At 39.8% G+C, this 72,089-nt stretch overlaps 1 protein-coding gene across 1 annotated transcript; it reads left to right on the top strand.

Moving 5' to 3' along the window:
• Nucleotides 1-41,012: 41,012 nt before the first annotated feature.
• On the top strand, nt 41,013-58,788 carry eef1e1 (eukaryotic translation elongation factor 1 epsilon 1). The gene is made up of 4 exons (XM_057824570.1): nt 41,013-41,149; nt 41,705-41,902; nt 52,520-52,615; nt 56,383-58,788. The coding sequence occupies exons 1-4, from the start codon at nt 41,060-41,062 to the stop codon at nt 56,524-56,526; spliced, it is 528 nt and encodes a 175-aa protein (XP_057680553.1). The 5' UTR covers nt 41,013-41,059; the 3' UTR covers nt 56,527-58,788.
• Nucleotides 58,789-72,089: the final 13,301 nt, after the last annotated feature.

The following is a 72,089-nucleotide window of genomic DNA, read 5'->3' as shown; positions in this document are numbered from 1 at the left end:
GGTAAAAATTGGTTTCAGTTACTCTTTAAGTCTGCTAAGGCAGACGGTTCACTTACTTATTTCCCCCTTCTGTCATTGTTTGCATGTTATCCTTATTAAAATATGAAAACCTATAACTGTTTGGGTGGTTTTAGTCAAGGCACTGTTTTTACATCTGTGCGATTTTGACAAAGATCAGATCAAATTTGATGGTGATTTTATGCAGAAATGTGACAAATTCCAAAAGGTTCATATACTTTATCATACAACTGTATTTGTTAGGTCAATCTTTAGAAAGATCATGCCAAGTGATCTGCAGCTACAAGAAGTGTCTGGTTGAAGTTATTGCTGCCAAAGGGGGAAAACTATTTACAAAATATTAAATATGATAGTTTACTTATTTTTCCTCCTTCTGTCATTGTTTGCATGATATCCTCATTAAAATATGAAAACCTATAAATGTTTGGGTGGTTTTAGTTAAGGCAAGCACTGTTTTTACATCTGTGTGATTTTGACAAAGATCAGATCACATTTGATGGTGATTTTATGCAGAGTTGTGAAAAATTCCAAAAGGTTCAGATACTTTTTCATACCACTGTACATGGCCGTCAATGAAATCTCAGTAAAAATGAATGGGACAGTTTTTGGATTTTTTTTTTTTTTTTTCTTAAAAAAAAAAAAACTACGTTTACGGGCAAATGAAAAATGTTTGGGAGTCATGAATACGATTACGAAGAGAAATAGAAGAATAAGGTTGAGGAATTTAATTCCATCTAATAAAATACTGAAATCAATGACATTTTCAATTGTATTCTGATGTGCATGCATATTATCACTGCACTGCCCTTGTTTCCTTAGGCAAAGTCTGTCTCCCTGGGTAGGAGTGTCTTAAGTAGTAGTGTGTGTGTGTGTGTATATTTGTTGTACAGTAGAACGTCTCAGTCTTAACGTGTTGGCTCAGGTAAACAAACTTCCAAGTGTGTCAGAGCCTGGGGTTGAATACGACACAGATGAGCTCAAATTAAAGCGATGAAGGTTTTTGCCATTCACTTAGCTTAAGGTGTGTTTGTTCATGAAACAAGGTCATCCAATTAGCCATCTCCTGTTCACTTATCCTGTGGGGAGGTGATGGCTAGTACTACAATTCCGAAATACAAGGGGACTGTTGCTAGCAAGTTACGAGAGATTCCTACGTGGCAGTGTTTTTTCAGACGGTATTTAATTTTGACAGAATGATGTCACACTGGAGGGTAAACGTGTTCATTATTAGGGCCTGAGCACCAACTGGCACAAGAGCCCTATTGTATTGCAAAGGATTATTAGTATTTTGTCCATGGCAAATGAAGATGGCTAATTCAGAGGCCTTAATATGCCTTAATATCAGTCCGATCACGTCATTTTCAAAGTATCAGAATCGGCAAAAAAATATCAGACATGCCTTTTTTTTTTTTTTTTTTTTTTTTTTTTTTTTAAATTAAATCGTTTTCTAATTGTATTTAACGTTACAGACAAAATGTCTTACACTCATCCAGAGTCTTTAGTTTTGGCTTAAAGTAGGGCTATCAAATTTATCGCGTTAGCAGCGGTAATTAATTTTTTTTTTATTAATCACGTTAAAATATTTAACGCATGCGCTGCATGACCCACTCACGCATTGTCGCGTTCAATCTATAATGGCACCGATTTACCTATATATAGAGCTAAAAGGCAGCATAAAATGAGTAAATTTTGGCAGTCTCTGGAGCCTTTTTATAATTGGCTAAAGCCTTAAAATCCTTCTCTCAACAATTAGAAATATCGTGGGAAAACAATGTGGGGAAGAAAGGTAGTAGTTGATATTTTTCTTTACACCCTATGTTATTTCCCAACGCAGAGAAGATATATCAATTGGTGCCACTACGCACAGTCATGGTTGCGCTTCCCATCATGCATTTGGGCAGAACAGTTAAATGGCTACAGTATCATTTACTGAAAGCTCAACAAATACACTAGATGGCAATATTTAGTCACAATATACAAAGTCACATTTATCCTTTAAGAATTACAAGTCTTTCTATCCGTGGATCCTTCTCACAGAAAGAATGTTAATAATGTAAATGCCATCTTGAGGATTTATTGTCATAATAAACAAATACAGCACTTATGTACTGTATGTTGTATTAGTCCAAGTTTTATTCATTTTTTTCTTAATGCATTGCCAAAAAGTATATGATCGGGAAAAATTATCGGGAATGATCGGAATTGAATCGGGAGCAAAAAAAAAAAAAAAAAGCAATCGGATCGGGAAATATCGGGATCGGCAGATACTCAAAGTAAAATGATCGGGATCGGATCGGGAGCAAAAAACATGATCGGAACGACCCTAATTACGATCCATTGAGATCCAATTCAAGAGTTTCATAAGTTACCTTTTTGTATCGTGTATTTAATTTCACATGGATATTAGTCTAGGTGTTTCCAATATTCTCGTCTTTACAGTTAACACTAGAAGTACCAAGGGTGGATCAGTTGATACAAATCACTGTTGTAACCAGAGAAGGATCATCTGACCCTAACCAGCATATTTTTTGTGAGCACCATGGTCCTTATTAGTCATTCCCAATCACACTTGCAAAACCACAGGGTTGGATTGCTCCAATTAGCATCTTGAGTGTTTTCAGGGCAGGGGTGCCTTGGCTGATGAGGGAAGGGTAAACTGGTGTTGTTCTAGCTGGCCTGTTTTCACTTTCAAGCCCAGAAAACAGGTTGGTGTGAAAAAGCCACCATAAAATAGACCGAACTACTGACAGGATGTGACTTTTATTTTTAAGTGTTTACTTGTCCCTTCAACTCTTCCAGTTTTATCCTGTATGTAAACCAAATGGAACATACTACTCAGGTTTTCATTTTTTTTTTTTTTTCAAACTTCATGCATGGAACCAGACTGTGGTCAGACTTACAGTATGTCTCACATGTACTGTATGTGTGTAAACTGTATGGAGACAGAAAGGTGCCATTGGATGGTTGTCTGAGGCAATGCACACGTTTTAGAGGTAATTTTCTCTCCCTCTTCCGAATAGGGCTTGTCCAGTTAGACAAAACAGTTGTTGCTTGTCGGACAGCTCAGGCAGGCGATCGGGCGGACAACCTTTTTACATCTTCCAAAAGCTGCAGTTTGCCTACTGTAGAAGGGACGGTGTAATAAAAAACTAAACAAAACATTTTTCATGTGGTGACATATGACACTTCGCCCTTTTCCCGGGGTGAGGTATTGGAGGTTGTTGCCGAAGCACTTTCTCCTTCTGCACCTTCTTTGCGCCCACATGAGCGTGAGGCACTTCCTTTGCAAGACCCACCAAGAAGTCCACCCATCTCTCTGATATTCAAAATGCTAATTGCAGCTATCCAGAGTGACCCCCCCCCTTTCACACCTAGGCAGCGACTCCACAGGAGTGTGTAGGAGGGTGGCCAGCTTGATTGCTTCTTTGAGTGGTCTATTGTTTGAGAAAGCCAAGTTGTCAGTTTGGTATCGGGGTCATTTGACGCCTTTCTGGTATTTCTTTATAGCCAAAAAAAAAAAAAAACGGCACTTCCAGTGTTAAATAAGTACAATAAACACACACACATTGTGATGCATTTGTGGTCGGCTTGCCTCACAGCTATCAGCACGAGTGATTCCCCAGCTTCATATGGCCATCACCACTTTTGTCTAGCTTTCCACACTTTTGAAAAAAAAATCCAAATGATTTCGAAACCTTTGAGTGTAGGTGAGAAATGCTGTAGATTTCATCCGTTTTGTCATCCAAAAGCATCGTAAGTACAGTAGTGCCTCATGACTCCTTGCATGCATTGTGGCGCTATGAATGTAAATAACATTCAAAGTTCATGTTCTGTGCTAATTATGTCTTCGCTTACTGTTCCAGTTGTCTCATTACTTGCTAGTTATGCTATTTGTGCCTATGACACCAAACATGTTTATTTCATATTTTACGCGGTATTTTATGCTCCTGAATGAAATGGACCGCTTGGATGTGTGAAAGCAATCATTTTATTTATTCAATTTTTTTAATCCTGCGCCATGAAAATAAGTTACTTCCAGCTCCAGTCTCGGGTTGAGGACGAATGTGAATGTGACGTATCCCGGGTCAGCTTCTCACAATACAGCATTGCTTTATAGCCTGAAGATCGACTGCGGATTCGGCTGATTTTGTGGATTAATTTGTTTATTTTTCGCATCACGTCAACCAAACGGCTGCAGAAAATTGTTGCTGCACCAGGGAGAAGCGTGTAAGCCTTTATGGGTTAAAAAAAGTTTCCCGTTCACCGCGGATATTGGCCAAAACAAGCCCTACTACTGTGGGACATTGGACTTACGAGGAAGTGAGTTAACATGGTATTTTGTAATATGTCAAATACTGGGATCATCGCACACGTTTTAATACGGAGGTGGCTTGCATTTTGTGTCTGATTGTCCACCGAAAATGCCACTCGGCCGATGACTGGCGGCTTGTCGTTGACGCCTCCGCCGGGTGAGCGCTATACTCGGCTTATTACCCTCTTCGTGTGCCCGGTGTTCTGTCAAATTTTCAACCCCATCAGAAATTGCAACTTTGTAATCGTTGTATTCGCGGCCATTTTTAACACAAAGACTACAAACTTTCTTTAAATAAAGGACTATTTACTTACGTTTGATCATGGACAGACGTGTACAGTAGAAAAGTTCTCCTCAGACACATCCTGCCATGTTAGCTGCACAACAACTGCACACCGCTCTCTGTTTACATCTTCCCGTGTAGTAAAGCATTATTTCACGGCATCGTGTTGACCATGTGGCATCTACGCGCTCTTCAGACGTCAGCCGGAGCTCTCCTGCCCGCAGCAGGGGAACGACGAGCTGTCACTTGCTCGCCGCCGGGCGGGTTGCCGATCAGTGAAGGCAATTGACAACCCCGCCGCCGTGTGAAATGATCTGGGGTAGTTTTGTGTGATTTTTCGCTTCGAAAAGTGAAAATAAGACTTCGAGACGTCACTCGGTTCGGGTTAGCATGTCGGCTAGCTCTCACGCCTCCTGGTTTGTTTACATTCTCAGAAGCCGGGGCAGGGAAATGACAAAAGCCGGCATAAAATGTTATTCATGAGGTGCCACAGTGAAGGTGAAGTCGACAGTTCATGGATTCAAGGATTAAAAGACTACCCTAATTTTTGGGCTATAAGCCGCTACATTTTTCCCTCATTTTGAATCCTGCAGCTTATAGTCCAGTGCGGCTTATTTGATGATTTATTTGGGTTAATAGGTAAAACTTTTTTTGAGAGCGGGATCATAAGACTGTAATAAGAACGTCACAATTATGACATGACACTATCATGGGCTTTACTGAATGCTTATGACAGATGTCAATATGTGTCATGTGGCATGATATGTCACTAACTCCATTTATGTCTAGCTCAGATCTTTCACGTCCATTCAAAAGTGAGATAATTTGCTGGATGACACTAAACGACATCTATTATAAGCAGTGTTGTTAATAAAGGCGTTACAATATAACGGCGTTACTAACGGCGTTCTTTTTTTCAGTAGTGGGTAATCTAATTAATTACTTTTCTCATCTTGGCAACGCCGTTACCGTTACTGAGGACGGAAAGGCATGCGTTACTATGCGTTACTATATTGGTCGAAAAGTCTGAGGGAGACGGACTCACCGAGAAGACAGAGCAGAGCAGGAGTGAGGAGGAGGCAAGAAAGTTGCGACGCCAAGCAAACGCGATGCTAGGTAGCTCCAATAATACATGTTGTAGCTGATAGCTAGTACAAACTACACCCGCATGTTATGGTAGATATGGTAGACATGGTAGATATCACATGAACTGTACATAGATATAACTAGATGCAAAATGACAGACATGGCACTAAATGCGTTAGTAGACAGCCGCCATCTTAAAGCAGTAGACTTTTTAGGACGGCTCTGTTGTAGAGAATCTTCCTAGCGAACCTAAGTAACTTTTTATCTAAAATACTTCTAAATCGGCAAAATCTTGACTTGAATCTATCTTTAAATGATGAAACAGTTTTACAACTTTCATATGTCGAAAGTAGAGAGATGGGAAGTAATGCAATAATGGGAGCAATTTTAACAACTTTTAACAGTTGATTCAGGGTAAAGGGTAAATTAAGGTAAAGAATTGGGCTCGGGCCAATTGTACCAAAAACCTTCACAAAAAACTTCACATAGTGTGGCCAATGTTTTGTTTTGTTTTTTTTCCTCAAAAATTAATTACTTTTTTTTCATTAAGATTAACAACACTGATTATAAGCATTAAATAATGTCAGTAATACAGTGTCATGTAATAATTATAACAGTATTATGGCACCACTATCCCAAAAAATGTTACCAAATACAATAGCTTGCAATTAATGAAACAACTGGAACAGTAACTGAAGAAATAATTAGCACAGAACATGAATTTTGAATTCTATTCACATCTGTAGTGCCGCGATGCATGCTAGGAGGAATGTTGGATGACAACAGTGTTGACAGCAGGTGGCAGCAGAGGTTGACTGTCTCCCCCAAGGGAGCAGTGATGGCCAAATGAAGATTTTTGAAAAAATGGCATTGCAGCCAATTGGTTCAAAGCTTCATGGTGGTTCATTTGGTCTCATGACAGTCTTATAATGCCTTTGTCAAATGAAGTGTTACCAGTTAATATCTTTTGGTGGAAATATCCCATAATAAAATGAGGACAACTGCGGTTTATAGTCCAGTGCGGCTTATCTATGAACAAATGCCGTTTTAGTCTTATAGTCAGGTGCGCCTTATAGTCCAGAAATTACGGTAATTTCTCGTCATCTGCGCTTTGCCAAATTGTTGTATATGGTCGAATCGTCTCAAAATAAGATTCTAATTCACACAATAATGCTATTTAAAACTTGTTTTTATCCTGTCATACGCTCTTAAAGCGCTACACTGATCTAAAGTATATCGGCTATTGTCTTTTTCTGACCTTCAAAGCACACTAAAGAGATACATGAAAGATCAGCACAGCCAACTAGTGAAACACGATGTCTGGAATAAAACAAGCACACAACCTCCTGCGAAGCCTCAAAGAGTCACAACACATGCCAAGGAAAGGATCATCTTCTTTATGAAGGTTCCTCAAGGCACAGCAAAGACTATTCTCCTCCAATATCAATAAAACACACAGACAATATGTTACTGAGCTTCTCTGAATGTAATGCATTATGGCTCTTGATGGGGAGGATTCATATTATGTCGAGGCTCATGCCGGAGATGACTGATAATCTACAGTATATGACATGTTTGCTTCAGTCTTGCTCCGCAGCCTTTGGCACTGGCAAACTCGCTGGTCATCTGCACCAGTGGGATAAGGGAGAAAAGGGTGAGTTTGAGACACAACATATGTTATTCGCTTTTCCAATAGTGTGATGCCTCGCAGGTAAAATTTGTGCTATCGCATTATGACACAGAAAATGAAAGAGGCTCAGTTGCGCCCCAAGATGGAGTTGGGACAGCCAGAAATAATATCTACAATGTAGACATTGGGAGCTGGTGACAGTCGGACCGCGTGGAGACATCACAAACAATATATCTGAGTTTAACATCAGAAACAATCAGACTGAAGATAGACAATGAAAAAATGCTCGCAGAATATAAAAGGGGGGGAATGAAAACGAAGCACTTTTGTTCTCCGTTGCTCCTTCTGCATCTGTCGCTTTGAATTTGTACACGGATAAAGAGAAAAAATACATATCAATATATGCTGGAGAATAATGGATGATGTAAGGTTTGGAGATGGGGCCGCAAAGTGCCCGCAGCGTATCTTGCGAGCACTATCCAGTCAGTTTCTGGCAGACTGTCACTGTTTGCTATTCTTAGTAGATGTTTCTTTAAAAGGCAAAGGCAGATTAGCCCACTTAACAAACAGGACACAGATATGTGACTGTGAAAAACAAATTAGCGCATGTGTAGCATTAATACTGCATTAACGACCCCAAAAAAAAGAAACGTGTGACATGTTCTATTATAACACCAATATTAAATGGCAACTTGCTTTCAAATAATATTAGATGTCAGCTTTCTCACGTGTGAGGGCTAATGAATGGGACACAATCGCAGGGCAGTAAGCAGGCAAAGTGAGTCAAGTAGAAAGAAACTCCAAAATTGCATAAATTGGAAAAAAAAAAAAAAAAAAATCATTTTTGTGTTTCATTTATTAGAGAAAAGCAACGAACAGAAAGGGGTTATGGGGGGACAGAATAAAAAGAGAAGAGACGAACAAACAACAACAAGAAATACATTTAACGCCAACACTAAGTATGAATATGTTAGTGCTGTCGTTAGATAATTGTATTTCCAGTTGACATCATGTTGGGGGCCCAAGGAGAAAAGGGAGGGATGGGGAGTCAGAGATATGATTGGGTGGGGTGGAGTGTACACAAATCAGGCCTGTGATCTAGAACCCAGTAATTGTGTGAATCCCTTGTGAGTGTGAGCCCGTTGGCAACCCACCCTACGCTGCCCCATCGCCAATCCCGGCACCAAGGCCCACCTCCCGAGTGCGCCCAATCACATTCAGCCATGCGTGAGTCCCATGAAACATGCGATAGCCACGCAGACAAGCCAAGACCCCCAGGGCCACGGCCCTAACCCACCCAGCCAGCCTGGGGAGGGGGGGGGCAGCGCAGCCCATCCCTCCTCCTGCAGTCCAGCAAAGGGGCAATCGTCACCGCCCAGGGATCCAGGGTGGTTCCCCTGGTCACCCGTGCCCCCATCAACCAGCCTTCAGGGATGGGAAGCGGGTACGCACCACCAACCACCACGTCAGAGCACAGGGCGGATGTCCAGGCAGAGAAAACAGGGGAAGATGCCCATCTCATCTTCCCTGCACTGTCATATGCACTTTGCGCTCCGGCACCTTATGATATACAAATTAAGCATACATCAAGTATACATTTCATTAAAAAAAAATTTGATGAAGACCAACCCATTTTGAAATGACTAAAATGATTGTTTTCATCCCCAAAAATATTGATGTATACTGTAATATTACCACCGCAAGGAACAAAAAAACATTCAATAACACATTCATGCAGGCCTTGAGTAGACACCTATCCAATCTCTCACCACTCACATTTCACACACTTTGTGCATGAGGGCCACAGTTGGTCCAATGCAGGCAGGTCTAGGTCACCCCTTCGCCTGTCTAAAGAAGAGATGTGATTGGCTGTGACAGCTCCTTGATGAGTAATTGCTCTAATCACTTGACGGCTCACAACCGACCCCTCCACCCCAACCTAACGCACACAAAGGCCGCTCCACCCCCTCTTCTCTGCGAGGTTCAGCATAGCGTTAGTAGACTGATATCTATCTCGGGGAGATTATCCTTCTATCCGGTTGACACAAGCACAAATGCATTTATAGTGATCTTCAGGGGGAACAACATTTTGTAAACATTATGCTGTACAACCCCTAGCAAAAAGTATGGAATCACCCATCTCGGACGAGCACTCTCTCAGACATTTTTTAATGTAGAACAAACTCAGATAAAAAGCTTGTAAAAATAATGAATTAGTTAAAAAGTGCAACTTCTTGGCATTCAGAAACACTAAAAGAAATGAATAAAAAACATTGTGGTGGTCAGTAATTGATACTTTTATAGAGCAAGTGCAGGGAAATACAGAATCACTCCATTCTGAGGAAAAATATATGAAATCATGAGACACGAACAAAGAAATAACAATCAAAACACATCTCTAGCATTTAGTTGCACCACCTCCAGTGTTGTTAGTAACGGCGTTACAATATAACGGCGTTACTAACGGCTTTATTTTTTTCAGTAGTGGGTAATCTAATGAATTACTTTTCTCATCTTGGCAACGCCGTTACCGTTACTGAGGACGGAAAGGCATGCGTTACTATGCGTTACTAAGTTGGTCGAAAAGTCTGAGGGAGACGGACTCACCGAGACGACAGAGCAGAGCAGGAGTAGGGAGGAGGCAAGAAAGTTGTGACGCCGAGCAAACGCGATGCTAGGTAGCTCCAATAATACATGTTGTAGCCGATAGCCTACAAACTACGCCCGCATGTTATGGTAGATATGGTAGACATGGTAGATATCACATGTACTGTACATAGATATAACTAGATGCAAAATGACAGACATGGCACTAAATGAGTTAGTAGACAGCCGCCATCTTAAAGCAGTAGACTTTTTAGGACAGCTCTGTTGTAGAGAACCTTCCTAGCGAACCTAAGTAACTTTTTATCTAAAATACTTCTAAATCGGCAAAATCTTGACTTGAATCTATCTTTAAATGATGAAACAGTTTTAAAACTTTCATAGGTCGAAAGAAGAGAGAAGGGAACTAATGCAATCATGGGAGCAATTTTAACAACTTTTAACAGTTGATTCAGGGTAAAGGGTAAATTAGGGTAAAGAATTGGGCTCGGGCCAATTGTACCAAAAACCTTCACAAAAAACTTCACATCGTGTGGCCAATGTTTTTTTTTTTTTTTTTTTTTTTGAGGGGAAAAAAAAAAAAAAAAAAAGTAATTATCACCAATTACTTTGCCAAGTAACTAATTACTCATACATTCAGGTAATTGAGTTACTAACGCAATTACTTTTTGGGAGAAGTAATTTGTAACTATAATTAATTACTTTTTTTCAGTAAGATGAACAACACTGACCACCTCTGGCTTTTATGACAGCTTGCAGTCTCTGAGGCATGGATGTCATGAGTGACAAAAAGTATTCTTCATCAATTTGGTGCCAACTCTCTTTGATTACAGTAGCCAGATCATCCTTGCAGGTCGGGACCATTTTTTTCAATTTCCACCACAGGTTTTCAATAGGGTTGAGATCTGGGCTATTTGCAGGCCATGACATTGACTATATGAGTCCTTCTTCAAGGAATGCTTTAACAGTTTTAGCTCTGTGGCATGATGCATTGTCATCTTGGAAAATGATTTCATTATCCCCAAACATATTTGTAATTGAAGGAATAAGAAAGCCGTCTAAAATTTCAATATGAACTTGTGCATTTATTGAAGATATAACCACGGTGCCTTTGCCTGACATGCAGCCCCATATCATCAAGGACTGAGGGAATTTTGATGTTTTCTTCTGGCAGTCATCTTTGTAAATCTCACTGGAATGGCACCAGACCAAAGTTCCAGCATCATCACCTTGTCCAATGCTGATTCTTGACTCGACACTGAAAATTACCTTCATCCAGTCATTCACAGTCCATGATTGCCTCTCCTTAGCCCATTGAGGCCTTGTTCTTTTCTGTTTATGTGTCAATGATGGTTTCCTTTTAGCTTTCCTGTATGAAATCCCATTTCCTTTAGGCGATTTTGCACAATTCTGTCACATACCTTGACTCCAGCTTCCTCCCATTTCTTCATTTGATTTGTTGTTCTTCTGTTTTCTGGACATATGGCCTTTAGTTGTTTGTCATGACATTTGGATGTCTTCCTAGGTGTACCAGTACGCTTAACTTTAACAACCTTGCCAATCTGTTTGTACTTTTGACACAGCTGACTGTGAACAGCCCACATCTTTGACAACCATACGCGTAGCTTTACCTTCTTCAAGAAGGTTGATAATCCTCTCCTTGGTTTCCAGAGACATCTCTCTTGTTGGAGCCATGATTCATGTGAATCCACTTGATTCAGCAGCCATCCAAGGTGTGATAACTGCACTGTTTCTAACTGCTGACTAACGAGCAGATCTAATCTGAGGAAGGGGCCCAATTAAGGAAAGGAAATTGACTGGGCGTATCTGAATTTTCTACTTAACATGGAGTGATTCCATATTTTGTTCTTCAGAATGGAGTAATTCTATATTTCCCTGCACTTCCTCTATAATCGTAACATTTACTGACCACCACTATGTTTTTTATTCATTTCTTTTAGTGTTTCTGAATGCCAAGGAGTTGCGCTTTTGAAGTAATTCATTATTTTTTCAAGCTTTTTATATGAGTTTGTTCTACATAATAAAAGTCTGGGTGAGTGCTCGTCCAAGACTGGTGATTCCATACTTTTTGCTAGGGGTTGTACATAACTATACAAAAACTACAGAAATTAAACATCACCCGTCCATAGAGCATGAGTGCCCTCTAGTGGAGAAAACATTTCCTACCATTAAATTAAAACGATCATACAGTGGGGCAAATAAGTATTAATAGTAGTAATAATATTTATTCAACCACTAATTGTGCAAGTTCTCCCACTTGAAAATATTAGAGAGGCCTGTAATTGTCAACATGGGTAAACCTCACCCATGAGAGACAGAATGTGGAGGGAAAACCCCCCCAGAAAATCACATTGTTTGATTTTTAAAGAATTTATTTGCAAATCATGGTGGAAAATAAGTATTTGGTCAATACCAAACGTTCATCGCAATACTTTTTTATATACCCTTTGTTGGCAATAACGGAGGCCAAACGTTTTCTGTAACTCTTCACAAGCTTTTCACACACTGTTGCTGGCATTTTGGCCCATTCCTCCATGCAGATCTCCTCTAGAGCAGGGATGTTTTGTGGCTGCCGTTGGGCAACACGGACTTTCAACTCCCTCCGCAGATTTTCTATGGGGTTGAGATCTGGAGACTGGCTAGGCCACTCCAGGACCTTGAAATGCTTCTTACAAAGCCACTCCTTTGTTGCCCTGGCTGTGTGTTTGGGATCATTGTCATGCTGAAAGACCCAGCCACGTCTCATCTTGAATGCCCTTGCTGACGGAAGGAGATTTTCACTCAAAATCTCTCGATACATGGCCCCATTCATTCTTTCCTCTACACAGATCAGTCGTCCTGGTCCCTTTGCAGAAAAACAGCCCCAAAGCATGATGTTTCCACCCCCATGCTTCACAGTGGGTATGGTGTTCTTCGGCTGCAATTCAGTATTGTTTCCCCTCCAAACACAAGAACCTGCGTTTCTACCAAAAAGTTCTATTTTGGTTTCATCTGACCATAACACATTCTCCCAGTCCTCTTCTGGATCATCCAAATGCTCTCTAGCGAACCGCAGACGGGCCTGGACGTGTACTGGCTTCAGCAGGGGGACACGTCTGGCAGTGTAGGATTTGAGCCCCTGGCAGCGCGTTGTGTTACTGATAGTAGCCTTTGTTACTGTGGTCCCAGCTCTCTGTAGGTCATTCACTAGGTCCCCCCATGTGGTTCTGGGATTTTTGCTCACCGTTCTTGTTATCATTTTGATGCCACGGGGTGAGATCTTGCATGGAGCCCCAGATCGAGGGAGATTATCAGTGGTCTTGTATGTCTTCCATTTTCTAATAATTGCTCCCACAGTTGATTTCTTTACACTAAGCGTTTTATCTATTGCAGATTCAGTCTTCCTAGCCTGGTGCAGGTCTACAAATTTGTCTCTGGTGTCCTTCGACAGCTCTTTGGTCTTGGCCATAGTGGAGTATGGCGTGTGACTGACTGAGGTTGTGGACAGGTGTCTTTTATACCTATAACGAGTTAAAACAGGTGCCATTAATACAGGTAACAAGTGGAGCCTTAGTTAGATCTCTTTGACAGCCAGAAATCTTGCTTGTTTGTAGGTGACCAAATACTTATTTTCCACTCCAATTTGGAAATAAATTCTTTAAAAATGACACAATGTGATTTTCTGTTTTTTTCCCACATTCTGTCTCTCATGGTTGAGGTTTACCCATGTTGACAATTACAGGCCTCTCTAATCTTTTCAAGTTGGACAACTTGCACAATTGGTGGTTGACTAAATACTTATTTGCCCCACTGTATCAGTGGATAAAATCTGCACTTTTGAGTCATTTAAAGACATCATGTGATTAAACGAGCCGGCATGATTGTATAGCTTCCAACTGCAAGCTTGTGTGTGATCACATGACTGTATTGTTGCGCCTGATTTATATCATGGAGTCATTATTGTTGCGACGTCTCATTGGTGAAACTGGTAGAGCCATTGTGGCATGGTAAAACTACTCTAAGAAGTACGTTTTTCTCCAAAAGTTAGTCAAGTAAATGTATCACGTTACTACCCACCTCTGTTTATCGGCAGACCCTTCTGTATGTACCCGGCCTCTCGTTCATAGTTATCTGGGATAAGCTGCGGTTTTCCCACGACCTTTGCTATTGCTACGATTTGCTATTGAAAATGTCTGGATGAATTCAACTATCGGTAACCCTTTGACGTGCACTGTGGTAGTTAACGCGAGGGTATGCTGGCGTCTTGACAACCACCCCCAGCCCTCTCGAAAAGCACCCCCACACCTCTCCGTATCCAACCAAACGCCGTCTTCCTCGGGAAACGAGACAGCCAATTAGAGCTAGTCATCTCTGCAAACGACCCTCGACCGGTGCAGAGGAGACCGAAGGAAGGAGGGACCTAAAAAGGAGCTATAGGTACGGCCCTCCGCTGTCATCTCCACTCATAGGTAGCGCCGCATTCATGGGCCTTAATTATATGTGGGTTGTCAGCACTGGTAGAAAAGCCTGCCGCAAAAACCACGGAGCGCCCGGACCGTGAGAGAGAATAGTTAGCGAGATTGGCAAGCGTTGACGAGACAGACATGACAGGCAGGCAACCCGTTCTCCTACTGTGACCGGGCCCCCTCACCCCTCGCTGCCCATTGGTCCTGCTTTGACTAGGCCACTTGACTGGGAAGGTGAGGCGCTTGATAATGATGGAGCTGTCCGTCTCAGTCAGTTACCTCCCGTTTCAAAACGCCCCAAAATGGAAATTCATATAATACGCCCCCTATTTGGTTTCTTTGATTCCTCGTTGATTTGTGTGCACTTAGTCACGGACGCTGAACACATCGTCTGGTTGTCTACCGGCAGGTCGCATCGTAGACTTGGCGGCTAACGTTGCTTCTATTGCTGCCATTTTCAACACCAGGAAGGTGATGTTTTCTTCGCAGTTTGTTTGTTGGTTATGTATCACGCTTTACACAAAGGTAACGCAAAGGTCACATTTTAGTCTGTAATGAGATGACTCTCCAGGATTTTTCATTTTTGATCATTTTCTGACAGTCTAATGAATTTCTCTATGAATAATGCATGAGTCATAATGGCAAAATTACTCACATACAGGATGTACAGTAGTATGAAAAAGTATCTGAACCAGTTGGAATTTCTCACATTTCTGCATAAAATCACCATCAAATGTGATCTGATCTTTGTCAAAATCAAACAGATGAAAATACAGTGTCTGCTTTAACTAAAACCACCCAAACATTTATAGGTTTTCATATATTAATGAGGATAGCATGCAAACAATGACTGAAGGGGGGAAAATATGTGAGTGAACCTTCTGCCTAAGGAGACTTAAAAAGCAATTGAAACCAATTTTTAAAAAACATTTTAAGTCAGGTGTGTGCCTAATCACTGATGAGTGGTTTAAAGCTGCCCTGCCCACCATAAAACACACACCTGGTCAGATTTGTCTTGATGAGAAGCATTATCTGATGTGCATCATGGCTCAGTCAAAAGAGCTGTCTGAAGACCTGCGATCAAGGATTGTTGATTTGTATAAAGCTGGGAAAAGATACAAAACCATCTCTAAAAGTCTGGTTGTTCATCAATCGACAGTCAGATATGTTGTCTAGAAATGGAGAGAGTTTGGCAGTGTTGCTTCTATCCCAAGGAGTGGCCGTCTAACAAAGATGACGCCAAGAGTTCTGCACAGAATACACAGAGATGTAAAAAAGAACCCTAAAGTGTCTGCTAAAGACTTACAGAAATCACTGGCACAGTCCAATATTTCTGTGCAGAAATCACTGGCACAGTCCAGTATTTCTGTGCACACATCAACTATACAGTGCCTTGCAAAAGTATTCGGCCCCCTTGAATCTTGCAACCTTTCGCCACATTTCAGGCTTCAAACATAAAGATATTAAATTTAATTTTTTTGTCAAGAATCAACAAGAAGTGGGACACAATCGTGAAGTGGAACAACATTTATTGGATAATTTAAACTTTTTTAACAAATAAAAAACTGAAAAGTGGGGCGTGCAATATTATTCGGCCCCTTTACTTTCAGTGCAGCAAACTCACTTCAGAAGTTTAGTGAGGATCTCTGAATGATCCAATGTTGTCCTAAATGACCGATGATGATAAATAGAATCCACCTGTGTGTAATCAAGTCTCCGTATAAATGCACCAGCTCTGTGATAGTCTCAGGGTTCTGTTTAAAGTGCAGAGAGCATTATGAAAACCAAGGAACACACCAGGCAGGTCCGAGATACTGTTGTGGAGAAGTTTAAAGCCGGATTTGGATACAAAAAGATTTCCCAAGTTTTAAACATCTCAAGGAGCACTGTGCAAGCCATCATATTGAAATGGAAGGAGCATCAGACCACTGCAAATCTACCAAGACCCGGCCGTCCTTCCAAACTTTCTTCTCAAACAAGGAGAAAACTGATCAGAGATGCAGCCAAGAGGCCCATGATCACTCTGGATGAACTGCAGAGATCTACAGCTCAGGTGGGAGAGTCTGTCCATAGGACAACAATCAGTCGTACACTGCACAAATCTGGCCTTTATGGAAGAGTGGCAAGAAGAAAGCCATTTCTCAAAGGTATCCATAAAAAGTCTCGTTTAAAGTTCGCCACAAGCCACCTGGGAGACACACCAAACATGTGGAAGAAGGTGCTCTGGTCAGATGAAACCAAAATTGAACTTTTTGGCCACGATGCAAAACGATATGTTTGGCGTAAAAGCAACACAGCTCATCACCCTGAACACACCATCCCCACTGTCAAACATGGTGGTGGCAGCATCATGGTTTGGGCCTGCTTTTCTTCAGCAGGGACAGGGAAGATGGTTAAAATTGACGGGAAGATGGATGCAGCCAAATACAGGAACATTCTGGAAGAAAACCTGTTGGTATCTGCACAAGACCTGAGACTGGGACGGAGATTTATCTTCCAACAGGACAATGATCCAAAACATAAAGCCAAATCTACAATGGAATGGTTCAAAATTAAACGTATCCAGGTGTTAGAATGGCCAAGTCAAAGTCCAGACCTTAATCCAATCGAGAATCTGTGGAAAGAGCTGAAGACTGCTGTTCACAAACACTCTCCATCCAACCTCACTGAACTCGAGCTGTTTTGCAAGGAAGAATGGGCAAGAATGTCAGTCTCTCGATGTGCAAAACTGATAGAAACGTACCCCAAGCGACTTGCAGCTGTAATTGGAGCAAAAGGTGGCGCTACAAAGTATTAACGCAAGGGGGCCGAATAATATTGCACGCCCCACTTTTCAGTTTTTTATTTGTTAAAAAAGTTTAAATTATCCAATAAATGTTGTTCCACTTCACAATTGTGTCCCACTTGTTGTTGATTCTTGACAAAAAATTAAAATTTTATATCTTTGTTTGAAGCCTGAAATGTGGCGAAAGGTTGCAAGGTTCAAGGGGGCCGAATACTTTTGCGTCCACAGAGGAAGCCACGGCTGTCTAAAAAAAAAAAAAACCATTGTTGCTCATTTATTGTTCGCAAAAACACAACGTCATGTGTGGAGGAAAAATGGAACAGCTCACCAACATCAACACCTCATCCACACCGTGAAGCATGGTGGAGGGAGCATCATGATTTGGGGCCGTTTTGCTACCTCAGGGCCTGGACAACTTGCAATCATTAGTGGAAGAATGAATTCAAAGGTTTTGCAGGAAAACCTGAGGCCGTCTGTCAGACAGCTGAAGCTAAAAAGAAGATGTATTCTGCAACAAGACAATGATTTAAAACACAGAAGTAAATCAACTTCAGAATGGTTACAGAAGAACAAAATACACGTTCTGGAGTGGCCAAGTTAAAGTCCAGACTTGAACCCTATTGAGATGCTGTGGCATGACCTTAAGACAGCGATTCATGATAGACAGTCCAGGAATCTGACTGAACTACAACAGTTTTGTAGAGAAGCATGGGCCAAAATTAGTCCTGGTCGATGTGCCAGACTGAATTGCAGCTACAGGAAGTATCTGGTTGAAATTTTTGCTGTCAAAGGGGGCGGGGGGAGGAGGGGGCACAAAATATTAAATGCGATGGTTCACTTACATATTATTCCCCCTTCTGTCATTGTTTGCATATTATTCTTATTAAAATATGAAAACCAATCTTTGAGTGGTTTTAGTTAAGAGACACTTTTTTTCTTCTGATTCCGGGGATGTCTGGCGTGAATCGCTTCTCAATGGGGTTCAACTCTGGACTTTGACTTGGCCACTCCAGAACGTGTATTTTGTTCTTCTGAAACCATTCTGAAGTTGATTTACTTCTGTGTTTTGGATCATTGTCTTGTTGCAGCATCCACCCTCTTTTTTAGCTTCAACTGTCTGACAGACAGACTCAGGTTTTCCTGCAAAACTTTTGAAATTATTCTTCCATTAATGATTGCAATTTGTCCAGGCCTTGAGGCAGCAAAACAGCCCCAAATCATAGTTTCATAGATTTCATTTTGCCTACACTTATAGATTAGTCAAAGTTTTCTTTTATCCCAGACAATAGTATGTGATTTAATTACCTCACATGTTTCGGCAAACTCCGTCAGCCCCAAATCACGATGCTCCCTCCACCATGCTTCACGGTGGGGATGAGGTGTTGATGTTGGTGAGCTGTTCCTTTTTTCCTCCTTCTCATCAAGATATTTCTTACCAGGTGTGTGTCTTATAGTAGGCAGGGCAGCTTTATACCACTCATCAGTGATTGGGCACACACCTGACTTAAAATGTTTGGTAAAAATTGGCTTTAATTGCTCTTTAAGTCTCCTTAGGCAGAGGGTTCACTTACTTATTTTCCTTCTTCTGTCATTGTTTGCATGCTATCCTCATTAAAATATGAAAACCTATAAATGTTTGGGTGGTTTTAGTTAAAGCAGACACGGTATTTTCATCTGTGTGATTTCGACAAGATCTCATTTGATGGTGATTTTACACAGAAATGTGAGAAATTCCAAAAGGTTCAGATACTTTTTCATACCACTGTATTTACTACAACTACCCGGGGGCGGCCGACTCGGCCGGCCCAGGCCATTTGGGGGCCCTAAGCAAAATGATGCAAAGGGGCCCATATTTTTGGCCCACCATTTTGTCACAGTGTACTGTGAAACCCATACATGCAATCCAAGCCATACGTCCATATTTTGTATATTAATCAGATTTTGTTGCACTGCATACTTCAGACTTCTTGTCAGTACTTACAGTAAATAGCGCCAAACCTTTTTCTAAAAGAGGAAAGAAAGAAGTTAAAGAAGAACTTTTTTTAAGCTAGTAATCAAGTATCAAAACTCACAAAAGTCAAATAAAGCAAACTGTAGTAAACAAAATAGAATATTAATTTAAAAATTGCCAGATTGGGGGCCCCCTACTGGTCAGGAGCCCTAAGCAGCTGCATAGTCTGCGTATAGGTTGGGCCGGCCCTGCAGCCGAGATGAAATGAACGTTCAATCGTTCAAAATCAGAGCATTCGCAGCCAGTCAATCCGATTTGGAGGGTGTTTGCATGTCACACAGATGGGTTCCTGTTGAGAATCCTATTCATTTTGGGAGGATTCCTGGGTCACTTCCTCTTCTGTAACCCACAAATGCCCCAACATCAACAGCAAATGACCTGAAATGCCCCCAAATTAAACTCACCGATTTCCACTGACGGCCATAGGCGTCCAATCAGTTTCAAGTGGGAGGGATTGCACCGAATGAACAAAATTAGTAACTGCTTCCAACTGAATTCATCATGTTTGTCAGCCATTCCCACCAACAAACAATCTGTATTTAACTAAATAAAGTTGAGCAAGTTTGACATTTAGAGGCCTAATTTATGGCGGCTGATTGTCGTTTCAAATAATGTCCAGTGTCAGGATCAGAGAAAAGTGTTTATCTGGGGAATTAAAAGCTGAAAAAAGTCTGGCTTGTTTGTCCATTGTGTGTGTGTGTCTGTACCGGTGAAGTTAAACAGGCCCACTAAAAGTAAGTGAGAGACAGGCTCAGTTATTGGTTAAATGGTCTATGATACAGGCTGAACCATCATTGTCCATCGGCCTAATCTTGAATTTGTGACCTTTCCCCCAGGTGCGTCCAGGCTTGCTGGTAGCACTGTGTTCTGTCTTAGCGAATCCACCTCTTAATCAAGCAATCCGATTTTAACAATGCACAGAAAGAGGCAAAGGTACGGTCAGAAAGCGCTCTGTTCGCAGACAATCTTGACCATCTACCTGAGGGCAACCTGCTGACGCCTCGGGCGAAACGCATCTTCCATTAAAACATCACCAGACTGAGAAGTCACGTCGCTTTCTCTCTCCTCTCCCACCACCTCCGACCCGTAACCCATTTATCTCCAGATAACGTTGTCAGATTGTCAAGCAAACTCTCCAGCGGGAGTTGAGCCCAGAGCTTATTATGGGGAGAATAAGCACAGGCAGAGACTGGTCAGCGCTAAACAAATAGCCCCTCTGAGCTACTGTCCTGTTTTGACAGCGTTAGTGGGTTTATCTACTGCGACATACCTCAATAATTGTTGGAAATGCTGTAAAAAGTGTAAGAAATGACATTATTTACAGTTAAAGAAGGGAAGTAATTAGTTAAATTTACTTGAGTAACTTTTAGCTCTTACTCGTTCTAGCTAGTTTTAGCTCTTACTAGCTCTAGCTAGTTTGGGCTACATGAGAGTCGTCACATGTTCCCTCTTTCTTCTACATATTAGATTTTACTTTTAATTTTGTGCTAGACAGTGGCTCTGGCAGTTTCACCAATGAGACAACAATAATTGCATGACTCCATTATATGAATGAGACATACAGTGGTATGAAAAGTATCTGAATCATTAGGAATAGCTCACATTTCTGCATAAAATCACCATCAAATGTGATCTGATCTTTGTCAAAATCACACTGATGTAAAAAAAAAGTGTCTGCTTGAACTAAAACCACCCAAACATTTATAGGTTTTTATATTTTAATGAGGTTAGCATGCAAACAATGACAGAAGGGGGAAAATAAGTAAGTGAACCCTCTGCCCAACGAGACTTAAAGAGCAATTGAAACCAATTTTTACCAAACTTTAGCCAGGTGTGTGTCCAATCACTGATGAGTAATTTAAAGTAGTGCTGCAATGATTAATCGATTAAATCGAGTATTCGATTAGGAAAAAAAGATTCCAATTAAATTTTGCTGCTTCGAGTATCTGTTTAATTAAAGTGGCGTTGTAATGGTTTGTTTTGAAAGTGTTTGAATTTAGCTTTATTGATTTGGATGGATACACTGCCCCCTCATATGCCCCATTTCACATGGCTTAATCCAGCTGCTCCCTGTTAAGACCAATATAAGTTTTTGTTTTAACTAATGCTTTTTTATATGCATTCATAATTTTGTTTATATGTATATTTAGCCTTTTTTTTGTGGGCATATGTTTTTGAACCATTTGTTAAGCGCATGGTAAAAAAAAAAAAAAAATTTAGTTTTATAGCATTTTATAACATTTAAGTTAGCGGAGTTTTGCTATGTAAGTTTGCCAATTGTTGTTTATAGATCCTCATTTATTTTTATTTTTTTTATGCCGTTTGAGGATGAGCTCTGGTATTTTAATTTTTATATATTCCTAATCCGAACTAACTAGTTCATCGATTAATCCACTACCAAAATAATCGATAACAGCAGCTGCAGTTTAAAGCTGCCCTGCCCACTATAAAACGCACTCCTAGTAAGAATTGTCTTGATGAGAAGCAGCTGTCTGAAGACCTGCGAACCAGGACTGTTGACAGTCGGACAGTCAGATAAGTTGTCAACAAATGGAGAGAGATTGGCACTGTCACTTCTCTCCCAAGGAGTGGCCGTCCACCAAAGATGACGCCAAAAGGTCAGCGCTGAATACTCAGAGAGGTAAAAAAGAACCCTAGTGTGTCTGCTAAAGACTAACTGAAATTCCTGGCACAGTCCAATATCTCTGTGCACACATCAACTATATGTCAAAGTATGGCCAAGAATGCTGTTCATGGGAGGACTCTACGGAGGAAGCCACTGCTGTCTAAAAAACATTTTTGCTCGTTTAATGTTCACAAAAAGGCACTAGGACACTCCACAGAAGTTTTGGCAAAATGTATTGTGGACTCATGAACCCAAAGTAAAATTGTTTGCTCGTAACACACAACGTCCTGTGTAGAGGAAAAATGGAGCAGCTCAACAACATCAACACCTCATCCCCACCGTGAAGCATGGCGGAGGGAGCATCATGATTTAGGGCTGTTTTGCTGCCTCAGGGCCTGGACAACTTGCAATCATTAATGGAAGAATGAATTCAAAAGTTTATCAGGATGTTTTGCAGGAAAACCTGAGGCCGTCTGTCAGACAGTTGAAGCTAAACAAAAAAAAAGGGACGGATGCTGCAACAAGACAATGATCCAAAATAAAGAAGTAAATCAACTTCAGAATGGTTTCAGAAGAATAAAATACACGTTCTGGAGTGGCCAAGTCAAAGTCCAGACTTGAACCCCATTGAGATGCTGTGGCATGGCCTAAAGACAGCGATTAATGCCAGACATCCCAGGAATCTGACTGAACTACAGCAGTTTTGTAGAGACGAATGGGCCAAGATTAGTCCTGACTGATATGCCAGGCTGATCTGCAGCTACAGGAAGCGTCTGGTCGAAGTTATTACTGCCAAAAGGGGAGCCACAAATTATTAATACTGAAAACCTATTAATGTTTGGGTGGTGTCAAGTTCAAAAATAGACCCTTAGGTAGACATTTGTAAAATTACCCAAAAATAAGGAGAGAAGACACTCAGTTTTCTTGGCCAAGGAGAGCAAAAGAAGGACTAGACGGAGGAATGCTAGATTACGCTGTATTGTCCCCAAAATTGATCTAAGGAAAAACCCTCCTTGCCATTTTTATTTAGGGGTTTGTCCTCACACAGAAGGGTGCCGCCCTGAGGGAGGGGGGGGAGCAAGCTGGAGACACCCATGTGATTTTGGTTGGCTATGTGTGAGCAGTAGGCGGAACTAACTAAGTACACGTGTGTAAGCAAAGGCACATGTAAACAACGGTCAAAATGACCCAGACACTTCAGTTATGCAACGCTGCGGCCATGGAAGATGTCCTCGAATGGAAAATTGTCCTCGAAGGTCTAGACGAAAGTCCAGACGCCAGGTGCTGAAGATGTCTCGGAAGGTCTAGTTACGCAATGATGCGGCCATGAAGCAAGGCAGTTGTCATCCCGACCCTCTTTACTCTTTGTAACACTTAAACATTATACTACAACCTAGCATAGCAAGCAATAATCATTTACTGGTTATAATACTAAGAGAAAAATATGGCAATATGTATTATTTATGGTATATATGAGCACAAGCAAATATTCAATCAATCAAGCAAATATTTAATCAATCAACCCTCGATAATTAGCTCAACGGGTGGTTTTAGTTAAAGCAGACAATGTTTTTACATCTATGTGATTTTGACAAAGATCATCTCACATTTGATGGTGATTTTATGCAGAAATGTGAGAAATTCCAAAAGGTTCAGATACTTTTTTCATGCCACTGTATTTTATAAAGGTTGAAAAGTTACCTCGTGTTGCTTTAATGAGTAAAAGATTTAAATGATCATGTTTTAAAATGAAAAGAATGTGGTCTTTAATCTGGATTCAGGGATTACAATGGGATATGCATAGGTGATCATGAAAAAAAAAGAATACAATATAAGACTTAATTTTCCGTACAGTACACCTGTCAATGGTTAACACTGCAGAATAGAGTCACTGACATTGACCTTGATCGAGTCAAATGAAAGGCATTTGTGCCGGGTCATTACACAGCTAAACCCGGGTGTCAAACAGAGGTTGAGGAGGGACATGACATGACATCTCGAGTTCACCGGAAAATTACGAGTTAATCACCATTTGAATACATCAATTCTTTATATGTATGGCGTGTCATTACAATTTACTCATGTAAATGTAACAGAGTCTATGTAACGCTTTTCTCTGAATATAGTGAATGAGTTTAAAAAGTGTTCCTTCATATAGCCACATGAAAGCAATCCAGTGATCAATGCTTCAGCAGAGTGTTATTAATTGATTTGAAAGGGATGAATCTAATGGCTGGTCCTGAATGAAGGGGCCTTTTTATAGGAGAGCAATTGTTCATTACAGGGCTATTTCATGGTGTCGGTTACTTTGCAGGCTTGTATCTTTCATTCAGCCGCACGTTGCACGGAGCAATGGCCTGGGGATAAATTGTCTGTCTGCTCACAGCTTCGGCGTTGTCATGCTAGTTGCCAATGATTTTTCCTCGTGCCGTTCAAGACTTTGAAAAATGGCAAATGTGTTCTCCAGTCTTGGGAGAGACGGATGAATGTGCATTACAGAATGCAGGAAAGAATGGAGTTCTGTCTCGATCAAGTGGAATGTTAAAGTCGACTTTTAGCGCTTTTCTTTTCTTTAATCTTTTATTGCCGTTGTCGTCGCATGCGAGTTTTAGAATGTGATTTCCCCTTTTTACTGTGGTAGAAGTAAAGGAGTTTTATATCGCTGATATTATGGCCAAAAAGAGGGGACTTTTCAATATTAAATTAGGATACAGACATTTGAAAAAGAAAATGGTTTTTAAAGGGAAAAAATGATGTCAGACACAACTAGGGCTGCAGCTATCGATTATTTAAGTAATCGATTTAGGGCTGCAGCTATCGAATATTTTAGTAGTCGATTAATCGAGGGACTAGTTAGTTCGAATAAACGAGTAATCGGATAAGGTACACGAAAAAATAAAATACCTGAGCTGAGCCTCAAACTGTATTTTTTTAATGAGAATCTATGTACACCAAAAGAACAACTTACATGGCTAACTTACATAGAAAAAGTCAGCTATCTTAAATGCTATAAAAAGTTTTTTTACAATGCTCTTAACAAATGGTGCAGACACATATTCCCACAAAAAACGGCTAAATATAGCTATAAACTAAATTATGAATGCATTAAAAAACATTAGCTCAAACAAAACTTAGCTGACGTTGGTCTTAATAGGGAGCAGTTGGATTCAGCCATGTGAAAAGAGGTGTGTGTAACCACCCTAATCAATAAAACTAAATGCAAACACTTTCAAAATTAACCATTACCATGCCACTTTAAACAAATACTCGAAGCAACAAAATTTAAATCAAATATTTTTTTCTAATCGAATACTCGACTTAATCGATTAATCGTTGCACCGCTAAATCGATTAATCTAGGATTAGGAACATTTAATGTGTTACAGAATAAATTTTAGGAAATGTAAAACAAAGGCTCGGTAAGATTGCACTTTCAAAAAAGCATGAAATGAGAATACACAATAAAATTCCCAAGTGTTTTTTTTTAATTACACTTTCATTTCACAAGCAATAAATACATTTAAAAATAAATTAAAATACCCACGCTTAACCTCAAACAGTATAAAAATATTGATAAATGAGGTTTGATGTACAACAAAAGAACAATTAGCTAACTTGCATGGCAATGGTCCGCTAGCTTAAATCCTATGCTGTCAAAAAATTGTTCAAACACAAAATTTCCACAAAAAAAGAGCTAAATATACCTCTAAACTAATGCATAAACCGGGGGTTCCCAAACTACGGCCCGCGGACCGGATACGGCCGGCTTCCACATTTGGTCTGGCCCCATGAACATTTTTTTTTTTCTCAATAGTGTTATATTTATTTCCTGACTTTTTTCTGTGAAGAACCCAGAGAGGGTTATTTGGTTATTATCTATTTAATTAATAGTGTTATTATTATTTATTATTATATTATATTATTATACTATATTATATTTTATATAATATACTGTATTGTATTTTTATTTTATTTTATTTTTTATTTACTTTTGTTCCGTGAAGAATCCAGAAAGGGTTATATGATTGTGGCTTTCTGAAAGACAATAACTTTTTACATTTAGGCACTCCTGCAGTTGTCACATTTTTTCTGTTACAAACTGACCCGGCCCCTCATCAGAGAAGGGAAAAGTTATGTGGGCCTCACAGGAACAAATTTGGGGACCCCTGGCATAAACAATCCTATTAGTTTAAACTTACTTACGACTTGCGACTATATGTTGGTCTTAGCAGGGAGCAGCTGGCTCCAGCCATGTTAGATGATTTACAGTGCTCCAATTCTGTCTGATATTGCTGAATTTCTCCCAGAAAATGATTGCAATTACAAATGCTGTGGTCGTAATATCTTCATTTATTTTGCTTGCAATGAAAAAACATGAAAGAGAAATTTAAAAAAAAAAATTTTTTTTAAATTAATCATTATCATTTTACACAAAACTCCAAAAATGGGCCTGTCAAAAATATTGGCACAGGTGCTTTCTCTCAAACCATTTTCTAGTGATTTTTGAAGAGTGTTTTGGGTCCCATGACCTCTGAGGGAGACCCAGCTTTCTACATTAAGCTGCAAAATTTGTTGATAGTCTTCAGACTTCAGAATGCCATGCAGCAGTCCAGTGCCAGAGGTAGCAAAGCAACCCCAAATCATTAGGGAACCTCCGCCTTGTTTGGCTGTGGGACCGTTTTCTTTTTTTGAAGGCCTCGTTTTTTTCCTGTAAACTTTATGTTGATGCCTTTTCACAAAAAGCTCGACATTTGTCTCATCTGACCAGAGATCGTTCTTCAAAAACGTTTTTGCTTTCTCAGGTAAGTTTTGGCAAACTCCAGCCTAGTTTTTTATGTCTCTGGGTCAGAAGTGGGGTCTTCCTGAGTATCCTACCATAGAGTCCGTTTTCATTCAGGCGTCGACGGATCGTATGGGTTGACACTATTGTACCCTCAAACTGGGGGACAGCTTGAACTTGTTTGGATGTTAGTCGAGGTTCTTTATCCACCATCCGCACAATCTTTCGTTGAAATCTCTCGTCAATTTTTCTTTTCCGTCCACATCTAGGGGGGTTTGACACAGTCCCATGGGCTTTACACTTATTTGATGACATTGCGCACAGTAGACACAGGAACATTTAGGTCTTTGGAGATGGACTTGTAGCTTTGAGGTTGCCCGTGCTTCTTCACAATTTTGCTTCTCGAGTCCTAGACAGTTCTATGGTCCTCTTTTCTCTACGCTCAACGTGGTACACACAAGGACACAGGACAGGGGTTGAGTCAACTTTAATCCATTCTAACTGGCTGGCTGCGAGTGTGATTTATTTATTGCCACCACCTGTTATGTAAGTAGGTAGGTAGGTAAGTAACAGTTAATTACACAAATTTGAAAAGTATCACATGAGTTTTCAAAGGGTGCCAATACTTTTGTCCGGCCCATTTTTGGTGTTTTGTGTAAAATGATAATGATTTTATTTTTAAAATTCCATTCCCTTTTGTGTTTTTTTTTTTTTCATTGCAAGCAAAATAAATGAAGATATTACTACCAAAGCATCTGTAATTTTAATCATTTTCTGGTATAAATTCAGCATTATCTGAAAAAATTGCAGGGGTGCCAATACTTTTGGCCAGCACTGTATAATACGTGTTGTTTTTTTAATTTATTTTTTTTATTTAGAGGGTCTTTTGAGATATTTAAAGGGTGAATTCCAATTTACGTGGAAATCCGGGTTACATCGCCAGCACAGAAACGGAACTTGTTCGTAAACCGGGGACTACCTGTTCACCAAAATCATTGAATATTGATCTGAAAAATCTACAGAAATGAAACATCACCTGTCTTAACAGCATGAGCGCTCTCTAGTAGAGAAAATGTTCCTAATATGAAATTAAAGCAAAAATATCTCCTGTTGTCTGTTTTTTATTGGTCCCAAATAAAAACTGGGAAATCCGCACTTTTGACTAATGGTTTACTATGTATGGTGCATTAAATGCGCCACGTGATTGAACAGGCCGGGGTGACTGTATTGTTACGTCTGATTGGTATAATGGAGTCATGTGAATATTATTATTATTGTGACGTCTCATTGAAACCGATAGAGCCACTGTGGGCACCTCTGGCAAAAATAAAGTCAAACCGAAGTTACTCAAGTAAATGTAATGGAGTATGTATGTAATGGAACACTTGCTACTATCCACCTCAGACACTGATTCAGCAAAACCAAAAGATACGACATGTACAAATGCTCGACTGATATACTCAAGGGTTGAATTATTTTGTCCGCAATTCAGAAATATGTAAAATACCCAAACCGCCACAGAGGCAATCGGCTGGGTGATTCCATCCACACAGAAAAGAGACCGCCGGGCATGACAGCAGCCATACATTATACAGCGTCTACCACAAACACCCTTTTATGGCTCATACATGAAGACGCTGCTCACACAGTGCATAGCTGCACACAACCTCAGATGCTATCTTTCTCAAGCCTTCAACGTGAGTCACAGGTGAATCCTGTGCACCTTTATCATAGTGCGACAATGCGGGTGGCCGGCCCGGTTGGCCGGCTGGCCGTTGTCTCATCTATCCCTGGTTTGAAATTGCCAATAAAGAGGGCCTCACATAGATCACCCCCGACGGGCGCGGAGACCTGTCATAAGGACTATGATTCCTTGTTCTCAGAGAGGGGGCGAGGGACAAATAACCCAGCGAATCTCATGGTATCTATCACGCCTTACGCACTAACTCTTTATTCACACACGTCCCTTTTCTACTCACTAAGCCATAAAGCACCAAGCTAAATGGGTATTCTGTATAGTTATCATAGTCATAGGCAGTGGCTTGCACAGACAATTTGGGGGGGCAGGTGCTGAAAATGGCACCTTTTGCAGCATTCAGTGTAGGGCTGCAGCTATCGATTATTTTAGTAGTCGATTAATCGATGAACTATTTAGTTTGAATAATCGAGTAATCGGACAAGGAACATAAAAAATTAAAATACCTGAGCTGAGTCTTAAATGGTATAAAAAAATAAATAAGGATCTATGTACAACAAAAGAACAATTGGCTAACTTACATAGCAAAAGTCCGCTAGCTTAAATGCTATAAAATGCTAACTTTTTTTATTTACAATGTTCTGAACAAATGGTTCAGATACACATTCCCACAAAAAACGGTGAAGGGAATAGGTACCGTTCTCGCACACACCATATAATTATTTGCATTAGTCTAACACATTCATCTAACTATAGTTTAGGCAGACTTCACTCCATGCCCTTGAACACAGTAAAGTGAATCACCTTATCGGCGCTCATGAGGGGGAAAAGGAAAAATGGTACCGTTTCTCGTAGGCACCGTCTAACTGTTTGCATTACTCGAACACACGTAATATAATTAATCAGGGAATAGTATCATTTCTCATATTTACTATAGGACTACACTAATCTAACACACCGAATGTAAAATAAATAGCACACCATAGTTTAAAGAAACAGAATAGATACACAACACCATCTTATCACAGAAGCCCAATGTGTGCGTCACGAGCAAGATTGACGCACCAACTCTGGCAATCAGTTCTCCTGACAACGAACAAGGACAAAGACCAGCGCGCTTTGTCCTAAAACAAGTAGCGCCAGCCCGGATAACAAAGTTGATAGCGGGCGCTTGTGACGTCTAGACCAGCGTCGGTCACTGTGGCAACCACGTCTCATCCACGCACGAACCTAAACCGGCCACAGAGGGAAGGTCCCAAAAGCAATGTCCGGACACACCTTCGGCCTGGCCTCCTGCACCACGGACTTAAAAAACACTGAACACTGAGATAAGAGAGATTTGCTGCTCGGAAACATTTTCATCCTTGTTTTGGATCCAGAATTGTCCCTCCGTCGTCTGTTTTTGCCTTGCTTTTTGACCATTGTTGACGAATAAATTGTCAACCTACTTTCGGTGAGTCTTCTTCAAACTTTTGGAACATGGAGTCAGTACATAGGGTTAACACAGGAACGCGCGGAATTTCCTCCTTCCCGGTTGGCGCCGGAAGCATTAAGCCAGCTGGGCCGGGGAGGCGAATTCCAACAACGGCTAAATATACCTATAAACTAAAATACGAATGGATTTTTTAAAAAAACTAGGGCTGTCAAAGGATTAAAATTTTTAATCGAATTAATTACAGCTTAAAAATTCATTAATAGTAATTAATTGTAATTAACCGCAATTCAAACCATCTATAAAATATGCCATATTTTTCTGTAAATTATTGTTGGAATGGAAAGATAAGACACAAGACGGATATATACATTCAACACACGGTACATAAGTACTGTATTTGTTTATTATAACAATAAATCAACAAGATGGCATTAACATTATTAACATTCTCTTAAAGCGATCCATGGATAGAAAGACTTGTAGTTCTTAAAAGATAAATGTTAGTACAAGTTATAGAAATGTTATAATAAAACCCCTCTTAATGTTTTAGTTTTATTCTTTTTTTTTTTTTTTTAATTTTCAATCAAAAAATAAACTAGTAGCTCGCCATTGATTATGTCAATAATTACACCATGCTCGCTCATTGTGCTGAAACCTATAAAATCATTTGGGCTGAAGCGCCAGCAGAGGGCGCCAAACACCAAAAAACAAGTAACAAGCGGACATTACACTGCTGTCATTTTGATCTGTTTGAGCGGGGCATGTGCGTTAATTGCATCAAATATTTTAACGTGATTAATTTAAAAAATTAATTAACGCCCATTAACGCGATAATTTTGACAGCTGATGAGGGAAGGGTAAACTGGTGTTGTTCTAGCTGGCCTGTTTTCACTTTCAAGCCCAGAAGACAGGTTGGTGTAAAAAAAGCCACCATAAAATAGACCTAACTACTGACAGGATGTGACTTTTCTTTTTAAGTGTTTACTTGTCCCTTCAACTCTTCCAGTTTTATCCTGTGTGTAAACCAAATGGAACATACGAGTCAGATTTTCTTTTTTTTTTTTTTCTTTTTTTTTTATTCAAACTTCATGCATAGAACCATACTGTGGTCAGACTTACAGTATGTGTCATATATACTGTATGTGTGTAAACTGTATGGAGACAGAAAGGTGCCATTGGATGGTTGTCTGAGGCAATGCACACCTTAAGAGGTCATTTTCTCTCCCCCTTCCGAATAGGCTTGTCCAGTTAGACAAAACAGTTGTTGCTTGTCGGACAGCTCAGGCAGGCGATCGGGCGGACAACCTTTTTACATCTTCCAAAAGCTGCAGTTTGCCTACTGTACAAGGGACGGTGTAATAAAAAACAAAACAAAAAACATTTTTCATGTGGTGACACTTCGCCTGTTTCCAGGGGCGAGGTATTGGAGGTTGTTGCCAAAGCAATTTTTCCTTCTGCACCTTCTTTGCGCCCACATGAGGGTGAGGCACTTCCTTTGCAAGACCAACCAAGAAGTCCACCCGTCTCTCTGATATTCAAAATGCTAATTGCAGCTATTCAGAGTAAACCCCCCCTTCACACCTAGGCAGCGACTCCACAGGAGTGTGTAGGGGGGTGGCCAGCTTGATTGCTTCTTTGAGTGGTCTATTGTTTGACAAAGCTCACTAGTCAGTTTGGTATTGGGGTCATTTGACGCCTTTCTGGTATTTCTTTATAGCCCAAAAAAATTTTGTCACTTCCAGTGTTAGATTGTCTTCCCATATGTTGTAAGGATAGAATTAACCCTAGCATTATAAAGTGAATTACTTTCATTAGGTTTAGACTTACCATGACCCCTTTTCACTTGCTGAATGTGCCAGTCCAATTTTTTTCCCCTCAAATGCACGTTTGATTGGCTGATGACTTGACCCCCCCACACACACACACACACACACACGCACAGAGTCACATCCATGACAGAAAAACTGCATGCGGCATCCTACGCCCCCTTCGAAGACGAGGAATATTTGTTCTTTTTCGCCAGCAGCAGCTACTATAAGTCATGTAAAAAGACGTCACTGTTGTGGAGGTGGTGAACACACCACTAATTTTGCTACTGAAAGTCCGACCTGCATCAGAGTTAGCATAGCATTAATCTGTGTGAATTTCTCGAACTCGAGTAGGAAGCTTTTTAAAACAAAGCTTTGAATCCAACGGTGTATCACCTGAACCAAATACATATGCACTGCAAAAACACACTTCCTTAAAACTAGTTAAATATCCTTGTTTTGACTGTAAATCTACTAGAAATAAGTGACATGATCTGCCAGTGCTTCAAGTAAATTCTTGAAATAAGAAAAATGGCTAGCTGAAAATAGTCTTAACACACTTATTTTAGCTAAAAGTTTGTGTATTTCATCTAAAAAAAAAAATCTGACATGTTCTTAATTCAAAAATAGATATTGCTCAAAACATAATTTGTAAGCATTTTTTTCTTGATTTAGGTTAAAAATGACCAACTTTTAGATGTATGGGTTTAATAAGAACAAATGGTAATATTTACTTAAAGTAAATGGAATAATTTGACCCGTTAATCTGTTGACTAGTCTTGAACATTCAAAACAAGATGGAAAAAAATTAACGACTAGATTTAAGAAAAATTATCAAATTAAGATGTTATAAATTTGCAGTCTGAAAGTTAGTACAAGTCAATACGGATTTTTTTTTTTTTTTTGCATTGATCATTTAGCCTATCAATTGATTAGGTTCATATTCGTGATAAATGTAGGCCTGACCCCCATTCACCACATCCGTTTGGTCCTATTAATGTCCTGTCCCCAGCAAAAAGTGTACATGCAGGTTATGCTTTTATATCGTCCCTACCAATATTGAGACCAAACCTACACCCATGATCATTACGCCTGACTTGGTCTTAATGGCTTGTTAGGATGGTCTCTCCATGGAAATATGTGATTTACCTGTTCAGAGTTTATGCCTAGAATTTAACATTAATAAATAAATAACAGATGGAATGAATTAAAAGTGTGAGTGAAAGGTTCAAATGTTTCATTGCACTTTGTACAAATTGCGCGTGCAATCAATGTTGTCCTCGTTTACTTTATACACTACATACAGTATAAATTATATATTATACCATCACGTTTCTAACGGAAAGTGTTTATATGATTTATTTAATTGCTGCTTAAAATCTATAATATTTTAAGTGTATTTTTACCAGTCAAATCCATTTGAGGGCCTTTTTTTTTTTTTTTTTTCATCATTGCAACTGGGCTGTTTGTCATTTCTTTGAAAGACCAACAGTGCTCCCTGCTGGTGAATTCGAAAGTAGCAATGAGACTCAGAAATGGTGTCAACAGAAAGTTAAAACTTGCTGTGTTGTGTGTGTGTGGGCGACTGTATTTTTATATGTATCTACCTCACGTGGGTCCAAACCTCACACATGAGTTGGGCAGCGTCCCTCTTCGGCCAATGTAAGCGCTTCCTCTGAGGTTTCGTCTGAATCACGGACGAGACGCAGAGCGAACGTGAGAGCTGGAGAGGAACCTGCATGGCCAGTGGGCAACTCCAATAAAAGACAATCTGACTTTTCAGAAGCTATCATAATCAAGATCCTCCCACCGAGGTTGTTTGTCTATGGGGGACGCGGATGAAGGAAGAGGATATTCCGAGCAGTAATTAATAGTCTTAAGTGACTGCTGCTGCTTGGCTGGGAGGCAGTCACTGGATTTGTTGTTATGTTTAGCTGGTACCGCGTCCCCCAGCGTGTCCCAAGGCCTCCTGGCTTGGCATGGAAGCGCATGAGAAGGAAATGGAGAAACTGGCTTTATTGCTCGTTTGCTTGACTCTGGGGCCTCTTCATGATCAGCCAGACTCGCGCACGCGTACGCACACAATGTGAAGATGTCTTCTAATATTAGTCTTGTGTCACAAATGTGATGGGAAAGACATGAAATGCCACAAAAATGTCATCACTCCTCCCCTGTCACCGGCTAATCCATCCTTCTTGTAAACACTCATTTGCATGCGAGTTTGTGCGATGATAGCAGGAGGGTGAGGAGGTAGCGCTAGCTTGTTTTTAGCCTTTGGGAGTGGAACAGGGTGCTTCCTTCAGTCCTGCCAGTGTTTCTATCAAGTAGGCCTAAAGGCTGGGCCTGGAGGTGATACACGCTTAATCCACTGTACAAAAGCCAAGAGCTGCAGATGCTGGACCACCACTTGTCATAAGTGGCTTACTATAAATCAGCCTTCATATTTTTTTAGATCAATGGGCCCCATTTATTAATAAATACGTAGAAATGTTCTGACTCGGAGCACAAAATGAGTTGATAAGCCAAATCACCTGATGACATATGAGCCAATTTTTCTTCCCACCTCTGTGCTTAAGTCAGTGACAGTAGTGGGTAGTAATGTGTTACATTTACTCCGTTACAGGGGCGATGCTTGGAGGGGTGTTGGCGGTGCGACTGCACCCGGGTCTGGGCCTCTACGGCAGGGGTGCCCCAGGGCCGGCCCAGCCTATACGCAGACTACGCAGCTGCTTAGGGCTCCAGACCACTAGGGGGCCCAGATAGGGTGCAATCTGGCAATTGTTTAATTTATATTCTGTTATGTTAACTACAGTTTGCTTTATTGGACTTTTGTGAGTTTTGATACTTGATTACAAGCTTAAAAAAATAAAAGTTCTTCCTTAACTTCTTTCTTTCCTCTTTTAGAAAAAGGTTTGGCGTTATCTACTGTAAGTACTGACAATCATTTGGGGTGAGAAGTTTGAAGAATCTAGTGCAACAAAATATGATTAATGTACAAAATATGGACATATAGGTTGGATTGCATGTATGGGTTTCACAGTACACTGTGACGAAATGGTGGGCCAAAAATATGAGCCCCTTGGCATTATTTTGCTTAGGGCCCCCAAATGGCCTGGGCCGGCCCTGGGGTGCCCAACCTTTTTTGCACCACGGACCGGTATTATTTGGGTCTTTTTTTCACGGACCGGTGTTCTGACAAATTTTGCAACCCAACAAAAATTGCAACGATGCGGTTCTGCCCATGCGCGTAACGTTAAACATAGCCGCAAAATGCGCAAATGCAGCAATTCCAAAGTAAACACTACAAACTTTCTTGAAAGAAAGGAATATTAACTTTTTTGCATTTGCAATTTGCATTTGCGTCTCCATTTGAACAATGTCGCAATTCCGCATGAAAACGATATAGTATTCATGCCAGGCCCTAGTGCAGATTTACAGAGCGACAGAGAATGATGCACTTTGACCCCACCAAGCTCCCTCAGCCCGGAAAAAAATATGCCCGCCCACTCGAAGCAATGTCATTTTTCTTTTGTTCAAAAAGGCACAAAAATTGAAACGTTCATTCAGCCATATTTTCTGTTTTTAATGTTTAGTAGCAAGGCTGCGCACGCCCAATGTGACGTGTACGAGTGCTGACGTTAACTGCGCGGTCTCGCGCCGCAGGAGCCTTTGATATGCATGCCGAGGAAGCCCCCCACAATCGGGTTCTTCCACTTTGGAGGCAGGATTCAGAATTTTTCGTCTTCGCCGACACCGTATGCACGCGAGGCGAGTCCGCTACTCATTCATTGCGTCTTTGTGTCTCAGAGTCGCCATGTAAACTGCCCCTAAGACTGGCATTTTTTCGTCACATACAGTGCTGGCCAAAAGTATTGGCACCCCTGAAATTCTGTCAAATAATGGTCAATTTCTCCCAGAAATGATTTCAATTACAAAAACTTGTTGTAATATCTTCATTTATTTTGCTTGCAAAGAAAAAACACAAAAGAGAATGAAAAAAAAATAAAATCATTATCATTTTACACAAATTTTCAAAAATGGGCCGGACAAAAGTATTGGCACGCTCAGCCTAATACTTGGTAGCAACACCTTTAGACACAATAACTAAGACCAACCGCTTCCGGTATCCGCCAATGAGTTTCTTACAATGCTCTGCTGGAATTTTAGACCATTCTTCTTTCTCCAACTGCTCCAGGTCTCTGAGATTTGAAGAGTGCCATTCTCAGATCTCTCTACAGGTGTTCTATGGCAGGGGTCCCCAACCTTTTTTGCACCACAGATCGGTGTTATTTGGGTCTTTTTTTCACGGACCGGTGTTTTGACAAATTTTGCAACCCATCAAGAATTGGAACGATGCGGTTCTGCGCATGCGCTTAACGTTAAACATAGCTGCAAAATGCGCAAATGCAGCGAATCCAAAGTAAACACGACAAACTTTCTTGAAAGAAAGGAATATTAACTTATGTTTGATCATGGAAGGACTTGTAGAAAAATTCTCCTCAGATCCATCCTGCCATGTTAGCTGCACACAACAACTGCACACCGCTTTCACCATTAACGACTTCGCCTTGTCGTTAAGCATTAATTAAGAAGCCCGCTTCACAAAGATACGATGTTGGAAATTGTAGCAAGGTTTTCAATACTCTCGTAGCGATGTCAGGATATTCCGGAATGACTTTAATCCAGAACCTCAGTAGAGTTGTTGTCTCAAATGTACGTTTAATAAGGTCGCCATCATTTGCGATCTCACTGCTTCTCTCCCAAGGTGTGGCCGTCCACAAAAGATGACGCCAATAGTTCAGCGCAGAATACTCAGAGAGGTATAAAAGAACATGGGAGTGTCTGCTAAAGACTAACACAGTCCAATATCTCACATATATGTAAAACTATGGGCAAGAATGATGTTCGTGGGAGGATTCCACGGAGGAAACTACTGCTGTCTAAAAAAAGAAAAGCATTGTTGCTCGTTTAATGTTCGCAAAAAGGCACTTGGACACTCCACAGAAGTTTTGGTAAAATATTTTGCGGACCAATGAAACCAAAGTTGAATTGTTTGGGAGTAACACACAACGTCATGTGTGGAGGAAAAATGGAACAGCTCCCCAACATCAGCTTCTCATCCCCACCGTGAAGCATGGTGGAGGGAACATCATGATTTGGGGCTGTTTTGCTACCTCAGGGCCTGGACAACTTGCAATCATTAATGGAAGAATGAATTCAAAGGTTTACCAGGATGTACTGCAGGAAAACCTGAGGCCATCTGTCAGACAGTTGAAGCTAAAAAGAGGATGGAGGCCGCAACAAGACAATGATCTAAAACACAGAAGTAAATCAACTTCAGAATGGGTTCAGAAGAACAAAATACACATTCTGGAGTGGCCAAGTCACGGTCCAGACTTCAACCCCATTGAGATGCTTTGACATGACCTAAAGACAGCGATTCATGCCAGACATCCCAAGACCCTGACTGAACTTCAGCAATTTTGTAGAGAGGAATGGTCCAAGATTAGTCCTGATTGACGTGCCAGACTGATCTGCAGCTACAGGAAGCGTCTGGTTGAAGTTATTGCTGCCAAAGGGGTGGGGCACAAAATATTAATTGTGATGGTTCACTTACATATTGTTCCCCCTTCTGTCATTGTTTGCATGTTATCCTCATTGAAATATGAAAACCTATGGATGTTTGGGTGCTTTTAGTTAAAGCAGACACTGTTATTTCATCTGTGTGATTTTGACAAAGGTCAGATCACATTTGATGGTGACTTTATGCAGAAATGTGAGAAATTCCACCAGGTTTTTTTGTGATTCCAACCCCGTATGCCCTCTTGTGGCATCTTTTGGAACTATCCTCACAGAAAGTTGCTTTTTGTTTTTGTATGTCACAAAAAACTACTCAATAATTGACTTACGTTCATACCAGGGATGCAACCTAGCACCAACACTCTGCGCAATTGTACCAACCCTGGCGGACAGGGTTGATTTGAAACTGCCCCCCAGCCCCCGTTGCATTTGCAGTACTCAGTCAAAGATATGTCCCAGGTCATGAAAGGTAACAGAGACAGCAGGCGCGAGGCTGTGGCCATGTGTCAACAGTGATGACAAATCAGCATTAACGGCATATTCTAGGCTCTAGTGGGGAAAAAAGGAGGACATACAGTAGCAAGACTGAGGGCTGTGTTTATGGCTATGCCTGCTCTGGGAAGCCCCACGGCGTGCTGGGTGACCCCTGCTGTAGATTTTCCCACTAATGTGACCCCCATATTGTGTATCGCCATCGTCAAAACTCCCACAGGCTACAGTTAGTCGCGGGCACTGGGGATCGCTGTCCTCAGTCCGCCTGAGTACAGACAGGATGTGGCAGCTCGGAGGCATTTAGTTAAAGGAAATGTACTCGATTCCTGCAGGCGTGCACTTATGGAGGGTAAAAGTGTGTGATGTACTGTGGCCAATAAATAAAGCACAAAAAATGGAATGTTAGGATTAAAAAAAAAACAGGGCAAATTAGAGTTGCCTTGTTGTATGGCATCTAATCATTTATGATAGCCTCTGTACTCATTTCTATAATTAATCTGTTTACCAGGACAGAGTTTCTCAACAAATTGGGTTTAAAAATGTCATCTGTTCACTTATATTAGCTATACAGTTATAGTGAAAGCAAAACTAACATCTGCATGATAATGAACAGGCATGCAATACAGTTATCATTTTTACACGCGTTTGCTGTTGTTTCTTATCACAGGAAAAAAGTCATCTTGTTGTTTATAGAATGAACAAGTGGTTGAGATGTCTGCATCAAAGTTCAAAGCTTTGGTTTGGTGTTGATTAGGCATGTGCCGGTATGATAACCAGTGGCGGACTTGGCAATTTTGGGGCCTAAGGCGAACGTATACCTTGAAACCGTTAATCGGCACATGCCTTGTGTTGACGTTTCATATCTGGCTTTTATGTGTGGACTGTGGAGTGTGCATGTTTTTAAAATGCTAAGTAATAAGATATCCAACTGACTCACAATAAGGTTGATGACTTTGTTTCAAAATGTAGCGTGAAAAGGCCTTTAAAAACTCTCTGTGACCACAAACTCAAGCTACACTTTGCTGTTTTGCAATTTAATACTGAATATGAGAATCTTACAACATCTCCAAGGATGCTGAGTTTATAATAAAATGAGTTCAAACTAGACTAGTGTGTCTTTTTCCATTGAAGTTCTCTACAAAAAGAATCAAAGATGACAGTGAGGAGGGTCCGGAGTTTCAGTCTTGAGTCCTGCAGCAAAACTGACTTACTCTGTCTGTCTACATCTGCTGCGTGACCCGGTGCGTGTCACGTCTGGTTAAATTTGCACTATACCTCCATGATGTCCCCATAATGAAATGTCACCTGTCAGTCAAGAGTGGCCTTATTAACCATCTAGTGTCAAGGTGTGTGCATGTGACTGCATATGGGAGAGTGACAGCAAGACTGTGTTGATCATAACTTCATGAGTGAAAGTGACATACGAGCTTAATATCAATATCTCATTGATGATGATAATATGTGAACCCTGCCCAGAAAAATGAATAGTTCACAGTTACAGTAGTATGAAAAAATATCTGAACCTTTTGGAATTTCTCACATTTCATCATAAAATTACCATCAAATGTAATCTGATCTTTGTCAAAATCACACAGATGAAAAAACAGTGTCTGCTTTAACTAAAACCACCCAGTCTGGCACATCGACCAGGACTAATTTTGGCCCATTCATCTCTACAAAACTGCTGTAGTTCAGTCAGATTCCTGGGATGCATGGCATGAATCGCTGTCTTTAGGTCATGCCACATCATCTCAGTGGGGTTCAAGTCTGGACTTGGTCACTCCAGAACATGTATTTTGTTCTCCTGAAACCATTCTGAAGTTGATTTACTTCTGTGTTTTGAATCATTGTCTTGTTGCAGCATCCATCCTCTTTTTAGCTTCTACTGTCTGACAGACAGCATCAGGTTTTCCAGCAAAACCTCCTGATAAACTTTTGAATTCATTCATCCATTAATGATTGAAAGTTGTCCATGCCCTGAGGCAGCAAAACAGCCCCAAATCATGATGCTCCCTTCGCCATGCTTCACAATGGGGATGAGGTGTTGATGTTGGTGAGCTGTTGCATTTTTCCTCCACACATGACCTTGTGTGTTACTCTCAAACTATTCAACTTTGGTTTCATCAGTCCACAAACTATTTTGTCAAAACTTCTGTGGAGTGTCCAAGTGCCTTTTTGCAAACATTAAATGAGCAACACTGTTTTTTCAGATAACAGTGGTTTCCTCCGTGGAGTCCTCCCGCGAACATCATTCTTGGCCATAGTTTTACATATAGTTGATGTGTGCACAGAGATATTGGACTTTGCCAGTGATTTCTGCAAGTCTTTAGGAGACACTCTAAGGTTCTTTTTTACCTCTCTGAATATTCCGCGCTGAACTCTTGGTGTCATCTTTGGTGGACGGCCACTGCTTGGGAGAGAAGAAACAGTGCCAAACTCTTTCCATTTGTTGACAACTTCTCTGACTGTCGATTGATGAACATCCAGACTTTTAGAGATGGTTTTGTATCCTTTCCGAACTTCATATAAATCAACAATCCTTGATCGCAGGTCTTCAGACAGCTCTTTTGATGGGGCCATGATGCACATCAGACAATGCTTCTCATCAAGATAAATTCTTACCAGGTGTGTGTTTTATAGTGGGCAGGGCAGCTTTAAACCACTCATCAGTGATTGGGCACACATTTGACTAAAATTGTTCGGTAAAATTGCTTTTGATTGCTCTTTACATCTCCTTGGGTTTAGTCATTGTTTGCATGTTATCCTCATAAAAATATGAAAACCTATGAATGTTTGGATGGTTTTAGTTAAAGCAGACAGTTTTTATATCTGTGTGATTTTGACAAAGATCAGATCACATTTGATGGTGATTTTATGCAGAAATGTGAGAAATTCCAAAAGGTTCAAATACTTTTTCATACCACTGTATAACCAATAAACTAAATCATTATTTGGGTTTTTAATTGCAACACTGCAAAATATGAAAACTGCAAATAAACCAGTGGACATAGCATAAAAGAGAAGTACATTACATCTATACATACATCAGTTACAATATTACATTACAAAGTTACCATATTGAGATGGAGAGACACAAAAAAGAAAATAGAAAAATTAATGTTTTTGTTAAATATTTCTGAATGAGGTTCAATTGCAGAATTTATTTATTTATTTATTTAGTTACTTATGTATTTGTTTATTTATGTTATCATATTAAAAGACCTAAATCACCGTATTTTTTGTATTTTTTTATTTTATTATTCTTTATTCAAACCATTACACACATGCTACGGATACTTAAATCACCGTTAAGATTCACGTCTTTCCTGATGATGCAATACAACCTTGTGTTTTGCAATTGGTCAAATAGGCTAGTAGGCGGGCTCAGCGAAAAACAAACAGCCAATCAGAAGGAGGGAAGTGGCGGTGACGTCCTACGTGTACTACAATGAACATGGCGTTACGGGAGCTATCGTCGCTCGAGAAATATTTAGGACTGAAAAAGCCCAACAAATACAGTACCCGAGGGGACAAAAAGGTGAAAAAACACGTGCATGGATATAATCTTTAAAAGCGTCGTTGTATTTCAAACATACGCGGGTTGTACACTGTGGACAGGGGTTTTTTGCTAATAAGCTAGCGATGTTTGGTCACACCGCTAAAGTAAAGCGCTACAGACACACAGCTTTAACATCTGTCAAGCATTATATCAGCCTTTAATTCATATGATATGGAGATATGTTGTGTCCACCTCGTCAGATGTTCATTTCGCACGATGGAAAGCGCTACATGCTTGTCCATTGATTCCTACAGAGGGTGGGCTGTCACTTACTGTACCAGCCGATGATTGGATGTGTGGGTGGTGGGAGTGTGCGCCTCTATTTCCGTCCTCGTGATGGAGTTTTTTTTATTTTATTTATATATATATATATATATATATATATATATATATATATATATATATATATATATATATATATATATACAATAATAATAATAATAAACGTCATATTGTACGGTTAACTGCAGGTCTGAATATTATTTGTAAGGCAATGAAACGTCCTACCAAACTTGATGACTTTCCTTGTTCCAGGTCCCTCTGCTACAGACTAACAATGGTCAACCCATGGTGGGTCTGGTTACTATTGCTTGCCACCTGGTGAAAGAGGCCAAGCGTCCTGAGCTGCTTGGGTGCACCGCAGAGGACAGAGCAGTGGTGCATCAGTGGCTTGAGTACAGAGTGAGCAAGCTGGACAGCTGCAGTAAGGAAGACAGCAGAACAATATTGAAGGTAGGGACAAAAGTGAAAATAAGCTCCTCTAAGTTTATTCCTAAAGAGGCAAATGCCACTTTTTTTTTTTCTTTTAATGTACATTGAACGCTCCAACATTCTCACAAATATGCGCACACTCTAGGGGGTGTGACAATACAGGTAGTCCCCGGGTAGAGGTGGGTAGTAACACGTTACATGTAGTTCGTTACATTTATTCGAGTAACGTTTTTGAAAAAAAATGTACTTGTAAGAGTAGTTTTAATAAGCCTTACAATTAAATTGAGTAGATTTGTGAAAAAAAACACTACTCTTACTACGCGACTTTGGGCTACACAAGAATCGTTAAATTTTCCCTCTTTATTCTACGTATCAGCTTTTTTTTTTTTTTTTTTTTTTTTTTTTTTTTTTTTGCTAGCGAAGCCAAAAGTAGCTCGAGCAATTTCACCAATGAGACGTCGCAACAATAATCACATGACTCCATTACACCGATCTGACTAGAGGTGCACGATAATTATCGGACCGATAATTATCGGTAATTATGATATTATGACGTCATCCCAATAACTCCACTAACATTATATATTATCGGGCCTATTAATAATATTTTTGGCACGGTGTCGGATTGGGATGTGAGCGTTTGTTGCCACTACTGTTTTGCGAGTATGCAAAGTTTTGTTAGTGTTCTACAGACTGTATTTTTCCGTCAATGAGTTAGTTATAAACCTTACTGTGGCAATTAGCAAATTTTGCATTTTACAGTGTTATGTTTACAAGTTCTTGAGAGGCCTTTTGGTTATTGATAGGCTTGCTGTTCTATAATTGCAACGTTAAGACATTTGTTTCATGGACCAAGATGACAAAAGTCTGCTCTCCTGTTGCACCAAATGTTTTATCTCCTGACAAAACACAATACATGTTGGGTTTATGTTTGTTTTAGATCAGTTCTCATTGTTCAGGGGAACACATCGTCAATGACATTGACTGATTGATTGTGATTGACTCAAATTATATTTATTTGAAAAAAATAATATGGCCACTTTTTTTAAGTCAAAGCTGTTCGTCTTTGTTTTGTTCATTATAATAATGTTCATGTCATCATGAAAATTCTGGTTTGGTCAAAGGCAAATCTATGCTGAATCAACCACTAGATTTTTGACCTACAGGTGTTTAAAAACTCAGATAAATATACATTGAAAAATATGGTCGGTTATCGTATCGGTATTGGCCTTGGGGAGCAAGAAGTTATCGATGTCGGTATCGGTGTCAAAAAATGGATATCGTGCACCCCTAGATCTGACGCAAGCTTGCTGTTCTATGATCACTCCAGCCTGTTAAATCATGTGGGGTCTTTAAAGCACCATAAAGAATGAAGTATTTGACATAGAGCTCTGCCCTCAACATGACTTGTGGGGTGGCGTGGCTCAGTGGTAGAGTAGTTGTCCCCCAACCCAGAGGTTGTGGGTTCGATTCTCCGCCCTGATGAACTCGTCTAAGTGTCCATGAGCAAGATACTGAACACCACGTTGCTCCTGGTGCTGCGTCACCATGCGGCACTCATGCTCTTTGGACGAATAATGCTTCATTTCTGTCTTTTTTTTTTCTCTCTCTCCAGAATTCAATTTTTTTTTCTGTGCGGGGCTTGTGCGTTAATTGCGTCAAATATTTTAATGTGATTAATTTAAAAAAATAATTCCCGCCCGTTAATGCGATAATTGTGACAGCCCATGTAAAATGATGATTTTAGGGCTGCAGCTATCGAATATTTTAGTAATCGAGTATTCGACTGAAAATTCTATCGATTAATCGAGTAATCGGATAAAACAAATATATTTTTAGGTGAAGAGCAATTATAAATATACATGAGAAAACAAGACATTTCATCTAATCTTGAACCATTTTCAGTCAATCAATGTCTTTATTTTCGATGTGTATTGTTGAAAACAGCCAACAATTGCATCTCAGCTGTAACTAGAATTTAAAAAAAAGACAAATTCGCTGCTTTCACTCAAAAAACCTTTAGATCTTATTTTTTTAAAAAATAAAAAAAAAATGCCATTACGCTTGATAACACACATCACTTAAAAGTTAGGATTTTTTCCCACGTGTTTCAATTGAATTTCTATTTGTGTCAAGCCATTTTTAAGTTCTAGTTAAGTTTTACGCTACTCTAAACTGTAAGTCCTGATAGGATATTGAGTTTTTGCAGTGTTCAAAATAAATGTATGATACAGGCTGTATTGGAGCACATTAGGGACCAGTGCTACTTGGTGTTTTATCCAGAAATGACTACGAAGCTAAAATTGATAGTTAGCATTATTGAGTTTTTATTTTACACCCTCATCACTCCACAAAGCTATGTTATGTTAAAGCCTGTATGTAAGACACGTTAGCCACGCATCGAAAGTGGTCATAATTAATAGAAACCTAGCCCTCGCAGGGCTAACGTTACGTGAGCTAGTGACTCAGACAGTAACTTTAATCTTATTTATTAGCGCTTAGCGCTCTTTAATAGCGCTTAGCGCTCTACTGCTTTAAGATGGCGGCTGTTTATTAACGCTGCCCAGACGCGGCCGAGTCTGTCGTTTCGCATCTAGTTCAACATACATGTGATCTCTATGAGACTCATCAGATGCTACCTGCTACCAACTTAACATCATGCGGGCTAGTTTTTAGCAAAGTCAGCGTAGTTTGGAGCGGCTGTCGGCTGCGGAAATGTTTTTTATATTTTTTTATTGCTTCTTCCTCTACGCACGTGACGTCAGCGCGTTGTCCCGCATTAAAAGTAGTCCGAGCGAAACGTGATGCTTAGAGCTGTCAAAATAAACGATTACTCGAGGTGAATAAAATTACTCGGATCAGTTTTTAAACTCGAGTTACTCGAGTTGCTCGAGTATTGGTTTCAGCTCTAAATGATTTTTTAAAAAATTCCATTCTCTTTTGTGTTTTTTCATTGCAAGCAAAATCCATAAAGATATTACTACTAAAGCATTTGCAATTGCAATCATTTTCTGGGAGAAATTGAGCATTATCTGACAGAATTGCAGGGGTGCCAATACTTTTGGCCAGCACTGTATGACCATTTCAACGACGGCCATAAACGTTCATGCCACGCCCATGTACGTCGATGCCATTGACGCCTCTGAACGTCAATTCTATCGACAGGACGTAACCCCAAAACAAAGTGACCTGTAATCAACAGGTGTCCCCGAAACACCTCCAAACCAACAAGAAGTCTCCTTGAATTGCCTCAAAATCAACATTAAGGTGGCCGGATATACCAACCATCACAGCAAAGCTACCAAAAATTTAAATTTTCTAGTTCAAAGAGCAACAAGCATTCCCCTCTGATTTCATTTGTGAGGGGTACAGAAAATGTGTGTCTCGGGGAGCCACACGTGACTGCAATCTAGACTGATGTATGGCCTTTCGGTGACATGGCCCCTCATGACAGACAAAAATGCCTAAATGTGCCCGACGCCAGTCAGTGTGAAATAGATCCCCAGTCACAGTTCTGCCGGACACTGGGCGCCTCTTGGCGCTGTCCTGTCAGCATGAAGCGTCTATGTATGTGCGCGCTTTTCCTAGTGACACACACACACGCCCTCGCTGCGTGTCGGAGGAATCATGCCGGGCGGCAGCGTGTTCTCTGGACAAGCCTCTTAAATATTCTAATGGTGCCACTTAAAGAAGGAAGTCGCCCTGAGCGTCTCGGCTCTGGTGCCCCTTCACCACCATGCCTGTCCTGCTGAGGCCATAACACCCTTCTTTCAAACACCAGTCATCCTCATTGAAATGGACCGCAGAGACAAACTGTCAAATACACCACTTTTTAAAACCTTTTCACCCCAGGATGCAAAAAAAAAGATACATAGCTTTTCACACAGACTGTCACTCACGTGATGTGATAACATGAAAGTCAAACCATTTGACCCCTCAATCCAAAGTTAGCCACCTTTCCAACTTCCTTTGAAATGACTGTTTTGTAAAGTAAAATTCCCAAATTCTCAATGCAAAATCTTCTGGCAAAGAGGATTTGCTCCCTCACTTGGCTATATTTTCCTCGGGGGTTAACAGATTGATGATTGCATTTGACAGAAAGTCTAGACGTTTTAAGAAAAGATGCAGCTGTTACATTTAAATTGTTGCCAAATGCCTAATCGGGATCTGATCAAATTTGTTCTGGATGTTGTCTGAGACTGAATTGCACATTTTGTTCAAATTGTATTAAAGGAGCAATATGTACAGTGGTATGAAAAAGTATCTGAAGCTTTTGGAATTTCTCACATTTCTGCATATAATCCCCATCAAATGTGATCTGATCTTTGTCAAAATCACACAGATGAAAATTGTGTCTGCTTTTACTAAAACCACCCAAAAATGTATAAGTTGTTTTTTTAAAAATATATTTTAATGATGATTACATGCAAACAATGACAGAAGGGGGGGAAAATAAGCAAGTGAACCCTCAATTGCTTAAAAAGCAATTGAAACCAATTTTTGCCAAACATTTTAAGTCAGGTGTGTGCCCAATTAATGATGAGTGGTTTAAAGCTGCCCTGCCCACTATAAAACACACACCTGGTAAGAAATGTCTTGAAGAGAAGTACTGTCTGATGTACATCATGGCTCGGTCAAAAGAGCTGTCTGAAGACCTGCGATCAAGGTTTGTTGTAGGGCTGCAGCTATCGATTATTTTAGTAGTCGATTAATCGATAAACTAGTTAGTTCGAATAATCAAGTAATCGGATACAGAACATGAAAAATTGACATACCTGAGCTGAGCCTCAAACGGTATTAAAAAATAAAATGAGAATCTATGTACAACAAAAGAACAATTGGCCAACTTGCATAGCAAAAGTCCACTAGCCTAAATGCTATAAATTGCTCACGTTTTTTTTTTTTTTTTAAACAATGCTCTTAACAAATGGTTCAAGCACATATTCCCACAAAAACAGCTAAATATACGTATAAACTAAATTATGAATGCATTAAAAAAACATTAGCTCAAACAAAAACTTGGTCTTAACAGGGAGCAGTTGGATTCAGCCATGTGAAATGAGTCAGACCAGAGAGCTGTGTATCCACCCTAATCAATAAAACTAAATGCAAACATTTTCAAAACAAACCATTACAACGTCACTTAAATTAAACGAATAATCAAAGCAATAAAATTTAATTTCAATATTTTTTTCTAATCGAATACTCGAGTTAATCGATTAATCGTTGCAGCACTAGTTTGTTGATTTGTATAAAGCTGGGAAAGGATACAAAACCATCTCTAAGTCTGGATGTTCATAAATCGACAGTCAGAGAAGTTGTCTACAAATGGAGAGAGTTTGGCACTGTTGCTTCTCTCCCAAGGAGTGGCCATCTAACAAAGACGACGCCAAGAGTTCGGCACAGAATACACAGAGGTAAAAAAGAACCCTAAAGTGTCTGCTAAAGACTTACAGAAATCACTGGCACAGGCCAATATTTCCTTGCACACATCAACTATATGTAAAACTATGGCCAAGAATGGTGTTCGTGGGATGACTCCACAGAGGAAGCCACCGCTGTCTAAAAAAAAACATTGTTGCTTGTTTAATGTTTGCAAAAAGGCACTTGGACACTCCACAGAAGTTTTGGTAAAATATTTTGTGGACTGATGAAACCAAAGTTGAATTGTTTAGGAGTAACACACAACGTTGTGTGGAGTAAAAATGGAACAGCTCACCAATATCGACACCTCATCCCCACCGTGAAGCATGGTGGATGGAACATCGTGAATTGCGGCTGTTTTGCTGCCTCAGGGCCTGGACAACTTGTAATCATTAATGGAAGAATGAATTCAAAAGTTTTGCAGGAAAACCTGATGCCGTCTGTCCGACTGTTGAAGCCAAAAAGAGGATGGATGCTGCAACAAGACAACTATCCAAAACACAGAAGTAAATCATCTTCAGAACGGTTTCAGAAGAACGAAATACATATTCTGGAGTGGCCAAGTTAAAGTCCAGACTTGAACTCCATTGAGATGCTGTGGCATGACCTAAAGACAGCGATTCATGGCTAATATCCCAGGAATCTGACAGAACCACAGCAGTTTTGTGGAGAAGAATGGGCCAAGATTAGTCCTGATTGATGTGCCAGACTGATTGGTAGCTACAGGAAGCGTCTGGTTGAAGTTATTGCTGCCAAAGGGGGGGGGGGGGGCACAAAATATTAAATGTGATGGTTCACTTATTTTTTACCCCCTTCTGTCATTGTTTGCATACTATCCTCATTAAAATATGAAAACCTATAAATGTTTGGGTGGTCTTAGTTCAAGCAGACACTGTTTCTTTTTTTTTTCTCATCTGTGTGGTTTTGACAAAGGTCAGATCACATTTTATGGTGATTTCATACAAAAATGTGAGAAATTAAAAAGGTTCAGATACTTTTTCATACCACTGTAAGGCTGCAGCTATCGATTATTTAAGTAATCAATTAGGTTTGCGCTATCCATTATTTTAGTAGTCGATTAATCTATCAACTAGTTCGTTTGAATAATCGAGTAATCGGATCAGGAACATTTAATACATTGCAGAATCAATTTTAGGAAGATGGAAAACAAGGCTTGCTAAGACTGCAATTTCAAAGAGCATTAAATGCGAAGACAAAATAAAATTCCCAGTCTTTTTTTTTTTTCCCAAACTATGCAGAATTACACTTTCATTTCACAAGAGCAATAAATGCATTTAAAAAATAAAATACATTAGCTTAGTCTCAAACGGTCTAAAATAATAAATGAAGATCGAAGTACAACAAAAGAACAATAAGCTAACTTGCATAGCAATAGTCCGCTAGCTTAAATGCTAGAAAATGCTAACTTTTTTTTTTTTACAATGCTCTTAACTAATCCCGCAAACACATATTATATAACACATATTCTAACTTGTTTTTTTTTGTTTGTTTGTTTTTTTACAATGCTCTTAACTAATCCTTCAAACACATATATTATAACACATATTCCCACAAAAAAAAAATGGTAAAAATACTCAAACAAAAACACATTCATGTTGTTTTTAATAGGGAGCAGCTGGATCCACCCATCTAATATGATTTATATCATATTCACTGTTGCTACTGGAGGGCAGTGTGTCCACCCAAATCATTTAAACTAAATGCTAACCCTATAAAAACAAACCATTACAACATCACTCTTATTAAACAAATCCTCAAATCAGCAAAATTTGATTCCAAGCTTTTTTCTAATCAAATTACTCGAGTTAATCGATTAATCGTTGCAGCACTACTTCAATCAATTTCATGAAATAAAAACAAATAAAAATCTGTTATATGTAAACCACATAATTATGCAGATTAAGTACTTTTCTTGCAAAAATGAACAGCTGTACTTTTCTAATCTATATGTGGCCTACGAGCTACGCGGAGGCACCGACAGATCGCCGCTTCTTCTCCGATGCTCGACTGGGCTTGAGCTCCGTGGCTGCAGGCTACAAAGAAGCCAAGGATCTGATGGTGGAAGTCTGCAGTCTTCATGCCTTGTTTGGCATCAGCCACTTTTGCCGCACAATAACTCAATTTGCCCCCGAGACGCTCAGTGCGCATGGCGAGAGTTCCTTTCGCGCTGCGTACAAGTGCTAAAGATGGTCCCCGTCCCATGGGACCAGCACTTCCGTGCGCGACTTTAGTCTCTGAAATGCAAATCACGCCACCCAAGTTTAGACGGCTTCATTAAATGTCAAATAAGAGTTATTTGGCAGCGTAGTAAACAAACGGCCTGTTTACTGTGGCATCTGTGCTAAGTTGCCAGTCATGGACTGAGGACGCCATACCCCCTCAGGATATACAGTATACAATATCATTGCCTTCTTTATGGCTCACACGCAAGGGAAAAGCCACTTCATGCACACAGCCGGATATATAGGTTAATGAACCTGCTGTCATGCTTCCTATTTCCTATTCAAAGGTGATGATTAACAACATACTTGAAATTTTGTACATTTCGTATAAGATGATATAACCTTTTATTGATATTGAAGTTAAAAAAAAAAAAAAAAAGCATTCATTAATGCTCATGGTGGTGTCATGTAGGGCTGTCCCAAACGACTAATTTTCTCCCGATTAGTCAGCCGACTATTTTTACGATTAGTCGACTAATCTAATAATTAATTTTTTTTTTTTTTTTTAACTAATTTAGCAATGAAATTTTTGTTGACGCTTATCAATTCACAAAAAACTTATTGGAACACTCAAATGATTTATTAAAGTGCAAATAAATACATAAATAACAATAATAAATCACAAATAAACAATGAGTTGAAATGCTGATAGAATTAACTAGTGTAGCATCCCGATTGAAAAGATGGTCTCTTAAACTGATGGTTTACAACTTTTATTCCATCCTTGATGTAAACACACCGTAAGAGAACACAATTAGAAATTAACAAAAACTTTTCACCTTTTTCCTTTTAAACCTTATTTATATATCAATGAATTGCCTATATGAATTGCCTTTACCTTAATTTATTACCTTATCATTGACAATCTCTCCCTTGAGTGCAATCACTGTATATACTGTATATATTTATGACCTTTTAACCTTATATAATTTTCTATACCATAAAATAAACCATAACATGAAATAAACCTTTCAATTAGCATTAAGAACAATACTAATAGCACTTATAGGCCCATTGTCAATGAAACATTATTATTTAGTAAGGCGACAGCACCCTCTGGTGTACAAAAAATGAAAAAACAAAATTACAAACTGGGTGAAGGCGCTTGAGGTGTTTATTCACGGCCGACGTGCAGCCAAGCTTGGCATTGAAGAGACAGGACAGAAGAGTGTACTCTCCTTTGTTTCTTTGAAATAAGTCAATGTTTTGGACACTCTGGTGCGCTTTTTTTTGGCTTTGTGCCGCTTTCCCCACTTGCAAACAGAGCATCCGACATTCTAACTTTCCACGCATATATTTTTTTAACCCTTCATTAACCGTCGACGGGATGTTGTGCTCGTCGACGGATTTACGTCATCGATGACGTCGACTATGTCGACTAGTCGGGACAGCTCTAGTGTCATGTCATAATTGTGATGGTCTTATGACAGTTTTAAGGCACCACTGTGAAATAAAGAGTTCCCAAATACCACAGCTAGCAACTAATGAAACAACTAGAATAGTAACTGAAGAAATAATTAGCACAGAGCATGAATTAGCGCACGAGCACCAACAGGCGCGAGGCCCTATTGTTTTGCAAAGGATTATTATTAGGGTTGTTCCGATCATGTTTTTTTGCTCCCGATCCGATCCCGATCGTTTTAGTTTGAGTATCTGCCGATCCCGATATTTCCCGATCCGATTGCTTTTTTTTGCTCCCGATTCAATTCCAATCATTCCCGATAATTTTTCCTGATCATATACATTTTGGCAATGCATTAAGAAAAAAATGAATAAAACTCGTACGAATATATACATTCAACATACAGTACATAAGTACTGTATTTGTTTACTATGACAATAAATCCTCAAGATGGCATATACATTATTAACATTCTTTCTGTGAGAGGGTTCCACGGATAGAAAGACTTATGACTTTGTAACTAAATATTGCCATCTAGTGTATTTGTTGAGCTTTCAGTAAATGATACTGCAGCCATGCCAAAATGCATGATGGGAAGTGGAACCATGATGGGAAGTGGAACCATGACTGTGCGTAGTGCTAGCAATTGATATATCTTCTCTGCGTTGGGAAATAACATAAGGTGTTAAGAAAAAGATCAAATGCGACCTTGCTTCCCCACATTGCTTCCCATGATATTTCTAATCGTAGAAAGAGGGTTTGTAAGGCTTTAGCCAATTAAAATAAGCCTCCAAAGGCTGCCAAAATTCACTCTACTTATTTTATGCTGCCTTTTATCTCTCTATATAGGTAAAATGGCGTCATTACAGATTGAGCGCGATAATGTGCGAGTGGGACGTGCAACGCATGCATTAATTGCGTTAAATATTTTGACGTGATACATTTTGTAAAAATTACCGCCGTTATCGGGATAAATTTGATAACCCTACCTTAAGCCTAAACGAAAGACTCTGGATGAGTGTAACATATTATGTCTGTAATGGTAAATACAATTAGAAAACGATTTAATTAAAAAATATGTATTAAAAAAAGGCATGGCTGATATTTTTTTGCCGATTCCGATACTTTGAAAATGACGTGATCTGACCCGATCGATCGGGATGCCATTTTCGTATCAAATTTAATGGGTGGCGGCTTATAGTCAAGTGCGCCTTATAGTCCGAAAATTACGGTACAACAAAATCATCAAGATGACATTGTCAAACGAAACAGAACTTTGTATCTTTTGTAATAGATAAATCATTTGCAAGGTGACGGATCGGTACTCTGTATCAAAATCAGGTGACTCAAACTCGGATGCAAAAATATGTGATCGGGATAACTCTAGTTGTAACAACATTTCAGAGAGGTGTAGTTGGTTTTTTTCATAGGCATTTGAAGTGACTGGTTCAAACTGCCACTATTTGGAGAGAAAAAAAGTCACATATTACTATCTCATAGCTCTGATTATTTATTTGAATCAAATCAGATATTAGGTTTTAACTGGCCTTTTTTGTTTTTGCACTCCAGGACCTCAACCTCTACTTACAAGACAAAGTTTGCATGGCTGGAAACCACTTCACCTTAGCAGATGTGCTCATCTACAATGGAATCCACCCAATAATAGTGAGGTTTTTTTGTGTTTGTGTGTGTGTGTACAGTGGACCACAGCTACAGTGGTATGAAAAAGTATCTGAATATTTTAGAATTTCTCACATTTCAGCATAAAATCACCATCAAATGTGAGCTGATCTTTGTCAAAATCACACAGATGAAAAAACATCTGCTTGAAATAAAACCACCCAAAAACTTATAGGTTTTCATATTTTAATGATGATAGGATGCAAACAATGACAGAAGGGGGGAAAATAAGTACCGTCATTTCCCGAATATAAGGCGCACCCGTGCATAATGCTCAACCCAAATTTACTTGTAAAATCTAGGGGAAATTATTGTACCCGTTTATAACGCGCACCCTAATTTTAGCACCAATAAATAAAAGAATACAAGAAAACAGAGCTCGTATACAGATACAGAAATGTCATTTTACTGACTGGTGAAATACAGCACAAGCATAGCACATTGGTAGTTCAAAACATTACCATAAACTGACAATATTTACGGTAATAATATGATTTGACAACTTCTCCAACTTACCGGAATCTAGGAGAAAACAAAACAGATGTGACTTTTCTTTTAAAGGGTGCTGTATAACTTGCTTGTTTCATCATGATGAATAAATGTTTCCTCCATGGATTGATACGGTAAAATAAAAGTGAGAACGTAAGTCGGAAATCCGTGAGAGCTCATCGCTATCGACACGACAGTAACAATAGGAACTATTGTTATTTGGGTTTGAGTTTCCCAAGGGACCGATATAGTTGACGGACACAGGAAGTGTGTGTGCTTACGTTTGTTATGGTCCAAGTTGCCGAGCTGCAATAAACGTCGATTCAAATGAGTTCAAGAAACTAAATTCTGTGCTTAACGAAGAGTGAAAAAAGCAGAATTTGTAACACAGACGAAATCATTCGGCCGATTAGAGTGAAGTATTACCGAAACAAAATGGTGACGTCACGTACCGTAATGGTCAGCAACGGGTCGCCGCATACTTTTCTTCAACACATCGTGGCCGTGTCAATAAAAAAAAAAAAATTCGGTGTGTATATATGTGTATATATATTTCTGTCTCCATCCATGTGCCCGTTTATAATGCGCACCATGATTTTATAAGTTGATTTTGGGGGGAAAAAGTGCGCGTTATATTCAGGAAATTACGGTAAGTGAACCATCAGATTTAATATTTTGTGCCCCTTCCCCCCTTGGCATCAATAACTTCAACCAAACTGTAGCTGCAGAGCAGCAGCACATCGATTAGGACTAATCCTGAGATTAAAATTCACCACAGTTTCCGTCATACGATTACCATAATTTCCCGAATATAAGGTGTACCTGTGTATAACGCGCACCCCAACTTTACCTGTAAAATCTAGGGAAAATTCTTGTACCCGTGTATAAAGCGCACCCTAATTTTAGCACCAATAAATATGAGTCTGGTGTCTCGAAGTTTTATGAAGTACGCGGTTGCAGCATTTTTTAATCATTTTGTCTTTTTTTTTTTTTTTTTAAATAGAATATTTATTTTCGGTGGTAAAATTGCTCACAGTATACGATAATAATTTTCACAAAGTAACGAGTTGTAGCGAGTTTTAACAGCATTCACCAGCAGAACTAATGTTGGCAAGTTGTGTAGTTCCCAGGGGGAAGAGTTTAGTTAAGGGAAAAGCCGGAAGTCAACAAATGTCCCGCGATTTGCGTGCAAGACGTACGTTGTTATTTTGTGAGTTTCAATGTAAATAAAACAACGCGGCTTGGCTCAGTGGTTCGACACTCTTCCTCAGACTCCTGTCCTAGCTCGCCACACGGTCAACATTTATACGAAACGGATCGCCATATACGTTCTCTTCAAGACAACATCGCCGTGTGCCGGCTTGTTGCAACGCAAAGGTTAGAAAAATGTACTGGTAAATAATAAACGAATAGTACAAAAAAAAGTCTTAGACGTGAAAAATATCATGAAAACAATTATTTACCACATAAAACTTGATTATTATGTCACTGTCGTTCGGATTAGGTAATATAGTTCTGGTCCATGCTTACAATGGAACATAAATCATGATGAATTTTTTCTGTCTCCGTCCCTGTACCCGTGAATAACACGCACCCATGATTTTACGAGTAAATTTGGGGGGGGGAAGTGTGCGTTATATTCGGGAAATTACGGTACAATGTGTGACATTTTCTTATCGTATGTGTAGTTAGCACGTATTTAGCAGTGTTTGACCGTGTCACCCATGTGACGTGCTGCAACTCCCCCCAAAGACATACAGGCTTAGTCACCGGCCAGTGACGAAATTTGTCGGCGTCTTCATTGCCTAAAACTAGTTGAAGACGAACACATTTTGGAAATAACTTAAATATGACTAAGACTAATACCGTATTGGCCCAAATATAAGACGGGATTTTTTACATTGAAATAACACTGAAAAAGAGTGGGTCGTCTTATATTCGCAGTCTAGACATTATACCTATTCATGACGCTAGATGGCGCCAGATATAATTGAAGGGATGATCTGTCATGACAGATTTTAGCTACTCTTTTTAGTTTAACCAGTTTGCATTATTTTATTGCAATGTTTTTCCTTATTCAGATTTGTTTCAAGAGTACAGTTACAATTTTGTTGTTTTGTCACAATGGTTTATTTACATTTCAAAAACCAGAAGCCTTTCATTTACGAATGTGATTGCACTTTAGTTTACATATTTAAATGTTCAAATATTAAGATTTGAATGAGGCAAAATAACATGCTTTTTTTCTCACAAATATATTGTTATAATCATTTGTTTCAGATGTACTGTAATTGTTTTCTGTATAAAAATTTGGTGTTCAAAAAGTCTTTTTTCAAACTTGAGTCTTGAAAAAGGGGGGGGGGTCGTCTTATAGTCATGTCCGTCTTATATTCGGGCCAATACGGTAATTATTTTCGCCCAAAGCCTAAGACAAAAACTAAAAGGGCTGCCAAAAACATCCCTGCTAGGCTAATGCTACAAGTTACATTTAGAGTGAAAGGATCACTCGTTAAACACCTTAAAAGGCTAAAGCAATATTGCATATTCTCTCATGCACAATGAAAAAAAATCTTTCATATATTATTAAATATTATAATACTAATATTAAATATTTACAAATCAGGTAAGCCTGAAGCTTCCTGTAGCAGGTTTCCTTTTTTTATTGGCCTGTATTTTTGTTTGTTAATTGGCCGATCTTGAAGAAAAGTCCATGTATCGGCCGGCCGATATATCTGTTGACCTCGAATGGACATGAAAAGTGATGATTTAAAAGGACGGTGTGTTATGAGATCTGTTCACGCTATCATTCTATTTAAACACAATTTGTCATTTAGTTCTACGAAAATACAGAACATAATGCAAACAGGAAATCCCATAAGTAGATGTCAGTGGCTTTAGCAAAGACGAGCGGTCAGTCTTGCCACCAGGCACGGCGTCACTTTGGTTTGGACTCAGTGTTAACCCCAGGGACATTAAGTCGCGCCACTCGATTCCAAATGTTCACTTCACGCATAACAAGATTTCACAATCATTAAAAGCGACTGATGGTTCTGGGCGTCGATGTTGTCGGTTTTCAAATTCCATTTAATTAGATCCCCAAAAGTATTTTCCAAGGACACGCTGATTTATTTTTTTAGGCTGTGATGCATCCTCTATTTTAATGTGTAAAAATGCCTTTGTGACACAATGACCTCTCGCCCATGCACCTTTGCCATTCCTATTCTGCCTTGTGTAATGACACACATCCATGCTTTCTCAACCAGGTGGACTTAACCTTCCAGGAGAAGGAGCAGTACATGAACGTGACACGATGGTTCGACCACATCCAGCATTGCGCCGGCATTCGACACCACCTCCCCCCAGTAGTTGTGCTCAGGAACAGAATTTACACCAGTAAACACCACTGACGCCCCGCTGTTAAGTATCAGATGCTCCAAGTCGTAGCTCCTCATACCAAATTATTTGGAATTTTTTTTAACCAGTATTAAGACCAAGACATACTGTATGTTGTTGAAGAGATACTCATTGTTTCACAGGATTAAGTCCAACTAATAAACTCGGTCAATCCCCACTTGTCTTTTTAGTGTTTGTTGTATCATTGACTGTTGAAACCCTGCTGATTTCTTTTTAATGCATGTGGTGTGTTTTTAAGCGGTGAAGGAATCCGACCTTTTAGCCAGATTGCCGGAATCACGCCAGGCAAACCGCCGGACCCGCGCTGATGCAGCTCCAACGACACGGACCGGTGAAACCCCCGAAAACCCGGCCAAAAGGCCAAACTCTGCGGGGTCACCTTAGTCTTAACCCCTCGTACTGACTCAATATTGAAAGCTGGAAAAAAAGTCTTCGAAACACAAGTATTTTGAGTCGACAGCAATCATACAGCACTTGCCTTGATGTCTGAGAGGCGCCAGGCTATCAAACTTGGAGTTGTTTTTGTTATCAGGTGATGTGGTAGTACAGGACGTCCCACCATTTGTTGTGGTATGTCCTGATTGTGGGATTTGGTGTTGCAGACGTGGGCTTGTAGATGTCTTGCCTATCACCTGGTAGTACGGCAATCTTGCTCGGTCAGCTGCATGACACACGCAATGGACTTCCGTGGTCAGAAGGCGTCAATCCCCCCAGTGTTTGTTGTCTCATTGAGTGTCGAAATCATGCTTTCTTTTTAATGCATGTGGTGTTTTTTTAAGCAGTGAAGGAATCTGACCTTTTAGCCAGATTGCCGGAATCACACCAGCCGACTCGCGCTGACACGGCTCCAACGACCCAGGCCGGCGAAACTCGGGCAACCCCGCCAAAAGGCCAAACTGTTGTATCATTGTCGAAATCCTGCTTTCTTTTTAATGCATGTGGTGTTTTTTTAAGCGGTGAAGGAATCCGACCTTTTAGCCACATTGCCGGAATCACGCCAGCCGACCCGCGCTGATACAGCTCCAGCGACACAGGCCGGCAAAACTCCGACAACCCGGCCAAGAGGCCAAACTCCGAGCGTTCACCTTAGGTTTAACCCCTCGTACTGACTCCTTTTTGAAAGTTGGAAAAAGGCTTCGATACACAAGTTGAGAATTTATACTGAGTCGACAGCAATCATAAAGCACAGAGAGACCTAGGCGAGGATTCAGGGTCACTATATCACTAGTCAACAAAAGGTTACTGGGAAAAAATCAAACGATTAGTTAAACATTCAGTCTTTTTTAAGGCTCCCGGGGGCGGGCCGTGGGCAGGAAGAGAGGTGTTGTTGGGCCGGACGAAGGGTGTGCCTGGGTGTTGTTGGATAATTCTTCTGTTGCAGATTTGGGCGGTCAAGTTCGTGCGTCACCGTTCATTGCTGGGTCATGGTTACTGAGGCCACTGAGGTGGGAGGTTCGGCCCGTCGAGATATCAAACTTAGAGTTGTTTTTGTTATCTGGTATTGTGGTAGTACAAGACGTCCCGCCATTTGTTCTGGACTGTCCTGATGGCGGGATTTGGTGTGGCAGAAGTGGGCTTGTAGATTTCTTGCCTATCACCTGGTAGTCACGTCAATCTTGCTCAGTCAGCTGCATGACGCACGCGTTGGGCTTCCGTGGTCAGAAGGCGTCATGTATCTCTTTATGCCCTGTGTTGAATATATTCTGCTTGTTTTCCTTAAACTATGATATAAATGTTATTTATTTTATATTGGGTATGTTAGAGTAATACAAGCAGTAAAACGGTAAATACGAGAAAAGAGTATCGTTGTGAAGTGGAAAATCTAAATGTGAGTATAGATGATCTGGATTCAGTCAGTTCCCTGTTAGTTTTGATTTGTGTACATTTTAATGCTTTAAAATTTGAAATCACGTATATTTCACAAGACTCTATTTTGAGTACGATCGCATCACCGCGCTCTTTCCCTTCTTCCTCAGTACCAGTTATGTGGGCAGCGGCAGCAAGCAGTCGAGCATCAGCCCCAGAGTCAAAAGATCAGAACGAGGCTCCGCTCAAGTCCCAATAAGCATCACTGTTTATGCTGCAGGCCAGGCAGAGGGCAGCGGGCTCACCAGCTGCCACACACAGCCAAGCAGCCAAGGCCCGAACCCGAGCCACCCTTGGGCGACAGTCAGCCACTGTGTGTCACTTCAGTCCTCATACTACCACAGGGGGCTTCTAGAGAGAGAAGAAGGAAGAGGGAGGCAGGCAGCCATGGAGAGGAAAAGAGCACCCGGAGGCTGAGGGTTCTTTTTAAGATGTGAACAATGGTAAGTCCCCCCTAGAAGTTGTTCTGTGGCTTCACTATTGTAACCATTGAGCAGAGGTGTGGTAGAGTAGCCAAAAATTGGATTTGAATAATAGTATCGTTACATCCAAAATAATATTAAACAAGCAGTCTGTAGCCCTGTACAATATATTGTTTTAATATCGCCATCGCGATGTGCACATGAGCAATAATCCTATTGCGGGATGTGCGATCAATTTTATATTTTGAAGACGTAAATTTTTGGTTTGCTTCATAAAAGCAGCAAGTGTGCCGAGTAAGGCTGCAGCTCATAGACTTCATAATATACACTCACCGGCCACTTTATTAGGCATACCTGTCCAACTGCTAGTTAATACTTAATTTCTAATCAGCCAATCACATGGCGGCAACTCGGTGCAATTAGGCATGGTTTAAGACAATCTCCTGCAGTTCAAACCGAGCATCCGTATGGGGAAGAAAGGTGATTTGAGTGACTTTGAACGTGGCGTGGTTGTTGGTGCCAGAAGGCCTGGTCTGAGTATTTTTGAAACTGCTGATCTACTGGGATTTTCACGCACAACCATCTCTAGGGTTTGCAGAGAATGGTCCGAAAAAGAAAAAATATCCAGTGTGCGGCAGTTCTGTGGGCGGAAATGGCTTGTTGTTGCCAGAGGTCAGAGGAGAATGGCCAGACTGGTTCGAGCTGATATAAAGGCAACAGTGACTCAAATAACCACCCGTTACAACCAAGGTAGGCAGAAGAGCATCTCTGAACACACTGTACGTCGAACTTTGAGGCAGATGGGCTACAGCAGCAGAGGACCACGCCGGGTGCCACTCCTTTCAGCTAAGAACAGGAAACTGAGGCTACAATTTGCACAAGCTCATCGAAATTGGACAATAGAAGATTGGAAAAACGTTGCCTGGTCTGATGAGTCTCGATTTCTGCTGCGACATTCGGATGTTAGGGTCAGAATTTGGCATCAACAACATGAAAGCATGGATCCATCCTGCCTTGTATCAACGGTTCAGGCTGGTGGTGGTGGTGTAATGGTGTGGGGAATATTTTCTTGGCACTCTTTGGGCCCCTTGGTACCAAGTGAGCATCGTTGGAACGCCGCAGCCTACCTGAGTATTGTTGCTGACCATGTCCATCCCTTTATGACCACGATGTACCCAACTTCTGATGGCTTCTTTCAGCAGGATAATGCGCCAGGTCATAAAGCTGGAATCATCTCAGACTGGTTTCTTGAACATGACAATGAGTTCACTGTACTCAAATGGCCTCCACAGTCACCAGATCTCAATCCAATAGAGCATTTTTGGAATGTGGTGGAACGGGAGATTCGCATCATGGATGTGCAGCCAACAAATCTGCACCAACTTTGTGATGCCATCATGTCAATATGGACCAAACTCTCTGAGGAATGCTTCCAGCACCTTGTTGAATCCATGCCACGAAGAATTGAGGCAGTTCTGGAGGCAAAAGGGGGTCCAACCCATTACTAGCATGGTGTACCTAATAAAGTGGCCGGTGAGTGTATTGACAGGGCGTGGGACCGATTAATAGGGGGCCTATCTCCTTCAAAGCTGACCGAGTGGAAACACAAACACAAGAGCTTTTTACGTTGAAAATTCTTGTAAAGAAATAGGTAAATCCCTGAATCTTTATAGATATGGGTGTAAAACAGTTTGGATTCTTTGTTAAAAGAGCAAAGAACCAGGCAGTTAGCATTTCTTCCACGTAAATGTCGAATGTGCTGCTAGTCTTTAAGCCATAGTGGCGCCGCCTTATCACCACAATGGGCTTTTTACGTTGAAAATTCTCGTGAATAAATGCTTAATTCCCCGAATTCTGTATAGATATGAACGTAAAACAGTCTCGATTCTTGGTTAAAAGCAAAAAAAGCGGCAGTTAAGCATTTAATTTACGTAAATATTGCGAACTATGACGCCAGTGCCGTAGCGGCTAATTTCTCCCACTGAATTTTTTCACAATGTTTCAAAATGCATGCATGGTACGAAAACTATAATTACTAGGGCTGTCAAAATTATCACGTTAACGGGCGGTAATTAATTTTTTTAATTAATCACGTTAAAATATTTGACGCAATTAACGCACATGCCCCGCTCAAACAGATTAAAATGACAGCACAGGGCAATGCCAACTTGTTACTTGTGTTTTTTGGAGTTTTGTCGCCCTCTGCTGCGTCTGATTTTATGGGCTTAAGCACCCATGAGCATTGTGTAATTATTGACATCAACAATGGCGGGCTACTAGTTAGGGCTTCAACTGGGACCATGTGTATTTTTGTGTGGGACCAAGATTGAGCTTTTTGGCAACAAACAATCTAAGTGGGTCTGGCGTGCCACGAAAGATGCACATGCTGAAAAGCACCTCATACCCACTGTGAAGTATGGGGGTGGGTCAGTGATGCTGTGGGGCTGTTTCGCTTGCAAAGGCCCTGGGAAACTTGTTAGGGTGCATGGCATCATGAATGCTTTGAAATACCAGTACATTTGAAATCAAAATCTGTTGCCCTCTGCCCTAAAGCTAAAGATGGGTCGTCACTGGGTCTTTCAGCAAGACAATGACCCTAAACATATGGCCAAATCCACACAAAAATGGTTCACCAGACACAAAATCAAGCTCCTCCCATGGCCACCTCAGTCAGTTGTTTTGTTGGCAAAAGGGGGTTGTACAAAGTATTAACACCAGGGGTGCTAATAAGTGTGACACAACTTATTTGATGTCAAATAATTTTTTCTTTATGTGGGATTTTTTCCCCACTGAATGAATGCACTTGTATTGAAGGTTGGATTTTTCTCTTTTTTTTCCATTAAGGTCCCATATTAATTGAATTTAAAAAAATTATATTAGAAGCTAAAAGACACATCTTTTTCAGGGGTGCCAATAATTATGGAGGGCACTGTAGATGCTAAATGACAGACGACTGCGGTGTTAGAGCATGTTATAAGAACTAGATGCGAAACGACATGCTTGCCGTTTAGTAGTTGCCGCATTGTAAACAGCCGCCATCTTAAAGCAGTAGACTTCTTTAGAAGGCTCTGTTGTAGCAAACCTAATTAACTTTTTATCTGAAATACTCCTAAATCAGCAAAATCTTGACTTGAATCTATCTTTAAATAATGAAACGGTTTTAAAACTTTGACATATTGTAAGCAGACAGAAGGGAAATTATGGAATAACGGGAGCAATTTTATCAACATTAACGGTTGATTCACATCATTAAATTAATTGAATGTAGTTTAAAGCTACTGATACAGAATGGGGACTGGAGTATTTTATTTAATGTTTTGAACTGTTAACTTGATACTTAAATAGTAGTTTGGTTTAGCCTAATAGGATGTTTAAACTATTTTGGAACTAATGTACAAAACATTAAAAGTGGGGGTTTGGGTGACATCAATAATCGATTTATAATTGAATCGGAGCCTCTGAATCGTAATCGAATCGTTAGGTACCCAAAGATTCCCACCTCTAGTTACTACCCTCCGCTGGGTGAGAGGTACCATCTTGAAAACTGACGCATATGTGATTATTTGCAAGTATATTGTATTGACTTTGTGAAAAGGATGTTTTAATGTTAAATTTGTGCTCTCATGACCCCAGCAACGACGTCACCGCCACATCTAAAAAGCTCATGACCCACAAAACCCTGCAATATAATCCGGTGTGTACGTATTATTTTTCTCACAATCTGTTTTACGTAAATCAGCCAGAAGACAAGTGTAGTTCAAAATAGTTTTGATGTTTGTGGTCAGTGTTTCCAAGATGTGAGAAGGGAGGAAAAATAGCTCACAGTCATCCCGGCTGCCCTTGTGACTAGATGCGGCAGTTTGTGGTGTTGGAAGCCGCTAAAGACCCCTTTGTCTTCTTGCTTGTGTTAACATTTAGTAGGAATGCTGTGTTGTCAAGACCGCTCGCTGAAAAAGTTGCCCCTGGGCATATTTTCTAAAATAATTTGTGTTTCTGATGATGCCATGATTCCTTGTTTCTCTGTAAGAATAATACGCTGAAAAGAAAGTGAACAAGTGAATATCAAAATGCAAATTTTTAGCCAGGTAAAATAAGCCTCTTTGAAAAATGTGTATGTATGTAAATGTTGAGGATAAAAAGGCAGCTGATCTGAACATATACTGATAAATAAATTCACAATCGTACAATGCCTTTTCCAGTTAGCATAAAAGAAGAGACACGCCAAGTATAAATCATATACTGGTAAAATTTTCGCACTAAAAGGCGCGCCTGACTATAAGCCGCCACTAGAGATGTCCGATCACGTCATTTTCAAAGTATCGGAATCGGCAAAAAAATATCGGCCATGCCTTTTTTTACTATATATATTTTTTAATTAAATCGTTTTCTAATTGTATTTAACGTTACAGACATATTATGTTACACTCATCCAGAGTCTTTAGTTTAAGCTTAAGGTAGGGTTATCAAATTTATCCCGTTAACGGCGGTAATTAATTTTTTAAAAATTTATCACGTTAAAATATTTAACGCAATTAATGCATGCGCTGCACGACCCACTCACGCATTGTCGCGCTCAATCTGTGATGGCGCCGTTTTACCTTTATAGAGAGATAAAAGACAGCGTAAAGTGAATAGAGTGAATTTTGGCAGCCTTTGAAGCCGTTTTTTTGAAAGCCTTACAATCCCTCTCCCTACGATTAGAAATATCATGGGGAGCAATGTGGGGAAGCAAGGTAGCAGTTGATCTTTTTCTTAACACCTTATGTTATTTCCCAAAACAGAGAAGATGTATCAATTGGTAGCACTACGCATATATTATACGCAATAATATTGCACGCCCCACTTTTCAGTTTTTTATTTGTTAAAAAAGTTTAAATTATCCAATAAATGTTGTTCCACTTCACGATTGTGTCCCACTTGTTGTTGATTCTTGACAAAAAAATTAAATTTCATATCTTTATGTTTGAAGCCTGAAATGTGGCGAAAGGTTGCAAGATTCAAGGGGGCCGAATACTTTTGCAAGGCACTGTCTATATCCGTCTTGTGTCTTATCTTTCCATTCCAACAATAATTTACAGAAAAATATGGATATTTTATAAATGGTTTGAATTGTGATTAATTATGATTAATTAATTTTTAAGCTGTGATTAACTCGATTAAAAAATTTTAATCGTTTGACAGCCCTAAATTAATTATTTCAACAATCTCGCAACTAGCCTTTGTGGCGTACTCTTTCGACTCTCGGGCTCTTGCGAAATACTGCTGCTGTAAAATTAAACTAGCTTCAAGTTGCTTCAATTTCTCGCTACATATCTTCCCTGTAATCTCGTCGTACATGTCAGCGTGTCTTGTTTGTTAATATCGCCTCACATTGAACTCTTTAAAAACAACGACTGTCTCTTTGCAAATGACGCAGACACAGTTGTTGGATATTTTAGTCCAATTTCCACCTATCCTTGAAGCGTCGGCCGTCACAGTCAACTTTCTTTTTTTTTGTTGATCGTCGCCATTATAGAAATCAGGAATAAAGGGTAACGCGGGGTAATGTTGCTTAGAGTGCTGCTGCCTTTTAGTGGGTAAATGAGGAGCAGTATTTAGTGTGTAAGCTACTTCATATGCTGGTAGCAGTACTGCTGACCAATTTCAAAGTCTGTGTGCGGGCCAGACGTTATTGATTTTATGACAGAGGCTGGGGGCCGGATGAAATTTGACCACGGGCCGCATTTGGCCCCCGGGCCGGACTTTGGACATGTCTGATTTAGGCTATCAATTATGTACACTGTTCACCCAATCTGTTTGGATCATATTCAGATCGGTAGGAGTTGTCCCACTACCTACCCACTACGTTTTTGGCTTTCTCAGGTAGGTTTTGTGAAACTCCAGCCTGGCTTTTTTATGTCTCTGTGTCAGAAGTGGGGTCTTCCTGGGTATCCTACCATATAGTCTAGTGCTGCAACGATTAATCGATTAACTCGAGTATTCGATTAGAGAGAAAAAATCCAATAAAATTTTGTTGCTTCGAGTATTCGTTTAATTAAAGTGGCTTCGTAATGGTTTATTTGTGTTTGCATTTCGATTTATTGATTAGGTTGGACTTTGGTTTGCCTCATTTCCTATGTCTGAATGCAACTGCTCCCTGTTCAGACCAAAGTAAGCTAAGTTTTTGTTTGAGCTCATGTTTTTCAATGCATTCGTTTTAGTTTATTTTAGTTTATAGGTATATTTAGCAGCAAAATTTTTTTTGCATTTTATAGCATTTAAGCTAGCGGACTTTTGCTATGTAAATTAGCCAATTTTTCTTTTGTTGTACATAGAGGCTGTTTTTTTTTTTGTTTTTTTTATAGCGTTTGTGGCTCAGCTCTTGTATTTTAATTTTTCATGTTCCTTATCCGATTACTCGATTATTCGAACTAACTAGTTCATCGATTAATCGACTACTAAAATAATCGATAGCTGCAGCCCTAATATAGTCCCTTTTCATTCAGACACCGACGGATAGCACAGGTTGACTGCAGGACAGCTTGAACTTGTTTGGATGTTAGTCGAGGTTCTTTATCCACCAGCCGCACAATCTATTGTTGAAATCTCTCGTCAATTTTTGCTTTCCGTCCACATCTAGGAATGTTAGCCACAGTGACATGGGCTTTACACTCATTGATGACACTGCGCACGGTAGACACTGGAACATCCAGGTCTTTGGAGATGGACTTGTAGCCTTGAGATTGCCCATCCTTCCTCACAATTTTGCTTCTCGAGTCCTCAGACAGTTCTTTGGTCTTCTTTCTTGACTGACAAACCCACAAGCATCAATACCTCAGGAATTGGCATCTGAGGTGTCCTGTAATAATTTCGCAGCATTTTTTACACACAAAGTACTAATGATTAGACAGACTGTGTGCAACTCCGGATTAACAAATGTTACACTAAATGCCTCCCAACATGTCCCCCACGTCAATCTTAGACAGTTTAGCCTCTTGGACTATGCCACTTTAACAGAAATTGTGTCGAAACTAAAGCCCACAACATGCTGCCTTGACATCCTTCCTTCAAACTTTTTCAAAACTGTTTTTCATTGCATAGCCCCAGACATACTTCAGATTATAAATACTTCCCTCCAAACAGGAGAGTTTCCTCAGACTTTAAAAACTGCAGTAATAAAACCTCTCCTAAAAAAACCTAATCTGGATGCCTCAACCATTAGTAATTACAGGCCAATATCAAATCTGACATTCCTGGGGAAAATTATCGAAAGGGTTGTGTTTGAACAGATCCAGACTTTTATGATCCAAAACAATCTTTTTAACTCATTTCAGTCTGGATTTCGGCCACAACACAGCACCGAGACCGTGCTTATCAAAGTCCTAAATGATATTCGTCGGAATACCGATGCAGGCAAATCATCTGTTCTGCTACTATTGGATCTCAGCGCCGCATTTGACACGGTTGATCACAACATACTACTCAGCAGATTGGAACAGTGGGTAGGGCTTACTGACACTATTCTTCAGTGGTTCACATCCTATTTACATGATAGGGATTTCTTTGTGTCAATCGGAAATTATCAGTCAGAACGAACCAAATTCACGTGTGGAGTCCCTCAAGGGTCAATTCTTGGACCACTCTTATTTAACATCTATATGCTTCCGTTAGCTCAGATAATGGAACAGTATGACATCTCCTATCACGCCTATGCAGATGACACACAACTGTACATTTCTGTGTCCCCACATGATTATAGTCCCTTAGTCTCCCTGAGTAAATGCATTCATCAAATCAATGAATAGATGTGCCAGAATTTTCTCCTGTTAAATGTGGAGAAAACAGAGGTGATCATTTTTGGGCCAAAAAAGGAAAGGTCAAAGATAAGCAGCCAACTTAGCACAATGTCACTTACAGCTACAAATCAAGTCAGAAACCTTGGCGTAATTATTGACTCAGACCTAAAATTTGATAGCCATCTAAAGTCCGTCACTAAATCCGCTTATTACCACCTAAAAAATATAACCAGAATTAAGGGGCTTCTGACTCAACAAGACATGGAAAAACTTATGCATGCATTCATTTTCAGCAGATTGGACTACTGCAACGGTATATTTACAGGTCTTGATAAAAAATCAGTCAGGAAGCTGCAGCTAGTACAGAATGCTGCAGCCAGAGTCCTCACAAATACAAGGAAGCTGGACCACATTACACCGGTTTTGAAATCGCTACACTGGCTTCCAGTGAGTCAAAGGATAGACTATAAAATACTACTGCTCGTCTACAAAACACTTAATGGCCTTGGACCAAAATACATGCTTGACTTGTTAGATTCCTATGAGACATCTAGACCCCTAAGGTCGTCTGGAACGGGTCTTCTGCATGTTCCAAGAACAAGAACCAAGCAGGGTGAGGCAGCATTTAGTTATTATGCTCCTCACCTCTGGAACAAGTTACCCGAACGTCTGAAGTATGCTCAAACCGTTAGCTCCTTTAAATCAGGGCTAAAAACGCTTTTGTTTAGCACTGCATATCCATAACTGTCTATATATTTCAATCTACCTGCCTTCTATTCCTCTTGTGCTTATCTCCATTGCTGATTTCAATGATTATTATTAGTAGTAGTTTTTGCTTTATTTCTATTTTTGTTTTATTTTCATTTATTTATTTTTATTCTGTGATTAAATGCGATCTTTTGTCTTGGTTTTTACGCTGTGTTGATTTAAATGTGATTTTTATGGTTTTCATGTGATGTAAAGCACTTTGAATTGCCTTGTGTTGAATTGTGCTATATAAATAAATTTGCCTTGCCTTGCCTTGCCTTTCTTTTCTCCATGCTCAATGTGGTACACACAAGGACACAGGACAGAGGTTGAGTCAACTTTAATCCATTTTAAATGGCTGCAAGTGTGATTTAGTTATTGCCACCACCTGTTATGTGCCACAGGTAAGTGCTGTTAATTCCACACATTAGAGAAGCATCACATGATTTTTCATAGGGTGCCAGTACTTTTAACCCATTTTTGGAGTTTTGTGTAAAATGTAGAGCTGTCAAAATTATCGCGTTAACGCGCGGTAATTAATTATTTTAATTAATCACGTTAAAATATTTGACGCAATTAACGCACATGTCCCGCTCAGACAGTATTGTGCCTTTTGGTAAGTTTTACAGCAAGGCTTTTTGTGCTGTCTAACAGCGAACTCTTGTGGTCGCTTTGTGACATGGTTTATTGTTTTCTTGCCAGTTCAATATGGCTGCACGACGTCTCGGGCTGACGCCTACGTTGTAATGATGTGCTTATATGATCCTTGGACAAGATTTGTCCGTAAGTATGGTTGTTGTAAAGAATGTATATATTATGTTAGTAAGCGAAATGTTATATTTTTTGTATGAGACGCTTTTTGTTTATGTTTAGTGAACCTGTATAGCGTGCTAAGCTAACGTTGTTGCTAATGCAATGCTTGTGTACTTTTTTTTTTGTAGTTTTACGACGGTCTAAAGAGGACAATGGTTTGAGGCTATTTTATTAATAAATCAGATGAAAAAGGAAGAAGTCTGAATATTAAGGAGTCGTTCACTCGCTGTATAGCTTTGGAAAAAGTAGACGCTTCGGAGTGAGGACAGCATAGACAGATTTAAATGACAGTAGAGTGAAATGCCCACTACAGTCCTTATGTACCGTATGTTGAATGTATATATCCATCTTATGTCCTATCGTTCCGTTCCAACAATTTATTTTACAGAATATTTATATAATTTACAGAAAAATATGGCATATTTTATAGATGGTTTGAACTGCGATTAATTGCGATTAATTACGATTAATTAATTTTTAAGCTGTAATTAACTCGATTAAAAATTTTTATCGTTTGACAGCCCTAGTAAAATGATAATGATTCCATTTTTTTTTTTTATTCTCTTTTGTGTTTTTTCATTGCAAGCAAAATCAATGAAGATATTACGACATATTACCTCATTTTCTGGGAGAAATTGAGCATTATCTGACAGAATTGCAGGGGTACCAATACTTTTGGCATGCATTGTATATTTTTATTCTGTTACACACACAAACACACTGTAATTATAGACTATAATCCAAACAAATTTTAGTCATGGAACATTTAGGATACCTCATATATCACAAGAAACTACAGTAGATGAGAATATTACTTGGCGCAGCAGAACTTTGTACAAGTACTTCACTTCTCTGTGCTGCATACAGTACTCGGGTTACGTAAGGATCCCAGGTGTGCGGCTAAGTCAGAGTGTATGAGATGCAGCCTCTCAGCTCATCAATCAGGGAGATGGGTGGCTGATTCTGCACGTAAGGTACTGAGGTACATATGTGTGACCCGCGGCGAGGAGATTGCGCAAACCCAAGTGGATGAATATTCTTGAATTATCCGCCTGGATTGCTTCTCACCCCTCCTGTTGATCTACCTCAGCTGCTCCTTTGAATTTGCGTGTGTGGTGTTATGCGTGTTTGATGGGATGATTTGGAGAAAAAGAGGTACAAAAACAATAGGGGTCCACTTCATAAAGTATAAGGAGTGTCATCAAAAATATTTCTCTCCTTTCTTAAAAGAGTTTACAGCCTAAAATGACATTGGGATAGGTTGAAATCCTCACTTTTTAGTAATATGGGTGGCAGTCAAATAGTTTATTTTTCTAAGCTTGTGTGTGGTCATCTGACTCTATTGTTACCTCTTATTGGTGTAATGGAGTCATGTGATTATTGTTGCGACATCTGGCAAAATGAAGTCTACCGGAATTTTCGCACTATAAGGCGCACCTGACTATAAGCCGCCACCCACCAAATGTGACACGAAAATGGCATTTGTTCATAGATAAGCCGCACTGGACTATAAGCTGCAGCTGTCCTCACTGTATTATGGGATATTTACTCCAAAAGATATTAGCCGGTAACACTTCATTAAACAGCGGTATCATATGACAGTCAGAAGACCAAATAAGCCACCATGAAGCTTTTAACTAATTGGCTGCAAAGCTTCATTGCTTCAAGAAGCTTCATTTGGCCATCACTGCTTGCTTGGAGGAGACAGTCAACCTTTCATGCCACATGCTGTCAACACTGTTGTTTTCCATCATGCCTCCTAGCATGCATTGCAGCGCAACATGTAAATAACAATCAAAATTCATGTTCTTTGCTAATTATTTATTCAGTTACTGTTCCTGTTTGTTTAAATAATTGCTAGTTGCGGTATTTGGTAACACTATTTGACAGTGGCGACAAGCAATTATTGAAAAAACTGAAACAGTAAATGAGTAAATAATTAAATAAAAGAACATGAATTTTGATTGTTACTTACATCTGTAGTGCTGCAATGCATGCCAGGAGGCATGGGTTGCCTATTAACACAAATAAATCAACAAATAAGCCGCACTGGACGATAAGCCGCAGGATTCAAAGTGAACGAAAAAAGTAGTGGCTTATAGTCCGGAAATTTCGGGTAATATGAAGAGTAAAGTAACGACTCTAGTGTAACTGGGTAGAGTAGCCAAAGATTTTACTCGAGTAGCGTTACTTCTGAATAATATTACAAAAGTAAAAGTAGTCATAAAAAATGTACGTACAAAAATATAAGTACAAGTAAAAAAGTATTTGTTGAAAAGTATACCCAAGTGATGAGTAACATTGTGAATAACTGCTTACAATGCCTGCTTTTTTTAAAATAATGGTATATTTCTTTTTCTCTCAGCACAACTTCACCTATTTGAACTGTTATTACTAGGGCTGTCAAAATTATCGCGTTAACGGGCGTTAATTAATTTCTTTTAATTAATCACGTAAAAATATTTGACGCAATTAACGCACACGCTCAAACAGATTAAAATGACAGCAGTGTCATGTCCACTTGTTACTTGTGTTTTTTGTCTCCCTCTGCTGGCGCTTTGGTGCGACGGATTTTATGGGTTGACATCAACAATGGCGAGCTACTAGTTACATTTATCTTTTAAGAACTACAAGTCTTTCGATCCATGGATCACTTTAACAGAATGGTAATGCCATCTTTTTGATTTATTGTTATAATAAACAAATACAGTACTTATATACGGTATGTTGAATGTATATATCCGTCTTGTGTATTATCTTTCCATTCCAACAATAATTTACAGAAAAATATGGCAAATTTTATAGATTCATTACGATTAATTAATTTTTAAGCTGCGATTAACTCGATTAAAAAATTTAATCGTTTAACAGCCCTACTTATTACTATACTATAACATATTACATGGCCATATTAGACACAAAAACCATCAAATTCAGACCAGAACAACAGTGAAAAATCACCTATCCAAAGAGCATGAGTGCACTCTAGTGGAGAAAAAACACTGTTACCTCTGATTGGTATAATGGAGTCATGTGGTTCTTGTTGCAACGTCTCACTGGTGAAACTGAGACAGCCACCGTCGGCACCGCTGGCAAAAATCATGTCTATATGTAGAATAAAGAGGAAAAATGTAACTACTAGAGTGTAGACTAAAGTAGCGGGGTACAAATAGAAGTTACTCAAGTAAATGTAAAGTGTTTCGACCCACCAAAATAGCAGAGTAAGTGTAGCATTTCTTCACATATCTACTCAAGTAAAAATAAAAAAATGTGTAAATGTAAGATGTGATTAAAATAATAATAATCATTGTAAATTGTTGTCATAAAATTTATACCATGGATATTATCTGAAAGTCCCACTGCATGGCAAGTGGGCATTTGCATGTTGTTTTCAGCACCATTTTCTGCATATGTTCCGGAACCCGTGCCCGTCTCGTCATCCCTGCGCTGTCATATGTACTTTGCGTTCCAGGACCTTATGATTTACAAATTAAGCACTTAGTAAGACTGGCATTTTTTTCGTCACATAAAGTGCTGGCCAAAAGTATTGGCACCCCTGAAATTCTGTCAGATAATGGTCAGTTTCTCCCAGAAATGATTTCAATTACAAAAACTTGTAATATCTTCATTTATTTTGCTTGCAATGAAAAAACACAAAAGAGAATTTAAAAAGATTTAATCATTATCATTTTACACAAATTTTCAAAAATGGGCCAGACAAAAGTATTGGCACGCTCAGCCTAATACTTGGTAGCAACACCTTTAGACAAAAAAAACTGCAAACAACCACTTCCGGTATCCATCAGTGAGTTTATTACAATGGTCTAAAATTCCAGCAGAACATTCTTCTTTGGCCAACTGCTCCAGGTCTCTGAGATTTGAAGGGTGTCATTTTCAGATCTCTCCACAGTTGTTCTATGGGACTCAGGTCTG

The sequence above is a fragment of the Corythoichthys intestinalis genome, chromosome 20, assembly GCF_030265065.1.
Source record: "Corythoichthys intestinalis isolate RoL2023-P3 chromosome 20, ASM3026506v1, whole genome shotgun sequence".
NCBI lineage: Eukaryota > Metazoa > Chordata > Actinopteri > Syngnathiformes > Syngnathidae > Corythoichthys > Corythoichthys intestinalis.
Note: the sequence above shows the minus strand (reverse complement) of the source record. Positions and strands in the feature narration are given on the sequence as shown.

Bases quoted from the DNA above. Each gene is read 5' to 3' on its own strand.
- eef1e1 (XM_057824570.1), top strand. From the start codon at position 41,060: ATGAACATGGCGTTACGGGAGCTATCGTCGCTCGAGAAATATTTAGGA. The intron at 41,903-52,519 runs GTAGGGACAAAA...TTTGCACTCCAG, and splicing joins ACAGCAGAACAATATTGAAG to GACCTCAACCTCTACTTACA. The intron at 52,616-56,382 runs GTGAGGTTTTTT...TTTCTCAACCAG, and splicing joins ATGGAATCCACCCAATAATA to GTGGACTTAACCTTCCAGGA.